The sequence below is a fragment of the Vitis vinifera genome, chromosome 1 (assembly GCF_030704535.1).
Source record: "Vitis vinifera cultivar Pinot Noir 40024 chromosome 1, ASM3070453v1".
NCBI classification, from domain to species: Eukaryota; Viridiplantae; Streptophyta; class Magnoliopsida; order Vitales; family Vitaceae; genus Vitis; species Vitis vinifera.
The window spans coordinates 23949526-24021297 of record NC_081805.1 but is presented as its reverse complement, the minus strand read 5'-3'; the positions used below and the strand labels follow the sequence as shown (position 1 = coordinate 24021297).

The following is a 71772-nucleotide window of genomic DNA, read 5'->3' as shown; positions in this document are numbered from 1 at the left end:
TAACAAAATTCGGTTTTTATACCTCCATAGCCAAGATCGAAAAAATTCTATTTTAACACCTATTTCGGCCTCATTTTAAATGTATTTTTACCTTAACAATATAAGAAATCTTTCTACAACAATTAATTATACAAAAAAACTTTTCAATATTGCTCAATTTTTAAAAAAGATAAAATGAATTTTCTAAGGTTCATAGCCCTATTTTCGAATTTTCAATTTTCACCAAATTGAGCCAAAAAACCGAAATTGATGCTACATATCAACTATAATATATGTAAACAACAAAATCTAAGAGATTAATTTGAGTAAAACACAATAATTTGAACAAATAAAATTTTTCTTGAATCTTTAAACAAGAAAATTTCGAAAATTTAAAAACTTAATTATTCCCAATTTAAACAACAAAATTGCACATATAATATATCAATTTGAAGCTTGTGACAAGATGAACAAAAAGCCTAAAGTTTCACAATCAAAATAAATCAAAAAACCATACACAGTCATAGATCATAGATTCAGCTCCGAAAATAAAATAAAATAAGAAACTAAAAATTTTATTTTCGATTTCCAATTGTAGATCCTAAATCATGTAAATCTGACTCTGATACCACATGTAGAATATTTACATAATCACATAAATTAATCATACATGATTAAAGGATACTAATGATTACTACTCAAAAAGTGTTATTTTGTAGCTTGTAATTAACTCTTTTAAACACTCTTGAGTAGTAATTATTACCTTTTAACTCAATTGACATGTTAAGGACCCTTGCAATTGTTTCTAATCAAATTGTGTTAAGTTTTGGTGTTTTGATAGCTTTTTGATCACCAAAGCAATCCAAGAATGAGGGAGAGCTATATATAGTTCATGGCAAGGCTTTTGGAAGCTCAAATTCATGAAGAACCAAGCTTGGGAGCTCCATAGCCCTTTGCCAAAGTCGTTCAAAGTATGCAAGGAAAGAACAACGGAGAGAGGAAAAACAGAGTGAAGAAAACAGAGGACAGCAGTTACAGTCTTTTTTTGCACTTTTGGAGCACTTTTCGAAGTCCATTTTCTACATGCTATATACCATTTCAAAGCTCAGGAAGTCAAGAATCTAATGCTTCAAACGGTGTGCGATTCAGAGTTGAAACGAATGAGTTACAGCCATTGCAATCAGATCACTCCAAGTTGAAGGAAGATTTTTGCACGGCTGCGAAATCAGCCTTTTGTTGTGAGAATTTCGCAGCCATTTTGTACAGTGCACGGGTGTTCTCCTAAAGCTTCCCGATAGTTGCGACCGACACTTTTGGATATTTTTCTTCAGATATTTTTGTATAAATTTTCATTCTTCTCCTTGTAACCCACCAATTGTAGGATTCCTTAGTTATTAAGTTTGGAAAATGGGTGAATAACCTCAGATATTTTGTTTTGTAATTTTCTTTATATATAGCTCTCGGGAGCTTGTTCTCAAGATCATGTAATCCAATGGATATATAGATATATAGATATATAAATATATAGAATATACAGAGCCTTGCTTTGTTTTTTTCCTTCTCTTTCATTTTCATTTTCTTTCTAGCCAAACAAACTCTGAGGATTTTTCCTCAAAGGATGAGAGACTAGGCTTTTTGTCTCTTGGAGTGAGGAAAGCCGGGTAAGTTTCCGCATGCATAATTTGGAAGTTTTGTTGTTTTAGTTTTTAATGAAGAGAAAGTGTGACCCGTTAATGGTTTTTATCTTTTTAGTTAACTTAAAATGCCTTTAAATCACCTGGGCCAACACTTGGTAAGGAAAGTGATCTCCGTCCATGGAGATTCACTAGTTTATCTCTTGAAAGCCTTTGGGGGGTGGTTTGAAGGTAGGATTTTCTAGAATAGCCAACACTTGGTAAGTTTTTGGACTCCAAGGAGACATCCATTAGTTATCTCTTGCGAGCTTTTGATGGGTAATCCAAGGTTAAAGATCATCTTGAATGGCAAGTGCTAGGTGAGAGGTATGAGCCATTGCAAGGTGCATCAGTGAGAGGGATTTAGTGTTTGAACCCATTAATGGGAAGCATCTGTACAACACCGGTTAGAGAATTAACTATATGTTAATTCTCTAATGCGAGGAAAAGAAACAAGTGACCGGAACTCTCCTTTTTGTATGAGGAATCTGAGCCTAGTGATCTGAAACTCCAAGAAACATTTTTCTTTGTAAGTAAAATCAGTTACTATTTTTGGTTAGTTTAAAACCAAACTTTTTTCATTCAAACATCTTTATGTTTTCTTTTAAAACTAACCTTGAAATGAAAAGGCACCAATTCAACTTTGAATTAATATCATTTGTGAAGTGAAAACTCATCCCAGTGAACGATCCTAGAGCCACTATGCTATAGTAGCTTTGTCTTTGCTACCCTAGTATATGGTGTAATAGGTTATAAATTTTGTTGATTACTCCCTCAATCAAGGAGCACCAGCTGGACACGAAGCAGCTGAGACACCAATTGGGCACGAATCAAATGGCGCCGTTGTCGGGGATGGTGCCACTTTACAGTGATAACACCTTTTCAAAGTACTTGTGATCTTCATCACAAGTTTGGTGACTTTTCTTTTCCTTTTACTAACTCTTTTTATTTCTTTATTGTTCATATTTTAGTATACCTTTTATTTAGTTTTTAGTTTACCTTAATTTTCTTTCTTTGAATTGTTTTTCTTTTGTTTTCTTTTGTGTTCTCTGTTTTTAATCCACAATTTGCTAGTTGTGCATGCCATATTGAATACGAGATAGCAGAGGAAGCCATGAACTTCATGAGTTATGTGGCTGAAGTTTCAAGAGGATGGGATGAACCAAATGCTCGAGATATGGGAAGAATGACGTCTCAACCTAATGCTAAGGGTGAGATGTATATTTTGAATGACAGCATAGACATGAAGGCAAAGATAGCAGCTATAGCAAGGAGATTGGAAGAGCTAGAAATGAAGAAGATGCAAGAAGTGCAAGCCATCTCTCAAACACCATTGCTACCTATGCCTTGTTCCATTTGTTGATCATATGAGCACTTGGTGGATGAGTGTCCTACCATTCCAGCCGAGAGGGAAATGTTTGGTGATTGCAACACCTACAATTCCAATTGGAGGGACCATCCAAATTTCTCTTGGAAACCACAGCCGCCTCAATACAAGCAACATGTTCAAGCACTTCCGCAAGCCTCAAGCCTTGAACAAGCTATGGTGAATCTTAGCAAGTTCGTGGGAGACTTTGTTGGAGCTCAGAAATCCATCAATGCTCAGCTCAGTCAAAGAATTGACAGTGTAGAGAGTTCATTGATTAAAATGATGGATGAAGTGCAAAATGATCTATCTCAGAAGATAGATAATCTCCAAGATTCAATCTCAAGGTTTGCCAACCTCAACACAATGCAAGAGAAAGAAAACTCTCTTTCTTAACCTTATCAAAATTCCAAGGGCATCCATGTAGTGGAGGCTCAAGAGGAAGAATCTTCAATGGTGAAGGAAGTTAAAACGGTTATCACTTTGAGTGGTAAAGAGGTTGATCTGCCCACATGCAAGCTAGAGCATAAGGTAGAGAGTGAAACAGAGAAAGAAAAGAGGGAGGAAATCAAAGGAAAGAAAAAAGGGAAAAGCATAGAGAATGATGGCTATGATGTTAATGTACAAAGAGAACCATAGAGGATAGTCATCAAGGAAGAATTGATGAAAAAACACATGCCTCCACCTTTTCTCCAAGCTTTGTATGGCAAAATCATACAGAGAAAGCCCCAAGTGAGAGATGCAAACTTCATATGGGATCTGGGCAAGCTAAATTAGGATCAAATTTTTTTATGGACTTAGTCTTTTTAAAGACTAGCTAGTCCATATCTTTTTGTTTTGTTTTTTTACTTGTTTTAATTTTGATTTCAATGCTTAAATTTTGATTTAAATGCTTTAATTTTGATTTCAATGCTTTAATTCTAATTTGTTTTGATGTAATATAGGTTTTTGGATGATCAAAATCAGGAGGAATTGCAAAGAAATTGAAAGGAAGTCTTTCGGAGCAAAAACGGGTCAAAAACATGGCAAAAACGATGGAAAAACAGGGGTTTGCGAGATTTCGCAACCTCTGCGAAATCGGCACTTTGCTGCAAAACCAGTTCGCAGCCTCAGGCCCCGCTCTGTGAAAATTTTCGCAGCTGCGAAACCAATTTTGGCACACGAGTGCCACTTCGCAGCATAGGAGCCCCTATTTTGCAGCTGCGAAACGGCTGCGAAGCTCCAAAACGTGAAAAATCCCAATTTCGCAACCAAAGCTCCATTTGGCAGGGTATTTCGCAACTGCGAAACCAACTTTTGGCACACGAGTGCCATTTCGCAGCATAGTGAATCTCATTTCGCAGCTGCGAAATGGTTGCGAAATCCAAAAAAAAAAAACAGAGCCTTTGCTTTGAGAAAAAAAAATATATATATATTTCGCAACCAAAGCCCCATTTCGCAGGGTGTTTTGCAGCTGCGAAACCAACTTTTGGCACACGAGTGCCATTTCGCAGCATAGTGACCCTCATTTCGCAACCAAAGCCCCATTCCACAGGGAGTTTCTCAACTGCGAAACCACTTTTTGGCACACGCGTACCATTTCAAAACCCCGTACACTCATTTTGCAGCTGCGAAATGGGCTGCGAAATCACCTTTAGGCTGCGAAATGGTCTGCGAGCTTCGAAATGGTTGCGAAATCACCTCCAAGCTTAGAAATGGCCTTCAAATTGCGAAATTGACTTGCGAAATGGAGCAAGGTTTGCAAAAACACCTTGCAAAGCCAAGAGAAGTTGCTAAAATGCCAACAAAGCTTCGCGACCATGCATCTGAAGAGGAGAGCCCCGCGCACCCTGGGATCACACACACCAAGCCTCTCACTCCATTTCTAAACCTCCTAAAACCATCAAATCTCATAGCTCCAGCTGAGAGCTCCAGTTGAGGAGACTATGCCACCTAAGGAGATTACCAGAACAGAGGCCAAAGTCCTGATCCAACCCATTCAAGAGGCCACCACAGACGCATCAACTCCACAGGACCTTACCATTACTTGATCATCTCTTTACTTTTGTCTTTACATATTATATTAGTATAGATAATTTCATGTTTTGATGTCTTATATTCTGGGATTGGATGTATTACTGATGATGTATCATATATAGACATCATTTTTGTTTAAACTTAGCATTTTTCTATTTCCTCTACTCACTAACTCTTATGTTTTCTTTGAAACATGTGGTTTCTCCTATACGACTCAGACTCCATGTCACTCAGGAGGTACCACTTCCTCCCTATTTTTCAATCGCTTTTGTCACATTGAGGACAATGTTTAGCTTGGTTGGGGGGAGAGTTGAGGAAGTAAGTATTGTTAATAATGCTAAGTTATTTTGGTAATTTAGTTGTTTTTTGCTTAATTTAAAATTTTTTTTATTTAGTTTTTATTCTACTCTCCATGCTTATTAAGGAAAAATTTTCAAAATGAAAAGGGAGAAATTGAATTTTTGTCTTTTTACTTGACTTAGATATTGTATTATGCTTACTAAAGTTAATGAATTGTTGAAACTTCTATTGAATTCAACCTTAGTTCTTCCACTTTAAGCTATTCACACACTGTGCACAATAGGTTCCGATTATAAGATGAAAAACTATTTCCCTCTTGACTTAAGAGAATTTTAGACTTGGTACCTTTGACCTCATTTAATAGTGTTGGGACACCTTGTAAAAGGCCAATGAGCCTTTGAAAAAAGAAAAAGAAAAAGAAAAAAAGAAAAAATGTTTGCTTGCCTTGAAACCCGAGCAAGGTCTGAGGGGTATATGGTGAAAATCTTTAAAATCTGGTGCCCTAAGCCTTAATTGGTTGGGAGTCACTGACCTCAATGCTCGTTACAAGGGTGGATAGGTGGAGTTTAACATACTGTAGGTGCTTGGGTATTAAAATTCATTCTCAAAAGTCCGGGGTAAAATCCGAGGAGTTAGTGGTTGAAAGATCCTTAAAGCTTGATGCCCTAAACCTTAATTGGTTGGGAGTCATCGATGGACCCCCGTTACATGGACAATTTAGAAAAGAATACCTTTAAGCCTTGTACTCCTACAATGAAAAAAAAATTGTGAGAAAAGAGGTGCGTTCTTAGCCTATTGGAGGTTGACTAGTTTGCTAAGCTTTGAAAAAAAAAAACTAGATTGAGGGGAGAGATTAGTTTAACATACTATATTCGGAAACTAATAAATAACACATAGATTTTTGTGGAAGAGTAAGGATTGGACCTTTGGGAGTGGAAATTATTTTGAAGCTTAAATTTGCATAATGCCTACTCTTTATGAATTGTGACTAGGCAAATTATTTGATAGCTCCTATTGAAGTTTGAGTTTTATTTCTTTCATGTTCCATGTGAGAGTTTGATCAATCATGCCACTTAAACATTTTTTGGAGTGATCAGCATGATTTTGTAAATTTATTACTTTTATTTTTATTTTTTTTCTCTCCTTTATTGCTAAGGGACTAGAAATATGTCGGTTGGGGGGAGAGGTTCCATTGCCGGGACCTGTTTGAGCCATCACAAAAAAACAAGTGATTGATTGTTGCAACCAAGTCTTCCTCTCTATGATCTTGATAACAGCTATGGTGGCTCTATGGGAAAACAGAAAGACCATTTATCTAGATTAGAGAGGAGACTTAGCATAACTCAATATTGGGTTCTCATTAGGCCCTCCCATAATGGGCTTCAATGAGACTCTAAGGAAATACATTTGTGGACCCGCATTTTTTACGTGCGCCTCCACTCGATCAACGAGACTCGCTCTTTTTTGGAGAAAATTTTGTTTTGGAAAAAATCAGAGTCGCCACTTAGTTTATTTTATTTTAAAAGGGCAAATAAAACAAGAAAGAAAACCCTAAAGAGGTGACTCCATAGTTTTTGGAAAAGCATGTCTTTGAAAAACCCGAGTTCAAGTCTGGGGATCAAGTTACCTATTGGGAAGGTACATCTAAAAGGTAGAACCTCTCTAAGCCCTACAAAGGTCTCTACTGACTAAGTTGAGGGAAATGTGGCAATTAATTGATTAATTAAAGGTACCTAGGTAGACTAAGGTGATTTCAAAAAATAGCATGCCAAATAATATCAAATCACAATAAAGGAGAGTTAGGATGAGTACTTGAATTGCTTCTTATGCGCTATCACAAGACACCAAAGTTAGTTCAAATAATATATCATCAAGCATGCACTTTATCAGAAATAATTGAACAATGAAACAATGAAACAAATATCAAGACACCCAAGCACTATCGATCATAGGCATAGTTCACAATGGCAAGCACTATTGATGACAGTCATGTAAGCCACTTTTGGAGCACTTTCTGGAGTCCAATTTATGCATGCTATATGTCGTTTCGAAGCTCAGGAAGTCAACAATCCAATGCTTCAAACGGTGCGCGATTCAAAGTTGAAATGAAAGAGTTACAGCCATTGCAAGCAGATCACTCCAAGTTGAAGGAAATTTTTGCACGGCTGCGAAATCAGCCTTTGGCTGTGAAAATGTTGTCCTTTTGCTGCAAAAATTTCGCAGCCATTTTTTACAGTGCCGCGGTGTTCTCCTGAAGCTTCTCGATATGTGCGACCAACATTTTGAGATTTTTTTGCTTTAGATATTTGATGTCTAAATCCCCAAACTCTCCTTGTAACCCACCTATCATAGGATTCCTTAGTCTTTAAGTAAGAACAAAGGGGTGAATAACCTCTTATATATAGTTTTGTAATTTTCATCAAAAACATCATATAATCAATCTCTCGGGAGCTTGTTCTCAGAGACAACCTTTTGTATAAGTAAGAAATATATTTTACAGAGCACTTGCTCTGCTTTTCATATATATTTTTTTTTTCTCGTTATTTTTCTTTCTATCCAATCAAACTCTGAGGATGTTTTCTCAGAGGATGAGAGGCTAGGCTCTTCGTCTCTTGGAGTGAAGAAAGTCGGGTAAGTTTCCTCATGCATAAATTGGAAGTTTTGTTGTTTTAGTTTTTAATGAAGAGAAAGTGTGACCCGTTAATGGTTTTTATCTTTTTAGTTAACTTAAAACGCCTTTAAATCACTTAGGCCAACACTTGGTAAGGCAAGTGATCTCCATCCATTGAGATGCACTTGTTTATCTCTTGCGAGCCTTTGGGAGGTGGTTTAGAGGTAGGATTTTCTAGAATAGCCAATACTTGGTAAGCTTTTGGACTCCAAGGAGACATCCATTAGTTATCTCTTGCAAGCTTTTGACGGGTAATCCAAGGTTAAAGATCACCTTGAATGGCAAATGCTAGGTGAAAGGCATGAGTCATCGCAAGGTGCATCAGTGAGAGGGATTTGGTGTTTGAACCCATTAAAGGGAAGCATCTGTACCACACCAGTTAGAGAATTAACTATATGTTAATTCTCTAATGCGAGGAAAAGAAACAAGTGACCGGAATTTCCTTTTTGTACGAGGAACCTTAGCCTAGTGATCTAAACTCCAAGAAACACTTTTCTTTGTAATTAAAATCAGTCACTATTTCTGGTTAGTTTAAAACCAAACCTTTTTCCACCAAAGATTATGTTTTCTTTTAAAGCTAACCTTGAAATGAAAAAGACACCAATTCAGCTTTGAATTGATATCAATTGTGAAGTGAAAACTCATCCCAGTGAATGACCCTAGAGCCACTATGCTATGCTAGCTAAGGCTATCCTAGTACATGGTGTAATAGGTTATAAATTTTGTTGATTACTCCCTTCTGAGGACCACAATCAAGGGACACCAGCTGGACACGTATCAAATGGCACCACTGTCAGGGACCATTGAGAGGACATGAATCAGCTGAGACACCAATTGGGAACGAATCACATCGGCTTGGCCTTAAGGGCATTTAGGAGCTGCAACGATCCCACTTTAGCATCGCCTTCCTGCTCATTTTCCTCGATCATAGCATTTAGAGCTTTCCTCTTGGGATAGTCCCGTGCCCAATGTGGACCATCACATAAGAAGCAATTGGTCTTGGGCGCGAACTCCTTCCTCTTATCCTTGCCTTTGCCATCCTTGCCACTAGGGCCTTTGTTTGATCCTTCCTTAGAAGTGTAGTCGCGTGATCCCTTGTCTCCCCCACCTTTGGCTTAGTTACCCTTGGATGGTAGCTTGGGCTTGGAGGAGTCTCCTTTTCTATAATCGACCAAGGACTCTACTACCACCATGGTCGTGGCTAGGTCTTGGACACCACGTCTCCTCAACTCTTGCTCGGCCAAGCTTTGCAAGTTGTCCATGAAGTTAAATAGTAGCTCTTTTTCGGCCATGTTGGGTATCTCAAGCATAAGCGTAGAGAACTCCTTGACATACTCATGGATCGAGCCCATGTGCTTGAGACACTTCATACTCTTCCTTGCTAGGTAAGCCACATCTTCGGGATAGAATTGCCTTTTGATTTCTCTCTTAAAGGCATCCCATGTGTCTATGGTGCACGTCCCTTTCTCTATGTCGGCAAACCGTCGACGCCACCATAGAGTAGCATTATCGGTGAGGTAAAGAGTCGCGGTGCGTACATTAGTGGCTTCATCCGTCAATGCAATGGCCTCAAAGTAACGCTCCATGTGCCACAAGAAGTTATCCAGCTCCTTAGCATCCCTCTTGCCACTGAACGTGTGTGGCTTGGGCACTTCCACCCTTGGTGCCTCATGAGTGGCCATGACTCGTGCTGATACCGTAGTCTTGTAGATGGCCAGCTCTTGACGAATCTCTTGGTCTCAGGTATCCATTCGTGCAGCCAAGGCCTCCATCCTTGACTCCACACTAGCGAACATGCTCATGACCTTGTCTTGGAAGGACATGAACTCCTCGTGTGACACCGGTTGAACTTACGAGCCTAGCACCCCCTCGCGAAGGTCTTGGATCTGCTCCCTTAGATCCTCTAAGCCCTTCTCCATGCCTTGCTCAATCGAGTCCACCCTTTCCCGGGTGTCTGCCATGGCTACCTCCACCTTTGGCTAGCCTTGCCTCCATGTTGGCTAAGGTGTCACGAGACTTATCCTTCCTTTCCCTGCCCCATCCAGTAGGCTCCATCTCCCTTCAACGGGTTTGCTTGCTAGTCTCCTCCACGTTAGAGCCCAACATGCTTCCTTTGTTATGCCCACTTCGTAACCACGCTCTGATACCACTTGTCACGGACTTAGTCGTTCACTAAGCTCGTGCGACACTTAGGCAAGTCAAGACGCTTGATCTTGCTAAGTCAGCCTTGCTCCCTAATGCTTAGCTTGCTAGGCTAAGACACTCGTGACTCAAAAGCTTAAGAAGCTTAGTAGGCAACTCTTTAAAGAATGGAAGCTCTTATTAACTCAAGAAAGCCTTTACAAGTGCTTGGAAGCTCACTTGCTTGGTGCCTTGGCCAAATGAGGCCCTCACCTATTAATAGGCACCAATGGAACTCTCTGGAACCTTGGAGGGTTCCTTACAACTCAAGTATATTCTAGAATGTCCTATATCATTCTAGGTACAAGCTTATGTACAAGGGTATACAAGAGACCTCTGGAATTCTCTAGAAGGCTATGGACTTCTCTCATGTCTTCCACCATAGTGTAGAGTTGTGTGGATTTCTCTAGGCATCTCTAGAACCTTCCATACTCTTCCCACTCTAGGAGTCTCCAGAAGCTTCCTGGCTCTATATAAGCCTATGGGGAGGCTCATTTGAATCAACTTGTGACACTAAGGTGCCTAAATGGGCCTAGGATGCCTAAATGGACCTAAGATGTCTATGTGAGCCTATGGTGCTTAAATAGGCCTAGGGTGCCTAAATGGGCCTAGGTGCCTAAGTGATCCTAAGTCTAAATAGGGCTGCTAAGATTCATAATGGAGTTAGATAAATCCTTTAACCAAAGTCCCCAATGTGGCTTAGAAAAGATAGGTTACGCAAGTAGTAATGGGCCACCAAGAAATTGCTATAAATTATGGGACAAATACCTTATAGGACATGTGCTAAGATGACAAAATGGAGGGTCTACAACGTTGCGTCAATCTCATGAGATACCATGGTACCTCTATTAAGAATACCTATTGTCATAAACTTCCATCAACAATAACCTAATTCATAGGGATATATGACAATTTTAGGATCTTACCCATAGGTTAAAGCCTCTTGTTGACTTTAACACATACCTATTATCCTCTAAAGGTTGAGAGTTCATGCAATATAATAGCTTGGTGAATCATAACAATAGATAATCTTATATCATTATTCACTGTTAGTTCTATCCAATGTGTAACCATACACATTGGTGTACTCACCATGGGAACCTCATCCCAATAATCAAGACTAGTTATTCCTTTAATTAGGAGGTAATGCATTACAATCTCTATTGGATTGCCTAAATCTATAAATTGACTATGAACAATTTATCATCTTGTAAGGAATCCATGAATTGTATCCTCTATACAACTTTTAATGCACTTAAGTCATTATGTACAATGCAAGTGACATAGGTGTGAATGCTTAGATAACCAATTAATGCATGTGGGATAATAAAAGGAACCAAAAACATATATTTATTAATGAATTTCAAATTTGTTACATCATGTCATGCTTTCCAAGGCTTTATCCCAACAATGTGATGAAAATTTTTCTAAAAGGGAAAAAGTATGTGGGGCTACATTATTGACACTTTGCATAAATCTAAGAGTAAAAATGATGAAAATATATAGAAAAATTAAACATTTGGAAGTAAACAATTCAAAAATTATCATTTTGATCAACAACTCTGTTAAGAATTCGATAAGTACACGGTTAGCAAAGTCTACTAAAGAGATTTAGGAACATTTGGAAAGATTATAACTTAATTTAATTTGCAAAACAACTTTAGTTGGATATTAATATCCGAGTTCTTGGTTTGAAGAACATGGGTATTCATGATTTTTATTCCACTATGACTGATCTCTAAGACCAGTTAGCTCTAACGAAATCAATAAAGTTTTAGGCTTTTGCATCTTATATTGCCCTCAGAAATGGACAACATCTGGTTCAATTTTTTATGGTCCTTTGTAATGATTTTGAGGCATTGTGTGAGACAATTTTACATCATAATCCACATCCTTTATTGATTTAGTGGTCAATGAACTATTGGCTGAGAAGATGTGTCTTAACTTTCATACAAGAAAAATAATTTTCTCTATACCTAATACATCTATTTTGGCAATACATTCTAGGCCACCTTCCAACCATCAAAACAAGTTATAGAGAATGGTTGTCATGGATGAGTGTAACTACTATAAGTAGAAGGGTCATTGAAAGGCTCAATGTCCTAAGATATGGAATAGATTGAATAGTGCAACAATAGTCTTCTCAACAGTCCAAATATCGTTAGTTAAACACTAGACAATAACATTCTTGAGAAAACAAAGGCTATGCTTAGTTAAGAAAAACACCCAAAATTGGGGAAGGGGGGAGGGGTGAATTGGGTTTTTAAAATCTTTTCAATCACAACAAATTCAAACACAACATAAGCAAAATAAAAAGATAGAGTTTAGAGAATTCAAACTCGGGTTTATAGTGGTCCGGCATTTCCTTGCCTACGTCCACTCTCCTCAATCTCCTAACCGAGTGAGGGTTCCACTAACTTGAAGCTTCAACCAAGCTTCCAATCTTCTTACACTTTGGATTCCGGCTCCAATGGGCTCTTACACAATCTCTTCAAGATTCAAACCTCTTAAAGGCTTTGACACTCATATTTTTATAAGAAATAATCCCTCAACCTAGCTTAAGGATAGCTCAAATACAAGACAAAGCTAGGATGACACACAAGAGTGCACTAAAGGATATGCAAGTGAAGAAATGAGAGCTTTTTGATCAAGAACAGGTAGGTAGACTATTGAATGCAAGTGTTCTCTTATCAATAAATGAAGTGGAGCTCTCAATTTATAGGTTTCTAAGCTTGGGAGTCAAAAACAGAAAAATGTAATCTCGTTCGGTCGAGCTAGGGGTCAATCGATTCACTAGCCGTTGGAGCATTTAATGCTTGACAGGTTACCGTTGCCTCGACCGGACCTCGACTGGGAAGAGAATCACCTCAACCAGGAAGAGAAGGCCACTGGGAGAGAGAGAAAGTTTTTGACATCCCTCGACCGGTCCTCGATCAAACGAGCACAACCGATCGACCGGTTCCTCAACCGGTTAAACTGGTTAGCCATAACCTCGACCGGTTGAGCCTTTTTGGCCCCGAAAACCTATTTTTTTAATTCCTTTCTTTTCTAACACTTAGGCAAGGTTTTTAGGTGAACTATTAAGTCAATTATAAAACATTTTGCCTAAGGTACATTATTTAAAAACTCGGGTTTTAATGAAATCGAAGTTTTAAAGAATAAACCGAGTTTTCTAAGTTGCATGAAACATGTGAAAATCCTAAGTGCACTCATGCATTCATCTTACATTAGTTTCCCATGATCACAAGTCTTCCAAGCGTCTCGATCTTGTATCAATTTGGTCATTTGATGAATTTTCGAGTTTATACCTGAGATTCTTAATCATTAAACCAATTAGTCACTTAACCATGATTGTTATCATCAAAACCCGATTAGGAGAACCCTTGGGCTAACAATTCTTATAAGCCTCCATAATCTAATATTGTAACAGATGTTCCTCCATCCGATTTGTTTGGATTTAAGCCTACACTATCCTCTAATTCCACGATTGTTTTTCTTAGTAAACAATCCCATGCTATGTTTTCCTCTTCAATTGTTTGCTAGCCCCTAGTTCTTTAAGTATGTCTTTCTTTACATGGGTCTTAAACTTTGAAGCTTCTTACCATATGTCACCTGATTCTTTATATTTGCTTCTTTATTATCTTTTATGTCTTTTGTGTTTATCATGAATGTTGATGGCACTCCTATGCCCTTAGTTGGTGTTAGTTCCGTTATTACACCTCATTTGTCTCTCTCTAATGTTTATCATATTCCTAATCTTAAATCAAATATTGTCTTTGGTTGTCAATTATGTGACTAGTTATTCAGTCTCCTTCTCTCTTACTTGTTTTATACAAGATCCACAATCCCAGAAGTAGATTAAGCTTGGCTATAAACATGGAGGATTATATATTCTAGACAAGATAAAAGTACCACCAATTGCAGCTTCCAGTATTGATTTGTCTTCTTTTTTTGTTAAGCCCTTCTTCGTCTAGTTTCTATTTATGGCACTTTCAGTTGGGACATGCTTCAACTTCTCATTTCAAGTATTTAATTTCTAAACGAGTATTAGGAAATTTGCAATAACAGTTGTAAGTTGGCAAAATTTTTTGTTTTACCTTTTAATATAAATGTTTCCTTTTCTTTTGCACCGTTTGATTTAGTTCATTCTAATGTGTAAGGACCTTCTCCAATTTCTATAAAAAGAGGGTCTCGATATTATGTTTCTTTCATTGGTGACTATATTCGTTATTATTGGGCTTATCTTATGAAACATCATATTTATTTTTTACATATTTATAATGTCTTTCAAACCTAGATTTGGCTAAGGAGCATACTTCCAATGCATTCTATGAATTACTTGCTTCACGTGGAACTATTTAACATACTTTTTGTGTTGGCACTTCAAAGTAGAATGGTGTAGTTAGGAGGAAACATAGAGACATTGTTAAAAGTGCTCGCTTTTTTTATTGTTTGCATGTTCCTAGTGAATTTTAAGGGGAAGCAATTCTTGCTATAGTTCACTTAATTAATAAAATCTCATCACCATGCACTTTTGATCTATCACTGTTTTAAAAGTTATATGGTTATGCTCATAATTACTCTTCCTTAAGAGTCTTTGGTTGTACTTGTTTTGTCATTCATTCTTGTTTAGAGCGTAGTAAGTTATACTTTCATTCTACTATTTATATTTTTCTATGGTACGACAAAGATCAAAAGAGATATCATTGCTTTGACTTGGTTAGCAATAAATTATATGTATCTCTTCATGTTTTATTCCTTAAGCATATACCTTTCTTTTCTATTCCTATTTAGTTTCATAATGTCTTTAAGTTTGAATTTGTTCACATTGATCCTTTCTTGGATGATACAAATAGTTTTCTTACAGATATTGATACTTTGATTCTTGATCGCCATGCTCCATCCTCTCCTTCTATGGCCACTTCAACACCTTTTGAGATTGTGGATCCTTCTCCCACACATACTTCTCAACTCCCTTGTAAGTCTACTTAATTACCAGATTTTGTTTATTCCTCTTATTTGAATTCTTTTACATTCATTTTAACTTTTATTCTTTATAAGAGTCTATCTTATAGAAAAGTTGTTCTTAATCATCTTTGATAGCAGGCTATGATTGAGGAACTTTCTACTTTACATAAGACTGAAACTTAAGATCTGGTGCATTTATCACCATGTAAGAGTACAATTGGTTCTCATTGGGTATATAAAATCAAAACTAAGTCTGATGGTTTGATTGAGTAATAGAAAACTTGATTGATTGCTAAGGAGTGCTCTCAACAATATGGTATGAATTAAAAGGAGACTTTTGCTTCTGTTACAAAAACGACTCATGGTCATACCCTTATTGCAATTGCCTTTATTTGTCGGTGGCATATATCTACTATGGAGTTCTCTCAATAATATTATACAGGTTAAAAAGTGACTTTTGCTCATATTATAGAAATGATTATTGTTCATACTCTTAGTGTAGTTCTCTCTATTCATCAGTGACATGTATCTTGGATGAATATGAGAGTAGAGATGAAACCCACATTGAATCAACCCATTTTGAGAAGAAATTTTGTAACTCAAAAGATGATTTACAACTCAACAACCATAAAAAATTCTTCAAACCAAACACTTTGAAAATAGGTAAATAACTTGAAGCTTAAAAAAGGTCACCTTGCTCTTACAACCATGTTTCCCTCCCCTAGAAAAAGGCTTAATTACTAGGGTTTTAAAACCCATCAAACAGCTAAGATTTAAACAAAAAAAAAATATCGCAAATATGATTGAATCCTAATCAATCAAATGAGATTATGAAATTCTTGGTATAATAGAAACTGTTGCACTTTAATTTAATTAATCAATAATTGATCCAAATGTTTTAAATTTAAAACTAAAAACCTTTAAGCTTCAACTCTAATTTTCAATAGAGACTAAAAGTTCAAAACCTGGTTGATTTATATTTGATATCATCCATTGCCTCAAAATCACTTATCATCTTCTTTAGCAATCTTCAATTACGAAAACTTTGGAAATGATAAGAGTCCGAGGAAAGATTTAAAGAAATTGAGGTAGAAGAACATAATGAGAATTTTGACTCAAAATTGTCAATACACAAATAAGCTTATAGATAACATCATTTAGGCAACTCTCATTGATCACGAATGGAGCATGGATGGCATTTATGATTGCCTACAATAAAAGGAATTGAGCATGCACATAAGCAAACTCTTGCTAATATCAAAATCCCATTCAATAATCAGCATAATCATCTTAGAGTGTGTTTCGTAGTGATTTTAGAAAGTGTTTCTAACTTTTCTAATACTTACAAAATAAAAATTTTCAAGTCTTAAAAATTCTAGAAACACTTCCTAAAATCACTACTAAACACACTCTTAGTCATCCAACATAATCATCTTAGTCATCTATCCACCAAAATAATTCAATATCTAGTCAACATCTCAAACACTCTGCCTCATACTCCATGTTGTCATTTTGCCTAGCAAAAATACATCCATGTAAACTCCAACAGAAGATTATCAAATCTATAGAATTTAAATTAGATGGAGAACATTCGGATAAAAAGTTAAAAACTATCCTTCAAAGTAAATTAACCCAAAGAGAGCTATCTTCCTCTGGTTCATCCCTAAAACAATCATGAATCATGCCCATGCCACTGCAAGTTGCATATGCCCAGCTGGGCCAGCCATATATGTTTTAAGGCCCAAATGGGAACAAGTATATTTGCCAAAAAGGAGCACAGGGAAGCAACTTTGAGCATAAACGCCCATTTTCCTCTTCTTCTTTTTTCCTGATTTTACAGGGAAAGGGCCATGGTAAAAGACCAATTTCAGAAATCCCAGACAAAGCATTAAATCTTGCCATGGTATAGACCAGCTATTTAAATGTGGTTCATAGACTTCTGTTTGCTCATCTATACGAATTATTCAAAATTAATTTGAAGGTATTTCTGATAAACATTGTCTAAGCAAATCTTTCAAAAATAAGAGATTTTGGGACCATTCTTTCAATTTAAAATTATAAAGGTAGATATATTTTATGTATCATAAGCACTTATTCCACATTGATATCCAAAATCTTGGGGTTGTCACTGGCCTTTGGAATGGTTATATACAAGACTCCATCTTTGACCTCTGCTTTAATCTTCTCAAATTGGACATTCTCAGGCAATGCAACCCTGCTATTGTATCTGCCGTAGCTCTTTGCAGACCATGCTCCCTCATCTTCCTCCCCATTTCCTTCAGTCCCACTCATCTTCTCAGCCTTGATGACCAGCATTTTCTCCTCAACCCACAACTTCACATCATCCTTGGTCATACCTGGCATGTCAAACCTTATCTTGTATTCTCCCTCATCTTCTTTAATCTCCCATGGAGTCCTTCCCCTACTGTAACCACCACTCTCACTGGGCCACCCACCACTGTAGGCAAGAGGGTCCTCCATCATCCTCTCCATCGTCTCCATCATCTGCTGCACAGTTCTTGCTGTTGGAAACCTATCCCACAACCCTGCAACATCCATACACAATCAGTACAATATGAGTACCCATTACCATATATGATCAATTAGAAAATACAAGTTATGAGACGAATTGCTTATAAATAAATAAATAAAACTAGAAAGCTTACCAATGGGTGCAACTTGGGGGGCTCTCTTCTTTTGGGGATTATGTTTGCCTGCCCTCCGCAAGTGGTCAAGATTGTCTCTTCCCTCAGTTGCCATGGCCTTGATGCCACTGCACTTGTAGCAAACCCTATTTGCTTGGGGAAACCTTGAAAAAGTAACAGCGGCTGTGGTTCTCTCACATGGGAAAGGGAGAGAGATGTTGCAGAGGTTCGAAAGAGACTGAGACATGTTTTTGGTGCAAAAATCGAAGTGGGATTTCTAGGGTTTTGATTGAAAAGAAGGCTTTCGATTGATGGAATGGAGGGTTTGTGAGGAATTTAAAGGAGAGAGTAGACATTTCTGGAGACAATGTGTAGAAGTCACCAGGCAGGGTTTCTGGAGAACTCTGGAAGACCATTCCATGGATAAGGTTTCTAATGGGCATTTGAGAACTTTGAAACGGCGTCGTTTTCCCGACTCTAAGCGAAATTTCCACAATACGGCGTCGTTTTTTTGTTTTAATTCCAGGATGCCCATGACTGAATCGGGGATTCCCCATTATTTTCCATTTTTAAAAAAATCATTTTTGTCTTCTTTTGTCCTTTGGATAATATTATTACTTAAAATCATACCATTGACCTAAAAATGTTTTCCAAGAGATCAAATATTTTATGATTTTATAAAATTAATAAAAAAAATTGATATTGGAGTTTTTTAAGACTACATATTTTTTATAATTTTATTAAATTAATAATATCTTGTATGGAATTTTTTTTTTAGAAAATAGAAATCCAAATCCAAAGCCAAAAAAAAAAATTATTGGACCTGTTTAAGAGCTATTTTTTAGAATAGTTTTCTATTTTTCAAAAAAAAAAAGAAAACACTCTTGACAAAACGGAAACTATTTTCTATTTTCCATTTTTAAAAATAAAAAACAAGATGTTTTAAAAAAATATATATTTTATTTGTTTTCACTTGTTTTCTAAGGGTTCTTTTAGAAAATAATTATACAAACATGTAAAACAATTAAAAATAAAATACCAGTGTGGACCGCATTTTTTTATGTGTGTCCCCAAGAATTTGTTAAAAATATTGATTTTTGAAAAAGACTTACCTCCACTAATTTTAGTTTTTAGAAAAATTTTATATGACTCCTTATTTGAAAAATATATATTTGGAAAATCGAGTTTGGATTCAAAAATTAGGTTACCTATTGTGGTGGCCCGGGATGAAAATGTGTATATATAAACATTAAAGATTATTTTAATAAATAAATTAATTTTAATTATTTTATTTTTGTATTTGAATTAATTTAATACCAAAAACATAAATTTTCCTTTTTTTATATAATCTATATATTTAATCAAATATAAAAAATATAAATTTAAAAAAAATATACATATTTTATTATTTATTTGATATAATTGAATACATTTAAATTAAAATATAACCTAATTTTAATATTAAATATACTTTAAAATTAAACATATTATCATATTATTGATGTAAAATAATATCATGTAACTTAATAATAAATATATGCTTATAAAATTTATATTTTTTTAAAAAATATTTTTAAAATATCTATTTGTACTTCTTATATAATTTTTTATTTAGTCTAGTAAAAATAAACAAAAGTCTATATCGTTGAATACATTTAAATCAAAATGGATCCTAATTTTAATATTAAATATATTTTAAAATTAAACATGTTATCATATTATTGTTATAAAATAATATTATACAACTTAATAATAAAAAATATACTTAAAAAATTTATATTTTTCATTGACACATACAATTTTATTATCAAATATGATAAATTATATCATACATATATCAAATTCTTAAACAAAACAAATTTAAAAAGGTTTTTCTTATATTTTCATGAATTTTGATTAATTTTAGGTTTATGTCGATATATCCGTAAAATTGAAGTAGATATTTTCATCATTGACTGTAACATCCCTTTACGTATATATACATATGGTCACTACTAAACGAATAGAGAGAATTGTAACAATTAATTAATTAATCATTGGTACTAAAAAAATCATACAAAGATATATGTACAAGTCACAAATAAACATCAAATTAAAAAAAATAGGCAAATTAAATAAAGAGAGAAAGTCATGAATCGATTTATTAGGTTAATTAGAAAAAGACAAAAAAAAAAAAAAAAAAGGTCTTGTTATTTCAAACGTCACAACTTAATTTTAGGTGCATTAAGAACAATTTTGAGTTAATAATTTTAATTTATATATTTTAAAAAAAAAGTTTCAATTTATTTTCAACAAATTATGTTTAATTTTTCTTTTAAAGAAAATTAATTATACTCATGATTATTAAAAGAATTTATTAAAAAAAATTAATTTGACAATAAAAATGATTTTTACTTGGTTTTACTAGAAAAAAAAAATGAATTTTTATGATTTTATTTAACAAAATATTTCAATTTGATATCTATTTACAAAGGAGCTAATTTCTTTACAAATTTTATTGAAAAAATATTTTCAATCTAATTTTATGAAAAATTAATTTTAACAACTTCAATTTGCAAAAATAACTCTCATCTTATTCTCATTAAAAGGTTATTTAAGACCTTCATTTACAAAAATTACTTTTAATCTCATTCTAATTAAGGAAATAGGATTTATTTAAAAAAATATTTTTTGTACAATTTTATTAAAAAAATTAACATTTTGGGAATTTTATTTAAAAGCCAATTTTTTGAACGATTTTTATTAAATAGATAAATTTTCGACAATTATTATTAAAAACAATTTTTTGAATTTTGTTAAAAACAATTTTTTGAATTTTGTTAAAAACAATTTTTTTTTCTAAAAGCATTTTTTTGAATTTTTATTAATTAAAAAAAATTTTGAAGAATATTTTAGAACTATTACTTTATTAAAACATATTTAATGAATTGTTCTTCTTATTTAAACAAAATTTCTAGTTTCTTCGATATTTAATTTGATACACAATGAGTAAATATATACAAACAAATATTTATAAATAAATAAATAAAAAAACCAAGTAGAAGTGGGAAATAAATGTATACACAAACAAACTTACAACAAATTCAATGCCTCATTTATAGCCTTTCTGAGTTTCATTTCCTTCCATGAAATTCGATTTTCTAATGTCATTGATCCATACTCAGTGGAATGAGCTCATGCAAAGCAAAAATAAACCCAACAAAAATATCCCATCGGCTATAAGCCTTAGTCCAAAATTCCAAATTAATGGTTAATATATAAATATAATCAACTAAGTCCCAAATATGACAAATCAAAATAAATTTTATTAAACCTAAATTTAATATCTCATAATTCAAGCCTAATTTAATATATAAAATTAAATCCACAATCAAAATTAAGTCAAATTTAAAAACACAACTCATACCAATTATCAATCAATCCAACAAATTTCACTCATAATAGATTTATCAAAAATTCATATCAATTAATAAGCTCATATTAATAATATACAAGGCAAAAAAAATAATATCTCAAGTCTAATCCGACAGGCTCAACCAATAAAAAATAAGTCCAAATCCAAATAGAATAAATAGTATATAATTGGCATAATCCAAAGATCTCAAATTAACAAACAAATGCAATATATCCATAAACTTAAATTCTATGTCCATAAATAATGCTCCCTATAGATGAAGGATTAATAATAAATAAGGAAATAAAACTTACCCAATTGCAAAAAGAGAAGAAAGGTGATAGTGGAGGTGCTTGCAGAAAAATGGGTGAGGTGAGAGAGAAAGTGAGGGAAATGGAAAAATGAGAAACAGGAGGATGGTTCGTCGAAAATGGCGTCGACGTCACGTCGCTGGCAATGGCAACGGTGACAGCCGTTGGGAGGTTGATGGGCTTTTCAGAAACAAAAAATAAAATAAATAAATAAATAAATAAGGAAGAAAATGGGAGAAGAGGAGGGTCTCTGGAAGTGAAAGTGTGAAAAAAAATGGGCCAGGAAGAGGAAAGAGAAAAAAAAGAAAGAAAAGCAAAAGAAAGAAAGGAAAAGGAGTTGTGGGGCGGGGGGTGTGTTGTGGTAGCGAGGTACGGGGGTATGGGCGAGAGAGAGTGGCTGGAGAAGGTGGAAAAAAAAAAAGTAAAATTAAATAAAATAATAAAAATTAAATAATACAAGAAGTCAAATCCAATCGGATTTGAAATATAAGAATAAAATTATCCTAAAAAAGGGAAAAAAATTTGAGACGATATAAAAATTATTTTTAAAAATATTAAAATATTTTAGATTTTTAAATATATTTTTATTTTATAAAATATTAAAGAATAATTTTTAAATTTTTTTTTTAAAAAAAACAGTTTTTTAGAATTATTTTTTAAAATAATTACCGTAGTGACTAATTTGGTGGAAAAGTAAGCTTATTTTCTGCCCAAAAATTAGTGAAAGAGAATGTTAGGATGGTGAAATGGTATAGGTTATGGTGGATGAATGCAATCTAAGCTAACCCCTTGGTGAAAGATTGGTTTTAAATGGTATTTTTAAGCGTGGAAAAAAAATAGTATAAGTAATACAACAAAAGATAAAGAAAATTTTAATCTTTTTATGGAAGAAAGAAGAAATTTCTTAAAAGAAATGTATGAGCTGGTTGAGACTGTTTTCGAAAATAATATTTAAAAAACCCTTTATGAAAATAATTTTATAAAAAAGGATTTTGAAAATAGTTTTGAAAATTATTTTTATGATGTTACTCAAAAAAAAAAATTGTTTGAGAAATTGAAAATATTTCAACTTATTTTTCATATCTTCAAATATTTCTTAAAAATAAATTTTATCTATATTTTTACTTTTAATAATTTTTTTATATTTATATAATATTTTGAAAAAACAATCGATAGAAAACAAGCAAAAACATTTTAAATATTTTCTCATAAAAAAAAAACCTTATTTTCAAAACTAAGGGCTCATTTTACCATTTTTTTTTTTTAAACTGTTTTTGCAGTCTCATGAAAAAACATTAACTGTATTTTAAAAACTCGTTTTACCATGGCAAGAATAGAATTGTGGAATGAAAATCTCATTCAATCTCTTTCAATTTCATTAAATGTTAATGAAATTTACATTTCCATATTAACTTTATGATTTCATTCCTCATATCCTTAATTATTCCCATTCCAAAAGAGTAAGTGTGAGCTTGCATTTTTCATGCGTGTCTAGATGGCGAGACTTGCTTTTTATTTATTTGTGAAATTTTTTATTTTTAGAAAAAGACTTGGAGTGCCACTTAATTATTTTTATTTTATTTTTAAAGCAAAAACAAAATAATAAAGAAAAACTCTAAATGTGACTCTTGAAGGAAAAATAGGTCTATGAAAAACCGATTCTAGGTCTGGGAGTCAGGTTACCTATTGGGAAGGTATAGTGGTGAGTCGTAGCACACTTTTAATACATACGGTCTCTACTAAATGAATTAAGAGAATTGTAGCAATTAATTAATTAATCATGGATATCAAGAAAAAGAAAAACAAATCATACAAATGAATATGTACAAGTCATGATGAAAATCAATATACATAAAAATAATGGTCAAATCTAATTATAAGAATACACAAAGAAATAATAAGAGGATTATGCAAAATGATTTATTGAAATAATAAAAATATTTTTTTTAAAGAAATTTCAAAGGATTTTATTCAAAACAATTTTGAATTAATGATTTCAATTTATTTATTTAAAAAATATTTTCTTCAAGTGATTGATCCAACTTCATTTGTATTTGACTTTTAAAAAAAGTTATTTACCCTTATTATTGTTAAAAGAATTTATTAAAAAAATCTCAATTTGACCCATAAAAAAATTCTTACTTACTTTTACTAGAAAAAGAATTAATTTTTAAACTTTATTTACAAAAATATTCAATTCAATTTTATTCCAAGGGAATTGATTTCTTTACAAAGAAAATATTTTCAATCCAATTTTATCAAGAAAAATGATTTCTAAAACTTCAATTTACAAAAATGACTTTTATTCTATTCTTAAAAAAAAAATATTTAAATCCTCTATTTCTAAAATTTACCTTTAATCCTATTTTAATTAAGGAAAAAGAATTTATTTAAAAATCATTTTTTTGGACAATTTTATTAAAAAATAATTTTTTTGAATTTTATTAAAAACAATTTTTTAGATTTTCCTAAAACATTTTTCTAATTTTTTATTAAAAAAAACACTTTCTTTTATTAAGAAGAATAATTTCTAAACTATTATTTTATTAAAACATGTTTACTGAATTGTTCCTCTTTTTTAAACAATTTTGTTTGTTCAACATCCAATTCTGTACACAATAAGTAAATATATACAAACAAATATTTACAAAAACTAATAAAAATAAAATCAAATAGTAGTGAAAAATAAAACGTGTACTCAAACAAGCTTACAACAAGCTCAATGTCTTCTTATAACTTTTCAATTCTCACTTTCTTCCATGAAATTTCATACACCACGTGTTATAAATTCATACTAAATCAACAAAATTGCATAATGGATCCGTGCAAAAACAAAAATAACCTAAAATGTAAATATTCAAAGATGTATAAAATCTCAAACAAATATTCAAACTCAAATTCAAATTTCAAATTAGTTCAAAAAATTTCATCAATTAAAATGAGCTCAAATTACTATAGGTCTTAGCCCAAAATATCCAAATTAATAACCAAAATACAAACACAAACAACCTAACCTAAAATTGGATAAATTAAAATAAATTCTACTAGGCCCAAATTTAATATTTCATAATCCAAGCTTAATTTAATATAGGTCATAATTGTCCCATGACCAAATTAAATAGTTCAAATTGGCCAAGCTTATATCAAATATTCAAGTCATCCAACAAATTTCACCTATATTGTGGGTCCAAAATTCATATCAATTAACGAGTTCACATTAATAATACACATGACCAAAGGAAATAATATTTCAAGTCCAATCCAATAAGTCCAAATAAATAACCAATAAACAATAGGCTCAAGTTCAAATAAGATAAACTATATGCAATTGACATAATCCAAATATCCCAAATTAATCATCAAATGCAATATATCCACAAACCCAAATTCTATATCAAAATACAATACATCGTAGAGATGAAGAATTTATTATAGGGGAAATCATGTAACCATACACCAATTAAAAAAAATTTGAGATTTTAGAACTTTATTTTTTTCTTTTCAATTTTAATGTAAAATGGAAAAAAAATATTGTCTATTCATGCACTCCAATAATGCTTTCAAATTTGTTTCACAATTACCCTCATAAGTAAGGACAAAGTACATACCAATTTGATACCACCTGACAAGTACATGTGTTATTTATTTTTATTATTTTTCTCATATCAATATATCTCACTTATCACTTGTCACGTTCCTACTTTTTTCAATTTTTTTTCCTTTCTTGCCACCATAATCCATTGTCACCTATTATAGTTTTTATTATTATTTTTATCATTTTCCATTATATTCTTTTTAATATGCTCATGTATTTTCTCATAAAACTTCTTTAATTTTAATTTTCTTTACTCTTTGATTTCTCCATATTTATTGATTTTAATTATTTTTTGACATATTAAACTTAAAATGATTATATATAATAAATAGTTAATATAACAAATTAAATAAAAACAAAAATGTATAATGGACAAAAATGAAAATATTATCCCACAAATAATATACCTAATAATTTTAAATATTAATTATAATAATACATTTGATAAATTAAGGTTTAAATTTAATAATTCTATTTTATTATTTAGAAGTTTATGATATAAGATTTTTTATATTAATACTAAACAAAAGATTTATTTATTTTGTAAATTCTATCACATGTAAAAGTAAAAAATATCTTTGTAATACTATTTTGTTATTTACATTATTTTTCTTTTAATTTTCATTTTAAATTTATCATATCAAAATCACAATAAGTGATAGTGTTCTTATCATTTTTCTTATGATTTTAATTTGATTGTGGATCTAACTTTTTGTTAGGTTAAAATCTTTAATTTTTAATTAAAATAAAATATAAAAGAAAATAATATTTTCATAAAAAAAAATAATTGTATTTAACCTTGAATATTAGTTTCATAAAAAAATAGGTACATTCTTAAAAAAGTTAGGTAAATTCATGCTTAGGAAACCGAAATCACTATCATACTTATCATGGTGTATATATTCATTTAGGACCCTCGATAAGTAATTGGAAGTCCTCGCCCACCCAAAACGAGCTTTCCAATCCTAGATATATCCATTCTTAGAGGAACCAAGACCCCTATCTCCATTCTCATGGTTCATATATTCCTTTAAGGACCCTCGAGAAGGAATTGGAGGTTGTTCCCCACCTTGGAACGGACATTGGAACCCAAGGTACATCCTAAAGATAATTTGGTACAATCTTTACAAAATTTGGTACATCTTTCACAAAATTTGGTACATCCTTAAAACAATTTGATACATTCAATCCATGAGCTACCAAGACCTCTAAATTTTTACCCATGGTTCATTTATTTCTTTAGGGATCTTTAAGAAATAATTAAAGATCGTTCCATACTCCGAAACCCTAAGTACATCCTTAAGGAAATTTAGTACATCATTAAGAAATTTTGGTACATCCAATTCTCGGGCTATCGAGACCTATATCTATCTTCCCATGGTCCATATTATCCTTTGAGGACCCTCAGGTAGTGATTGGAGGTCATTTCCCCTCCTCAGAACAAACATTGGCACTTTTGGTACATCATTCACAAAATTTGATACATCATTTACAAAATTTGGTACATCCTTCACAAAATGGTACATCCTTATAAATATTTGGTATATCTAATCCTTGATCTATCGAAACCTCTATCTTATTACCCATGGTCCGTTTATTCCTATAGGGATCTTTGGGAAGTGATTGGAGGTCGTTCTCTACTTCGAAAAGAACTTTGGAACCCTAGGTACATCATTGAGAAAATTTGGTATGTTAAAGCCTTGAGCTAACGAGACACCTATCTCCCTTCCTATGGTCCATTTATTCCTTTGGAGAACCTCAGGAAGTGATTGGAGGTTGTTCCCTACCTCGGAACAAACTTTGGCAACCTTGGAACATCCTTACAAAATTTGGTATATCCTTTACAAAATTTGATACATTCTTAAAAAAAATTGATACATCTAATCCTTGAACTACGGGAACCCCTATCTTATTGCTCATGATCCATTCATTCTTTTAGGGATCTTTGAAAAGTGATTGGAGGTCATTCCCTACTCCGAAACAGACTTTGGAACCCTAGGTACATCATAAAGAAAATTTGATACATCCAATCCTTGAGCTAATGAGACACCTATCTTTTTTCCCATGATCCATTTATTCCTTTGAATAGCCTTAGAAAGTCATTGGAGGTCATTCCCCATTTTGGAACGAACTTTGGCCTCCTTGGTAGATCCTTTAAAATATTTGGTACATCATTTACAAAATTTAGTACATCATTCACAAAATTTGGTACATTCTTAAAAAAATTTGGTACATCTAATCCTTGAGCTACTAGGACCCCTATCTTATTACCCATGGTCTATTTATTCCTTTAGGGATCCTTGGGAAGTGATTGGAGGTCGTTCCCTACTTCGAAACGGACTTTGAAACCCTAGGTACATCCTTGAGAAAATTGATACATCCAATCCTTGAACTAATGGGACACCTATTTCCCTTCATATGGTCCATTTCTTCATTTGGAGACCTTCGAGAAGTGATTGGAGTTCGTTCCCCACCTTGGAACTGACTTTGGAAACCATAGTACATCATTTACAAAATTTGGTACATCCTTAAAAAAATTTAGTACATTCTTAAAAAAAATTAGTACATCCAATCCTTGAGCTACTGAGACCCCTATCTTATTACCCATGACTCGTTTGTTCCTTTAAGGATCTTTGAGAAGTGATTGGAGGTCATTCCCTACTCCAAAACGGAGTTTGGAACCCTAGGTACATCCTTGAGAAAATTTGATACATCAAATCCTTAAGCTAATGGGACACCTATTTTCCTTCCCATGGTCCATTTATTCATTTGAATACCCTCAAGAAGTGATTGGAGGTTGGTCTCCACTTCAGAACAGACTTTGGCCCCTTTGATACATCATTTACAAAATTTGGTACATCCTTTACAAAATTTGGGTACATCCAATCCTTGAGCAATCGAAACCCCTATCTTATTACCTATGGTCCATTTATTCTTGTATGGATTTGTGGGAGTAATTCGATGTACCAAATTTTCTTAAGAATGTACCTGGGGTTCCAAATCTTGTTTTAGAATAGGAAACGACCTTTAATTACTTCCCAAATATAACTAAAGAAATAAATGAACCATGGGTAATAAGATAGGGGTCTCAATAGCTCAAAAATTGGATGTACCAAATTTTTTTTTTAAGTATGTACCAAATTTTGTGAAGGATGCACCAAATTTTGTAAATGATGTACCAAGGGGCCCAAAGTCTATTCCAAAGTGGGGACTGACCTCCAATCACTTCTTGAGGATGTTCAAAGGAATAAATGGACTATCGGAAGGAAAATATGTGTCCCGTTACCTCAAAGATTGAATGTATCAAATTCTCTCAATGATGTACCTAGGTTCTAAAATCCGTTTTGGAGTATGGAACGACCTCCAATCACTTCCAAAGATCCCTAAAGGAATAAATGGACGTGGGTAATAAGATAGGGATCCTAGTAGCTTAAGGATTGGATGTACCAAATTTTGTGAAGGATGTACCAAATTTTGTAAAGGATGTACCAAGGTTACCAAAATCTGTTCCGAGGTGGGGAACAACCTCCAATCACTTCCCAGGGGTCACCAAATGAAGAAATGGACCATGGGAAGAGAGATAGGTGTCCCATTAGCTCAAGGATTGGATGTATCAAATTTTATGAATGATGTACCTAGGGTTCTAAAGTTCATTTCGAAGTAAGGAACGACCTCCAATCACTTTCCAAAGATCCCTAAAAGAATGAATGGACCATGGGTAATAAGATAGGGGTCTCGGTAGTTTAAGAATTGGATGTACCATAATTTTTTAAGGATGTACCAAATTTTATCAAGGATATATCAAATTTTGTAAAGGATATACCAAGGTTGTCAAAATCCATTCCGAGGTGGGGAACAACCTTCAATCACTTCCTGAGGGTCTCCAAAGGAAGAAATTGATTATCGGAAGGAAGATAGGTGTCCCATTAGCTCAAAGAAGATAGGTATCAAATTTTCTCAATGACGTACCTAGGGTTCCAAAGTCCGTTTTGAAGTAGGGAACGACCTCCAATCACTTCCCAAAGATCTCTAAAGGAATAAACGGACCATGGGTAATAAGATAGAGGTTTCAATAGCTCAAGGATTGGATATACTGAATATTTTTAAGGATGTGCGAAATTTTGTGAAGATTATACCAAATTTTGTAAATGATGTACCAAAAGTGTCAAAATTCGTTCCAAGGTAGGGAATGACCTTCAATCACTACTTGAGGGTCCTTAAAGGATAATATGGACAATGGGAAAATAGATAAGGGTCTCAATAGCCCGAGGATTGGATGTACCAAAATTTCTTAACGATGTACCAAATTTTCTTAAGGATGTACCTAGGGTTCCAATGTTTGTTTCAAAGTAAAGAACGACCTTTAATTACTTTCTAAAGATTCCTAAAGAAATAAACGAACCATGGGTAATAATATAAAGGTTTCGATAGCTCATGGATTGGATGTACCAAATTGTTTTAAGTATGTGCCGAATTTTGTGAAAGATGTACCAAATTGTCTTTAGGATGTACCTTGGGTTCCAATATTCGTTCCAGGGTGGGGAACAACCTCCAATTCATTTTTTAGGGTCCCCAAAGGAATATATAAACCATGAGAATGGAGATAAGGGTCTTGGTTCCTCTAAAAATGGATATACCTAGGATTCCAAAGTTCGTTTTGGGGTAGGTAATGACCTCAAATTACTTATCAAGGGTCCCAAAGGAATATATACACCATGATAAGTATGATAGTGGTTTTGGTTCCTCTAAGCATGAATTTACCTTCTTTTTTTTTTTTTTTTTTAAGGATGTACCTATTTTTTATTAAATTAATATAAAAGGTTAAATCCATTTTTTTTTATAAAAAATATATTTTCTTTTACACTTTATTTTAATTAAAAATTAAAAATTTTAACCAAACAAAAAGTTAGATCCACGATTAAATTAAAATCATAAGAAAAATTATAAAAAGCACCTTCACTTATTATGATTTTGATATGATAAATTTAAAATAAAAATTAAAAGAAAAATAATGTAAATAATAAAATAGTATTACAAAGATATTTTTACTTTTACATATGATAGAATTTAAAAAATAAATAAATCAGTTGTTTAGTATTAATATAAAAAATCTTATATCATAAATCTCTAAATAATAAAATAAAATTATTACAACCCTATCATTTTTTATCCAAGTAGGAAATTTCGAGAGACAAAAAAAATAAATAAAGATAAAGGAAAACATGTTACAAAAAATGGTATGGATAATTAAAAAAAAAAATTATATTTCATATTATTCTAATAGGAATTCCCCCTCCCTTTAGGTGTGGGATCATAATCTTTTTCAATGCCGTTTCCCATTTAAATGAAACTAAACTCTAATACAAATTTTACCTCCCAATTTTTATTGATGTGTTGTTTATAGCGATGGAGAATGAAAAAGTGATAGAAAGAATGGAAGAGGGGATGGAATGGGACCCTCAAAATGGGAATAGTGAAGGATTATTTGGACGTTACAATCAAATCTAAGTCGTTGCCATGTCACATTGATGGAGTAGGAAGGGGGATGTCACGAGTCACGACAATGTAGTAGAGCAGAGTGACTATCTTTCACACATATAAGCCACTCTCAGCTTGTTTTCATCTAGACTTCCGAACGAGAAGCCAATTTCAATGGACGACTATACCCCTCAAGCCCTCTGTCTCCTAGCAGTTTTATTCATCACATTGCTCCTCCTACCACCGTCTCCGCCGCCGCTTCCAATCATTGGCCACCTCCACCTCCTCACAGACATGCCCCACCACAGTTTGTCCGACCTCGCCCTCAAACTTGGCCCCATTATCCATCCCCGCCTGGGCCAAGTCGCCACCGTGGTGGTCTCCTCCGCCCGACTCGCCGCCCTCGTCCTCAAAACCCACGATCACGTCTTCGCCAGTCGGCCGCCACTCACCGCCGCCCAGTACCTCTCCTTCGGCTGCTCTGACGTCACCTTCTCCCCCCACGGCACCTATTGGCGCCAAGCCCGAAAAATCTGCGTCACAGAGCTTCTCAGCCCGAAACGAGTCACCTATTTTCAATTCATCCGAAACGAGGAGACCCACCCACCACCTCATCACCTCCCTTCCTCCCTTTCCGCACTCTCCGGCTCGGAAACCGACATGAGCCAGCTCTTCTTCACTCTAGCCAACAACCTCTGTCGCGTGGCTTTCGGCAAGAGATTCATGGACGATTCCGAAGGAGAAAAGAAACACATGGTGGATGTTCTGACCGAAACACAAGCTTTATTCGCCGGCTTCTGTATCGGAGATTTTTTCCCAGACTGGAAATGGCTAAACAGCATCACAGGATTGAACCGAAGACTCAGAAAAAACCTAGAAGAACTGATAGCAGTTTGCAACGAGATTATAGAAGAACATGTAAACGAGAAGAAGGAAAGAGAAGACTTCGTAGGCGTTCTGCTTCGAGTGCAGAAACGGAAGGACTTGGAAGTGGCGATAACAGATGATAATCTGAAAGCTCTGGTTCTGGTGAGTAAACTAAAATCTCTGAGTAACTCAGTGAGTTAGCTCACTCAATTATCCGAGGTTAGGCGTGGAAAGTGACATGGGAGAGCTTGCATGTGCGTCTCGTCCTTGGATAACTACTTTTGACTTTTCTTTTTCTTTCAACTTAATCCGACGGAACTTCATGCAGTTTTGGACTTATTTCATCCAAAGGAAATAAAAAAATTTGAAGAAAATAAATAAACGCAAATTTTATTTTTTTTATTAATTAAAATATTATTTAGGTTTTGATTTAAATTGAAATGTTGAACTTGCTGATTTTTGGGGTCAAAGCTACACACCGAAGCAAATCCTACATGCCACAAGAGACTGACTTAGCAACTTGAAATGTTGAGTTGTCCAAGTGTCTAGCATTAGAGTTGCCACCCGTCAACCCCTAGAGAAAGAAGATGAAGGGAAAGAGAAAGAAAAGTTGTTATTTCACTTCCTTCTAGTTATAGTAAACTGAGATTTGTAAGGCTAACAGGACATGTTCGTAGCTGGAACTGATACAAGGCTGAACTAGCCAGGCACCCACATGTGATGAAGAAAGCTCAACAAGAGGTTCGGAATATCGCCTCCGGAGAAGGGAAGGTGGAGGAGACCCATCTCCACCAACTGCATTACAAGAAAGCTGTGATCAAGTAAACAATGAGGCTGCACCCACCTGTCCCTCTCCTGGTTCCTCGACAATCCATGGAGAATTGCATCCTGGACGGCTATGAAATACCTGCAAAAATTCAACTTCTTATTAACACCTATGCTATTGGGTGTGTCCCGCAATCCTGGGAGAATCATAGTTTAAAGTTGCGGTATCGGTCATTGATTTGAGAGGTCCTGAGGCACATCGGTCTCAGTATATCGGATCGATATCGGGTGATACACAAAAAATTATAATTTAAGAGCTCAAAATAATTTTAAAAATTTATGAAAATTATTAAAAAGTTAAATACAAATAAGTAGAGTAAAAAATTAATAAAATAAACTTTTATTATGTTAAAATTATTCAAATTATAATAAAAGCATACTTTTAGGATGATTTATAATAATATTAAAAATCTCTAAAAATATTTTAATTTAATCATTTGATAATAAATGTTTTTTTATTGAAGATGAAAATAATAAAAATTAAATTTTTTTATAAAAAAATTATTTAAATTAAATATTTTGATTTTAAAAAAATATATATATTTTTAATTATTAAAAAAATAAAACCATGATTCATCTTTAAAAAAATAAATATAATTTTTTTTATAAAATATATTCATTAATTTTAATTTTTATATAAATATTAATTTCTTATTTATTTAATATAAGTCTAATATTCATTATTCATTTTTTATCATTATAATTTTCATCAAATTATTTAAAATCCAAATCCCCACCAAATAGTACTTAAAAAAAAACAAATACATACTATTTAAAATTCAAATCTTCATCTATACCCATAACCCTCGATTGGCAGTCAAACACCCATCTCTTTCTCCTCTAAACCCACAAGTCTCAGGCAGCTCCTCCGCAGGCCAACTTTCTCTCTTCTCCCACTTCCATCAGCCACCTTACCGTCGTTCTTCGTCGACAACAGCGGTGCCGGAGTCCGACGACTCTACCTCCTCCTTATGTCGCTCAATTCCATCTTCGATGGGAACTTGGGGGATCTGAACAAGCAGGCGTGCTTCTTCGACCTCACCAGCGACTCCAAGATGGAGGGTTCTAACTCTCTATAATCTGTATTTTTCATTTTCATGGGTTTTGATCCTCTCATCTTCTCCACCACTTCTACTCCACTAAGTTTGTTTACAAGCTAACAAAATATCCAACTCGGGTATCGGTCCGGTACTGACCATGGTCGAGGCGGATATGACTCCGCTGAGTCGTACCAGTATCGACCGAGATTTTGAACCCTAGGGAGAATCCTCTGGACTACAATCCTAAGAGGTTTGTTGATGGGGATGTTGATTTTAAGGGTCAAGACAGCGGCTTTCTACCATTTGGGGGAGGAAGGAGAGGCTGCCCAAGTTATTCTTTTGGATTGGCGACAGTTGAGATTGCACTTGCTAGACTTTTGTATCATTTCGACTGGGAGTTGCCTCATGGTGTTGAGGCTGATGACATGGACCTAAATGAGATTTTCGGCCTGGCCACAAGAAAAAATTCTGGTCTGATACTTGTCCCCAGATACAACAGAGACTATGAAATGAAGAAGAATGATACTTAGCAGCAGGTTCTTCCGCGAAATGCCATGAGGACTTGAGATCAAGGAGAATGATGCAAAGTAGTATTACTATTCTATACAAGCTGCCTATGAGCGATTTACCCAGATGCATGTTGATTTAGGGAGTTCCCTTGATTCCAACAATTTCACAAAATTGCAGTACTTCAATTATGAGAGTATGAGACACGGGAACAGGCTTAATTTTGCTCAGATGTAAACAACAAAGGAAATAGCATTCTGTTTAATCAACAGAGATCTAAGAACAAAACCGTGCAGTAGTTTGTTGTGTAAACTTCCTTGCTTTGCATGCTCCTACAGTACATGATGCTTTCTGATTTCAGAGTAAAACTTGCTAAACAAATGTGATGTGCAAATGGCTTCTTCTTCCTCTTCAGCCTTGAACCCTGAAAATAAAAGATTTCATCCTTGTAACCCTTTTAAGGAATCAATATTTAAGACAAGCTGTCGTAGTGTAGAAATGTGAGAACTTCTATACGACTATGATGGAAAAAATGAAGCATATGAAGATTCTCAGTAGAGTATATAAGAGCTACTAACTGTAAACTCACTTGGATTTCTCATTGGACATTTGCTCCGACTCCTCGGTTGTTGAATTCAGGGCAGTCAGCTTCCCAAAAGATTCTTTGGCATCTCCAAAGAAGTCCCTCACTTTATCAAGCACTGTCTTAAGCTCGCCTTGTGTTGGAAGCTGAGAATAGTGTTAGAATTGAAAGATGTTACAAACATAATGAAGACTTCCTTCCAACAATCTGATATGAACTGAGTAGCATATGAAAATGACAATGTTCATTGCCAGCTTTAATAGCTTGAGATTCAGAATCATTACTAGGATAATGGATGGTTCAGCAATTTTATTTTATTTTTGTGACAGGTAGATGTTTCGGTATTTGCAAAATGTGTAAGCAGTGGTTAAAAGATATCTGACACAGCACCAGTGCAAGACATCTAGCAGAGAGGTCTTACAGGCCCCCGGTTCCCTAAGCTCAAATGCTTATGCCACAAAACATGAGGGCCATGCCAACTATGCCTCACCCCTCAAGTGGGAATTTCTTTCTTATTTCACTTAATGGGAAATTGAGTCTTTTATAGCGTGTTCCAAAATAGTCACTTCCATGTTAATTGTTCAAGGATGATGTGAAAGTCTTTGAAGACGACACGTGTCACAAGGACACAATGGCCCCTCCCCTTTTCATTCTAACTGAAACAGGCTTGAGAGGTGCAAATCTCCCCCGGACGAGCCTCTAGTTGAAACCACCAAATCAAGATCCTTGAACTAATCTCAAATGCTCAGTGGTAGAAATGCCAACTTTACCACCAAGATGCACCAAGTTCATTTTGGAACCCCCAAACTCTGCTGCCAGTTCAGACAAGCAAATTAGCATCAAGGCACTATGTCAAGCGTAACACCTTCGAGGAGAGTGGTAGATCATCTAGCCATATTCATTTGATACATTCCTTCCTGTAGTATGAGTGAAAGTGAAACATTTCTTACAATCTTCAAGCCTAGGAAAGCTTAAGATGGTACAAAATAATACCCCTACTAAATACAAAGATCCACGTAACCCAACCATCTCATTCATCATCAGATAAAATAAAATTGATAGGCTCTGCAGGATTCAGAACCAAGTGTAAATCCCTCTCAGGTGCACATAATGGCACATTCACTAAAAGATAGAATAGGAGAGAACCCTGTGACATCCACGACTGACACACATTCATATTCTATGGACATCTAGATAACCCAGGGATGGATTTGAAGATTGGTGTTTATGTCTAAATGACCCAACATTCTAGCATAGATGTACAGGAAGAACACTGCACTATCCATGCATTAGTGCCGCAATGTATGGTGCGCTAGGTGACCTATTAATGAAGAATTGTCTTGAATATGTGACACTAAGCTCTTATAGGTCATGTCACAATGTAGCTCACATGTCACACACTAGACCATTCAATAATTGGACCACATGGACTTCGAAGAATAGGGCATCAAAAATATGAAATTAATGTCATCTTTCTCTTCCCCACCCCCCCTTCTTTTTGTATACAAAATTAAAAAAAATCTTGTAATGGAGATTTGTAATTGCTCAAAGTTGCAAAGTTTGCTACATGTACCAAATAGATATCAGTTGGGCCCCCAAAAACAGGTGCAAGATTAGGTTGAAAAAGGGTGCGATTTCACTTTTTTGCTCCATCTTTTCACACATTTCAAAAGCTTTCATTAGCTTCACCTACTGCTTGCAAGATCAATGGCACAATTAAATCAAGGACCATGAGCTGGAGCACACATCTAAAGTGGAGTAGTTTAGAACAAGAAAAGTAAAACGAAACCAGTCCACTCTTAATCAAATATTGACCACCTACATGGTGGATCTAAAGTCCAAATATACCAGCCTATTGATCATATGATTCAGCTAACAAATTAGTTTCTAAAGGATTAACAGACCCATCTGCCAAATACCCGGTCTACAGAAAAAGGAACAGAAGTAGAAGTGAATAACTTTAGAAATTTGTAATATATATATATATATATATATATATATATATATATATATATATCAAACTATAGCCACTCCTTTAAAGAATGGTGTAGGCAGAAAATGGCAGAAAGCAAAAAATTAAACTTCCCTTGTTAACTCTTTTTTCAGGTTTCAGATTCCTAGGTTGAGAGCACTAAGGATGGGAATCATTCTAGCTACTTTGTGGTTTAGTTGGCTTGAGAGAAATGCCAGCACATTTGAGGATAGGATGAGATCCAAAATTGACTCATGCGAGAATGTGTCATACCATATCTTTTATTGAGTCGTCATGAAGGACTACTATGGGGTCTCCTTCAGTATTGTTTTACTGGATTGGAGATTGAAACAGCTTCTCCAAAGAAGGGTAGTGCATGCATCATGCATGTTCAAATAACTAGCCAGTTGAATTTAATTTGGCCAAGTTGCATCAGGAATGGTCCTCATCATAGCAAGAGTTCCATGCTACAGCCCTATTATACTGCTACAGTACCCCCTACAGTACCCCCTACAATACTGCTCTAGAGCCACCACACTATCCATGCCTAAAAGCTACCGGTCAAAGTGTCAAATCACTCCTCCTCGTGCCTATGTGATGTAAGGATTATTCTTATATCAGTACCACCCAAGTAAAATTATTGGAAAGCAATGAGCAGAATCCTAAGATATCTGAAACATACCATAGGGATGAGAGTGCCCTATAAAGGAGGGAAGATATGGTTCTATCCTTGATTTTTTGAGCTTTTTAGATTTAGATCAGATACAATCCTCATTAATAGGAGTTCCCTGGTGGGTATTGTACCTTTATCAGCAGTAACCTAGATACTTGGAAGAGTAAAAAGGAGAATGTAGTAGCAAGATCTAGTACTAAAGTATAATACAAGGTTAGGGCTCATACAAGATAATACGTTTTCAAAACTTTTCACAGGAGCTTAGATTTTCTCATGACATTGTATTTGATAATCAGGTTTCTGCTCATAATGCTAGTCACCTTATGTTCAATGTGAAGAATAACTATCATTTTACCAAAGAAATTGTGATGAGCAAGAAAGTGTCAAATCTGTACATCAAATCTAAAGATCAGTCTAAGATGTTTTTACTGAGGCTATAGAATTTTTTCCCCCTTTCTATTGTGTTACAAGTTGGATCTTTAAGCACATCGAAATTGACTATCGTTCTATCATAAGAGTTATGATGAGTGACGAAGTGATAACTCCCTAAATCAAATCTCAGGATCAATTGGGAGATGTGCTTACAAAAGCTGTAAAAGGCCTTTTTTTTTTTTTCTATTTTGTGTTCCAAGTTAGGTCTTGACAATAAATACACCCTAACTTCAGGTGGAGTGTTCCAAGTTATTAGTAATGAATTTAGTTGGTAAGAGTTAGTTTACTTTTTTATGCTATTTTATATATATATATATATATATCCTCTCAAGTGACAAATAATATTATCATAGACCAATTCAAATGTCTGCCTTTATGATTATTTAAATAATATTTAATGTGGTACATGTTTTTTTATTAATTTCTTAAATCTATTTAGTTGTACTCACTTCCTTAAAAATTTGGATTAATTTTGGAATTTCTTGTTTGAGCTTTTTCATTAACATATTATGTGCATCACCCAATATAATCTATATGTTGTGACCATTCTGTCCTGAAACCTCCCAACTCAGTGATTGATACTCTGTCTTTGAACCCTAGTAGATGTCAAGCCTAGACGGCAGTGGCAGATCCAGCATAGGAAAAGGAGTATTGATGAGAGCTGGGTTCAAGCCCACTCCCTCTTGTGAAGAAGAAAAATGAACCAACCACTATGCTAGTTTCGTGTTTCTGGATCACTTTTGCTCCCTTGGAATAAATGAACCATACGGATGTGTATTCCCTCTGTTGACTTTACTGGGGACCTTATGCCCCCTAGAGTTTTTCCTGAACTGGTATTGCCTTTACAATGAATTCAGAATCTAGGCTGGCAGATTCTCTGTTTTCTCTACTTTTTCTACCTGATCCTTGTTCTTGTACATCTACTTGTCTGAAGGATCTTCTATCCTTCTGTTAAACTGATATTTTATATATAATACTACTAATATTGTCATTTCTTAATTTTTCAAAAAAAAAAAAACGTCTTTGTAATTGAGATTAGTAATCCCTCAAAACTCCAGATTTAGCTGGAGTTACCAAATAGATATTACTTCAGCCCAAAAAAGGAGAAAAATTAGGTGAGAAAGGGTGCAATTCAAGTTCTTAGCTTTGATCTATTCACACATTTCAAAAGCTTGCACTATTAGTTCCTGTTGATACTTCACAGATCAAGGGCACAACTCCTCTATATGTTAAGTTTATCACATCAATATTCTTATTTTCTACACAATCTGAATATCTTTTCCTCTAAAATCTATTGCAAACTTCTAAAATCTTAGATAATGAATGCCCAAAATTCAATTCTCACCTCAATGACATCTGTGGTAGAAAGTGCAGATCTCACATTGTTATTTTCCTGCACATTCAGCCCATGAAAATTCAGCTAATAAAGTGGCCGAGAAACTCTCCACCATACTTGTGTAGATAAGATTCTAGCTAGGTTTTGGTAAACTACAAAACCAAACATCATATAAAATAAAGATTATAGGAGCATTACAACAAGTTTGTAGCCATATCTGAACTCTTTAGCTGACCGCAATACACGATACTGCCTAAACGCTGTCTTCTGTATCTCCTTCTCATCCTGTTTAAATTATATTACAGCCTGTCAGTAATGCATGAGAATTAGATTAACAATGACGCAGGTAATATAAATGACAACACAAGATTCATAGTTGGTTTGACCGAAGACAGAACACATTGTTTGATTCACACTTAAAACATCACAAGGAAATTCCCTCTAAATCAAGGATAGCCAACATGCCTAACATGGCCAGAAATCCATACACATGAAATATGAAGATAAAACATTAAACTAAGGGTTTGTTTGTGGAAAAATCAATCATTTCACAGACAAAACAATACAATAAAAGTGGCCTCAAGCAGAGACAACTATAGCAACAAGTGTACCTCTCTTCAAACTGGTCAGAAATGCTTCCACCCATTTGCCAACACATCCATCTCAACATCCTCGTTCAACATGAGCGAGTGTTTTCTTGAATGTTGAATATTTAGTAATTACCACCATGGGGCATGAATGGCCTTATTGATCTTATAAAGTTTCATGTTCAACTTTGATAGGCATGAATCTCAAGTGGCACTCTAAAAGCTCTTCTCAACAGCACTTATTTGAGCATAATTTTAGGAGGCATCATGTTCAATTTTCTTATGACAAGCAAACTCACATAATGAAAATGGTGGCTTTTAGGTATTTGTTGGTCATCAATTAATGGCTTCCTCTATACCATTCCTAGCTTCACCAAAATTAAATTCCTTCTATTGATTCGTTTCAGTTGAACCATAGACCATAACTTATGTATTCTAAATCAAATGAGGCTCAATTACTGGAAACTAGTAGAGAAAAGGATCTCATACCCATCAACACACACACTCACTATTCCACCCCAACCCCACCTCCACTACCACCCTCAACCCATCCAATAGAGCAAAACAAAAACAAAAGCCAACCCTAGTGAAGGCAGGATGCAATCACAGGTTTCATTTAGAACCATTAGAGATTCTACCAGCAGGCTAGCTGACACCTCTGATCAACAAGGATAGCTGTGCAAATATTTACTCATAGTTTTAAAAGACGCAAGGCGCACCTAAGGCGCAAAAGTCTCTTATAGTTTAAGTGCAAGGCACATCACAAGGCACATGCCTAAATGAAGTGAAATGTAACTTAGGATGCACATCAATTTTGTAAAATATGATTCAAAATCTAATCCAATTAATAAAAAATTTAAGATTCAAAACATTTAAAAGAACCGTTCAATAAAAAAAGTAATGAAATTATATAAATTTCAACATATAATTAGAAATTTCAAGAATAAAAATGTTTAAAAAGGAAGAGTAAAGCTGAAAAGGCACGCCTTTTCAATAAGGTGAATGTCTTGGCAAGCAAAGCACTATAACCAAGGAGTGGTTGTGCCTTGAGCCGAGGCGCACTTAGTGGTTGTGCCTTGAGCCTAGCCGCACTTAAAGCACGCCTTTTAAAACTACGTATTTACTCAGATCACATGGTAAGGACAGAGCATTTTTCTCTTGATTTTTCAAGTCTCAACATCGGAAGCATGCATAAAATCCAAATAAACAAGCAGGGTGAAAATAAAAACACCCTAGAATTAACTTGCATAACCATTCACCCTTTATTGACATAATCGATGTATTTTTCTCCTTCTCATTACCATTCTAATTCCTTAAAAATCCAAAACGAGAAAAAGGAAGCATAAGAGGAAAGAAGCAACATAAACCCCCATCCTTTAGAATCACATAACAAAACAATTGATACAGGAACCAACCAAAACAAAGATGACTCATTAACACATTCGTAACACATAAATTTCTTTGATACAACAGCTGGTTATAAATCTAACATACTATATCTCAGTCAAAACAAAACTTTTCTGTATATAACTTTTCTTTTTATAAGTAAACAAGCAAATATATTAAAAGCACATGGAAGAGGCGAACTTACTTTGTAGATAACTGCAGCAAGATTTCTTGCAATTGTGTCTCTGTAGATATATTTTCCCAGAAAATTATCTTTTGCTGCAACCATGATTTTTGCAGTAGTTCCCCCAGTTATCAGACTCAGTGGGTACCAAAGATAAACCTGCCCAAGCACCACAAGACAGAGAAGCAAGTATTATGATAATCTATTGCATTTCATTTTCAAGAACCTACTAATTAAATGCACTCCAAGAACATAATTATGCAAACTATCAAAAAGAGCAAGCGATGCACTGTTTGGTTGCTGAGAAATTGTGGGGAAAAGGATAATTTATTGTAAAAAAGTTTCAGTAACTCATCAATCAAAATTACTCCAGTAACAGAATTACGCGTATCCATCAACTAAAACAATAAATGGTTGGTTGGTAGCTGAAAAATCGTGGGAAAAAAAAGCAGCAAACAAATCGACATTTGAATCACAATTAGTTCCATTTTGGCTTGCTATTCAAGCACCCATCAGCTCAAACAAGCAATTCGCCGCTAGGCCGCTCACGAACTATGGAAAAAGCAAAGAAATCAGTTCCCATTTTGGCTTGGCTGAGTAGGAAACAAAACACACACACACACACACACACACACACACAGAGTAAATCCTTTTCAGAGTAAACCCAGAAAAGGGGTTGTACAAACATTGGCCATGCGGATGAAGATGACGAATTTGGGGTTGCCATCGTCCTCAATCTTGGGCAACGGTGGAGGCTGACGCTGGAATTGACGCCCTTGCATGCCCCTTTTCCCCTTGGCCTCCACCACTAACGCCCTCTTCTTCTGGGACTTTGGTACGGTTCGAGTAGAGAAAATCGAGTGCTTAATGAACCCATCTTCACTTGCTCTAGAATTCGACAAGGGTGTTCGAACCAGCGCTGCGTTCAGAGACAAACCCACCACCTCCATTACCTTCCTCTGGGTTCAGTGCGCGTCGTGTACTTTGAAGTGGAAGGTGGGTGAGGAGCCATCTCAGCAAAAGCGTATGTATTTTTTCTTATCCATACGCCCACAATTCTTCTTTCTACCTTTTGGGGATTATCCACCATACACTTGGCACCAGTATGTTGGCACTGCAATGAAGTTTTGTATGGTGAACAATGATTTTAAGGAAAATAGTTGTTTGATAATTTGTTTCTTTAGGTAAAACTATTGGGTCATTTTACAATATTACAATATTCCAAAATTCTAAGACTTCGATTTGATGCTATAGCTTGCAATCTCAACTTTTTGTAAGTGTATATAAATAAAGGAATATTTGGTTAAAAATGATGAAATAATCTCAAAATCGAAAATTTAATTCATCTTATCTTTTTTTTAGAAAAATAATTCATTTCTAACATAAATGTCATTTTCTATTTCAAGTATTTGTATGTAGGTTTTAAAAAAAATGGTTATTTTTACAAAGATATAATGAGGACATTTTTGTCCAAATGATGCAAAAAAAAAATGGTGAAATGTTAAATTTCAAAAATTGGGTTTTAGGAGACCTTTTAATCAAATAATCCATAAATAAATGCGCATATATATAAATGTTGAAGCAATAACAAATCTAGACCATTAGATTAAGGTCCATATATGCGTTACGAGTTGCCTCCCTTGAATGAAATTGCGGGCTCCGCCACTGTTTGGGGGTGCTTATTTTGGTAGCATCATGTAACAACCAATTGATTGTTGTTGAGAATATGGATATATATTTTTTATGAAATTCAACATCATACTTGTATCAATCAAGATATTCATATTCTCCTCAAGACAACATTTATCTGAGACTACACTCATCCCTGGTTCTTTGTCTTTTCAAGGACCTACATGCCTAACAAATCTATCATCAGCAGCACCAAACAAGCAATTGGATGAGATTGAAGCTTGTAACTATTATTTAGCTCAAAAGCTTAGATTTATATGTTGGCAATTTTTACAATAGCACTGATTGCTTCACTACATGTTCTTGAGAATTATTGAAACAAGGATCCTTGAGCTCAACATGCCCACCATACTCTTTTCTCTTTATTTCAGAAGTCTGACCTTATAGACACTTCGGTTTTCTTATTCTCCATGGATCACACTAGTTTTTGTGACAGTGAAGCTGCAATGGTCTAATGATCAGCTTTATTTGGGCAAGCTCGTGATCTGATTTAGGAGCATTTCCAGCAAGAAGCTGCAATGATGGGCTTAGACTTCCATCCAAGAACCAAGCACCCCTTCTCGTCCACAATGGTGTAACCGTCACAAAGCTTAACCTTCTCTAGCCACTGCTTGGCCTCTGTTATCATCTTCATAGGCGATGATTGAAACCCGGCACGGCTCATCCTTCTGCGCCACTGGTCAAGCCTTTGGTGCCTTTCCACTCTAGCTGACCCCTCACAGCTTATTATGTTCTTAATCTCCTCTGCAAAATAGAACTGCTCCATCTTGGCTCTCCTCGTGTCATACTTAGGCAGCATTGCATCTAGTGAATCAAAGATAGCTGAATAATAATGCAACGCCTCCATGAACCTCCCCAGAAAGAAGGGCCCATTGTGGCTTGCGTCCTGCTCAACTAGAACCACAGCCTTTGGTGATAGCTCGCGTATTTTCTGTAGAACCGAATTTAAGGCCCCTCGGCTTTCTTTCACTACACAATGCAACTGAAGGATGCTATTGACAACAACAGCCTCCCCTTCAAGGAGATTGATATCTTCAGGTTGAAGGTTCTCTAAGTTGCTTTCCACCATTGAGAATTGGAAGTTCATTCCCAAGCTTTCTGCATAGACCTCTAGCTCATCAATGATGTCTTTGAGGCATTCAGCAGCGGTTCCAACACCAGTTATTTGGAGGCTGCTAGGTGGCTTGCCTGCCCGGTTGGCTAGGCTGTGCATTAGGCTGCGCCATTGCTGGCCCTGGGGTGAACCTAGGTTCATGCCCAAATCCACAACATGGACTGAACTCTCTCCCTCAAAGGCTTCCAATATTGATGCATTGGCTGCCAAGTGACCGAATTGAATTTGCGGACAAATCTCAAAGAAAAGGCGGAAGGCCTCTTCCTTTTCTGGGGTAATATCCATTGTTTTTACTGTGCAGCCCCCAACTCCAACTGCCCCAAGTGACTGAATCAGAGAGAGACGGTCTGAGAGTCCTTGGACAAAGCAGGAAGCAACTCGCTGAAATGATGTTCCAAAGACAAGGGCATTAGCCCGAAGCTCAGATAGTAATGCAGAGGCATGTGATTTGTCTCGGAAGGCCACAACCTTGGCACAGGTGATGAGCTGATGGACTAGTTTCATCCCATCATCGCTCCCTTCTTTCAGGACTGCATCCACCCCACCCCCCAACATGGCTGCAGCATCTACTGCTATTGCCTCAACTGCAAGGTACCTCTGAGCATTGCCCCATATATGATCCTGATACTGGAGTCCCAGCAGGCTATTCAAGCTATTTGTTCTCCCATTGCAACCATCATCATAAAGACTGCTATAGCTATTACTCCTGATGGATTGATCAGTGCCTAGTCCCCGCTTTAGCCTCTTATGGTTTCTAGTTGCATCTGAGAAGGGAATGAACCAGGTGGAAGAAATGTCCATCAATGTGGCAAGGCAAGGGAAGGGACAGCCAGCCATGGCCGATAAACTGAGACTAAGAGCACTCGCCTCATTTCTCCTCTCACCATTGTGGAACTCAGTTGGCAGATAGAGGTCATGAGCCATCTGATTTTCAGTTGTATCAAAGTACATGCAATGAAGGACACCCATTGACTCTGCAAGGAGATTTATCTTGTTCAGGTGAAGATTCCAAGACCGAAATATTAATTTAAAATATATATATATATATATATATATATATCTTAGCAAAGGAGGCAAAAAGAAATGGGTTGAAAGTTCTCTTGCTACAAGAGCAATGTTGGGCATAGAGCAATCACAGATATGCCTTGCCATCTTCGTGGAATCCCTAAGATTTCAGAATTTAATAACATTTCTCATGTTCCCTTCAGCTTAGGACACTACTTATTTCAGAATTTAATAACATTTCTCATGTTCCCTTCAGCTTAGGACACTACTTTTAACTATACATGACTGTCATTTTCTGAATTACAGTAAGCATCTCTTGTTTTGCTTTGTTTTTGTTTCCTTTCACCTGGGCACACCAGGACATGAAACGACATTGTTTCTTGTGTGACCTGTTGGGTTCTAAGGGAAGGCAATTTTGTCCTTACAATGTAGTAAGTGTGGTTTTCCATGGTATTCAGAAGCTGTTGATATAGGTGCACAGTGCATCAACATACAAATCCATGTACATAGTGCACAGAGCAGCCAATATAGGGTTACTGACATCTAGATAACATTATGTATGTTCTGCCATGGAGAATCAGGGTACAGAGGGATTACAAACTGTTCGTAGAAGTATACTCCTTCAACATGGACATAAAGAACATGAATAAAAGAATAAATGAACGTTCACACAGATCATAATAATTGCACCCTCATAAAAAGAAATTGCTTATCTTTACAGTAATGACAAGAGAAAACCAAAGAAAATTGAACAGCCTGATGCTATACACTACAAGCTTTTGATATAAACAAGTAAACTACTCTCTCATTTTAAAATTCAGCCCACTGAAAGGGATACTATGCAAAGCTCTACTTACATCAGCTAACCGCTCCTATAGGTGTTTAACCATATTCCTTTCCTTCTACGAATACTCTTATTCCCCTTTTTGTCAGCATAGTCAATAAGAAAACTCATGGCCTCTGAGTGAAATATACTTCTTGACCCATATGGCAATGTCCTCAGCACAGGCTTGGGCCTGTGGTGTCTTGAGGAGCACATCAAGGGTAGCAAACTCATGCACAGCATCCTTGTAATCAAGAAGGGGCGCATCCACATTAACTTTCCGGAGCTCCTCTGAATAAGCAATGGCTCGGTCTCGCATCCAGTCATGCTCTGCCACAACTGTCAGTGTTGGAGGCATGCACTTCAAGGGTGGTCCCCTCCCAGGAATCAGAGGGTTGGCAGCTGGGTGGTCTAGGTTCACTTCTTCCTCAGGTAGGAAGAGTTTCCATGCAAGCAAGCACATAGCTTTGTCATAGAAGTAAGAGTTAGCCAGTTTAATCTCTGATTTTGTGGGGATACTTCCAATGAAAAAAGGGTACATCAGAATTTGGGCCACCACCTTAACAGGGTCTAAAAGCTTGCCTGCCTCTACAGACCTCCGAGCCACATAGTCTGCAATATTTGCACCACAGCTCACCCCAAGGAGAACACACCTGTTTCAATAGCAGGCTGGGTTAGTGATCTTCAAGATGCATTGTTACACGTAAAACAAAATAACAAAGTACAATGAGTATAAAGATAGCTTACAGAACAAAGCATAATGAGTACAAAGATAGCTTATGGAATACAGAGAATGGTTGACCCCACTGACTTACAATCATTTGTTTGGCATGGCTATATTGACAAATACCAAAGAAATTATAACAATAGCTTATGGAGTACAGAGAATTGTTGACCCCACTGATTCACAATCATTTGTTTGGCATGACCAAATTGAAAAATACCAAAGAAATTTTACACATCAATCAAATTGCGATGGTTCTCTAGCACATAAAAAAAGGGGGAAGATACCTAAAGCATGCACATTGTTTTCTTATTTTTTTTTAAGAAAAATAAAAATAGAGAATGAAGTTGATGAACATAGTTGCCAAAAATGCCTGTTAGGAAATCTGGTATTCTGAGGAGTGTTCAGTTTCATTGTGACCAATCAGGAAAGAGTTCAGTTCTAGTAAATTTTTTGAAACTTTTCACCTATAGTGGTTTTTGTGATGGTGTAGTCAAGGCAGTGGTGCTGATAGATCGAAGTAACAGTGGTCATGGAATTAAGCCCTGAATTTACATTCCTTCCCACTTCCATTCTTTTCATGGAATCCAATTATTTGCTGGACAGAATTATGGGAATCAAATTGTAGCAGTTTTATACTCAAGCACGAAAACTTGAAATCCCTAACCCAAGTTTGGGGCCCAATTTAAGAAAGACCAGAGCTGAGGTATGACAGATGTATGAGTGCATGGAAAGAGAAAAATTTACAGGTAATGCATTTCCCATATTGCAGTATGTGAATCCCTGAGAGAAGGAACTGAGTTGACAGTTCAAGACATGGATAGTGCAAGAAAATTCCAAAATAGTCAGTTACATGTCTAATAGAGTTTCAAAAGGTTCTAGTAACAATACCACCTTAATGTACCATATTCAAGTTATTAGCTGACATGTGATATTATAGACCATGGGCATATGTCCAAGAAAGCTAAGGCTATGATTGGTTCCCGGAAAATTTGAGAGAAAAATCGAAAGAAAGAAAATAGAGAGGAAAAGTATGAAGAAAGGAAAACAAAGGAAAATAAAAAATAGATTTAAAGTCAATAATTTATTTATATATGTTACTTCAAACACATTTCGCTTATTTTAATTCTTCTCCGTAAAGATTCAATGGCTTGAAAATAGATCATTTTAATTTGATTTTCTATCATATTTTCTATACTAAAATCATAGATAAGAAAAATATTTTCCTGAAATGGGAATAGATTAGCAGATTCTATTGACCATTTTGGCCATGATATTTTTCAATATTTAGATTGATAATTTAGCCAGAATTATTTTCCACACAATCTGTGAAGATGCTAGCGTACCTCAATATTATCATGACTAGTGAGTTCAAGAAAATAAAGTATGAAGCGCTTCTATGAAGAGATGCAAATTTCGGTTAAAATTGTGTGTAATGTCACTGAATATATCAAGAAGCAAATTGAAAAATCTATTCAAAGTTCAATCATGTTCGTAAAATGAATGAGTGAATCAAATGCAATACCTGGAAGGATCGCCATGAGCCGCCAACCAAGGCTCAACCATGGAAGCTCCAAAGTTATCATTCATAGTATCCCTACCCACCTTCCACTGCGATCTGCTCCAATCCGCCAAATTCGCCTGCTTCCCCACCCAATGCAACGCCCTCACCCCATCCTCAAACGCAGCCGGGTACCGATTCTCCGGCGCCAGCCGATACCCCACTGCCACCACCACCACATCGCACAGCTTCGCAATCCTCCTACAGAACACATCATTCGCCACCGAATTGTTACTCCCACTCACAAATCCTCCTCCATGAAACTGCAACAACACCGGCAACCTTCGCCCACTCCTACCAGCCGACGGCGAATACCCGCCGTAGCTGTCATCCCTATTTACCCTAACCCTAGATTTAGAATCGGAGCCGGATAGCGCCGTCTCGGGGAGGAAAAGGCGGAGAGAGAGGGAGGCGCGAGGATCGTCCACGTGGATGTCCTTGGTGGCGACGCCATCGGAGAAGGTGGGGTTGGCGGGGGCGACACCATCCTCCGGGCGAGAAGTGACGCCGGAGGGATCAGCCTCATCGGGAGAAGCCCCGATTCGGCTCTGGAGTCGATGCTTGACGGTGAATTTGAAAAGGAAGCTGTACAGCTTCACTGCTACAGTAGGCATTTCTCAATGTATTGAGTTCATAGAGATTAGAATCAGGATTAGGGTTAGGGTTTTCAAGATTCAATGAAGAAGAAGAGGAGAGAAACTGGTTGAATTGAAATTCGCGGTGGCGTGATGGACTTGGGAACACAGAAGAGGGTTCTGTTTTCCTGAATCAATACAATAATTATATCACCATCGGGCGGCTACTGTAGGATGACTGGATGATCCGACGGTGAGAATGCCTAATGGGATTAGTATTTTTGGCGCGTGTCAGCGATGACGGCCGGAACTATTTCAGCAAACGCGGAGTCCAGGCGTCCACTCCAGCCCATCTTTGGAATGTAATTCTAATTTATTTAAATACGAGGCTTATAAATGAAGACGATAAATATAAGTAAATAAATAAATATATTTATGTTAAGAGTAGTATGACGAGGACGCCAGCCGAGCAAACCAGATGTTTCCTGATTTATATAAGAAGACGATAGATGTAAATGAATATTAGGCAAGTGTGACGAGGACGCCAAGGAGCAAACAAGATGTTAATATTTTGCCACCTATCTCATAGGTGTTGGCTTAAAAATCTCTCTCCACGTGTCATCATCAATTACATAATCTTTTTCTTTTTTCTTTTTTAAGAAAATTATATAATCATACATTACCTAAAAACCCTTTTTTTCTTTCTTTTCGAAAAATTATATAATCATATTTATAATCTTGACATGTGATGAAGCATCCATGTCACATGATTTTTAAAACTGCATGTGCCAAACCAATCATACCATGTGATTTTTCATGTTGCCTTCAAGTCACACCGCCTTTTATTCTATTTTTTAATATGCTGATTACATATTATTACTTTACTCTTCATTTTTTTTATATTTATTTATTTTAATTTTTTATATATACTTTAAACATAAATAATAAATAATTAATAAAAACAAATGTAATATAAACATAAATACATAATGAACAAATTTAAAGGTTTATATAAGATTTTATATATTCATAGTTGGTAAAAAAATAAATAAAATTAGGAGTACTTGCAACTGTCAAAGTACTCTAATTTAGTGTAGGCTCTTAGAAAATTAGAGGGGAACAATTTTCAACATTTTGAAAGTTTTGCCTTCTTGAGTTGATACATAACTCATTTAGAGGTTCTTCTAGAAGTAGTTCTCCTCTTGAGATTGATTTCTCATTATGCGATACCATAGGAATTAGGTCAAAGGCAAAGTAAGCTCTAAAGTTAGGTTCATCAAGCCAATAAATTGGTGAAGTAGGCTCATAAAGATAACCGTCCTCATTATGATTCTCCCTAACCAGAGTTTTTGGTCTCGATGAAGTATGATTATGTGACACCCATGCTAACAAAGATTTCTTTATAAATTGGTCCATAGCATTTATAAACTTTTTAGGTAGGTGAATAACTAATAAAGACATAGTCTAGTGCATGGAGATCATGCTTACACCTATTTTATTTATGAATCTACGCAATCGAAGAATTTAAGAGGAAGATATGTGGAAATTTTTGTGTGAAGATAAAGTTTTGAGAGACTATTAAGAAGACTTTTGAACTTAAAGACCTTTGTTGGCGTTTAGATAATCAAATAAGAGGATGTAAGAACAGCCTCTCCCCATAGATTTAGATAATCAAACAAGACATGATTAAGGAATTTTCACATTCTTAATTCTCGTAAAAATGATCCTAGTGATTCCAAAAAATTATTTTCATTTAGTTTTTTAATTGTAATATGAAGGGCAAAATTATCAAAGTTGGTGGCAAAAATATGGTTTAAACAAGTTTCAAAAGGGGTATTTTCTAATATTTTAAACATGATGGGATAAATCTAAAGGGAAAAAACAAGTATCAATAGAAGGCTAAGAAAAAATGGCAAGAACATGTGAATAAATTTTAGAAGAATATCAAGAAAGAGGTTATGATACCATGAGCTTAGGTATTAGAAATTTGCTTAATTCTCATTAACTTGATTGATAGACCAATTAGAGCTAATGAATAAAGAACAGAAGAGGAAAAAAACTAATTCAATTCATAAAAACTTTTACCATTATTTGACTCTTATAAGTGAGAAAAACAACTGTATAAACCAATTCTAGCCAAAGAATAAAAAGCAAAAGTGGAAAAAAAACTAATTGAATTCATAAAAACTTTTACCATTATTTGGCTCTTATTAGTGAGAAAAACAACTGTATAAACCAATTCTAGACAAAGAATAACAAATAGAAGAGGAAAAAACTAATTGAATTTGTAAGAACTTTTACCATTATTTGATCTATCATCCACAATTTGGTGCACCAATCTAATTAATTTAAATTAGAGGTCTTAATTTGATTTCTCCACTACTTAGATAACAAAAGTTATTAAGAACCATGCCTAAGAAGAAACAAACAACCAATCTCTTTTCTTACCCCCTTCTAAACATAAATAAAATTAGTAAAGAAACAATGAAAAAAAGAATTCAATTAAAAAAAAAAGGAATAATAGGAAAACAAAGAAAAATAAATTAGAAACTAGAGAGATTTTTAGGGTTAGTAGTAATCATCTAACTAAATTGAATAGAAAATACAAAAACTTTCTTAAGTCTCTACTATCGTGTTATTATAGTTTGTGGTATGGTTTTGAGGCAAAATGAATAGGAGAAGCAAATATGGAAAAGGACCTATGTGTAGAAAAGAGCTATTGAGATCTAAGGTTTGGGTGAATGTTTAGAGAAACAAGATTTATATGAGGGAGTTTTTACAAATTTTCTAATATATAAAGGATAATTTGGTAATTATATATTTAGAGGAAAAGGTGGGTAAGTAGGTAGGTACAAAGCCCAAACTTGATCTGAACTCAATTCAAGTTTCCCAAACTCATCTCATCCCCCGTTATCATATTTCCATACTTGTCTTCATAGGGGTCAAGTTGGGCTAGGTGAACCAAATAACCCATGAAAATGTCATCACTAGTAGTGACTATGACCATGATGATAAGGTAACATTTAGTGGTTAAGTGATTGAGCATACCATTTTTAACAATCCATCATGTTTATTAACTTGTATATGACCTAGAGTAGACAACTAGTACACTTTCTACTCTAACCATGACTACAAGTGTATAAATACTCACATGATCATGATTATAAGTGGACAAATGGTCATGGTTGCTTATTCTAACAGTGTAAATGGTTAATCAACTATGCTTTTACAGAGAAGTGACTAAGTTTAATGTGAAACAATAAAATATTCCTCTTATGATATAGTTTTTATGACAATGACAAAAAATGGAATCATATGGTCACAATCACTTAGGATACTATGGCAAAATACCTATGTATGTGCTTAATTTTGTATACCTCGACTTTATGATTTCATAAGATTGCGAGAATTTGTTGTGGTCACATATTTTTATGGAGTAGTGACCAAGTCTAGTGTGAAGTAACAAAATATTCCTATTTTGGTTATATTTTTTTTATGATAATGACAAAAAAAAAAAAAAAAAACCTATAGTCACAATCACTTAGGAAATTGTAGCAAAATACCGCATAAGTTTAATTTGTAGCCATCAGTCTCATGATTTCATAAGATCATGACAATTTGTTTCATTTTTTTTTTTATCATGACTTAAAGTCCTATTTTTTTGTAATTCTCATTTCCTAACCAATTACAACATCTAAAATAACATTAAGGGTAAATAAAGTTGTGTATCACTCACCATCAAATTTTGAATTTCCCTCCATAATAAGCTTGACATCTTTAGATTTTATAAAGCCTATATGACATAATTGACGTGTTATATTTCTTCTCGTAAACGTGTTAAGGGTAGAGGTAGGATTTCCATTAAATTGAAGGATAGATCCAAAAGTTTTATCTCCAATATGTTATATGGTCCAAGTTTTCATTAAAATCTATTAAGTATAGGACAACTTTTAGAAGAAGGTTGTGATATGCAAATCTATAAGGGTGTCTGTACTATCAATGATGATAAAAAATGACTAATAGTAAAGGTAAATATGACACAAAATCGTTTATTTCTATTAAATATTAATTTTGAAATTTTACCATACTTTAACTTTATAATTGATGATAAAAATTGGTGATAGCACTCACATTTTGGACATTTTAATTTTAGAAGTCTAAAATTTCTTTCTGCTAAGAAGATGAGTTTTTGGGTTGCCTTTAATTAATTCTTCAAATGAGGTTTGTTAAACATGTGTTTTAAGGGGAAAAAACATAGAGCTCATTTTCTACACGAAAATCATGGAGAGCTAGGAAGCCTCTCAAGTTGATTCATTCATATATATGTTCCCCTAAATAGAGATCATAGATATTTTATCACTTTTATTAATTTTAGTTGGAAAGCTTGAAGCAAAAGCAAGTGCGTACAAAAATTTCAATTTGTTTAAAGCTCATGAGTAAAAACAAAGTGCACTTAAACAATTGCCCAAAGTCTTTTGGCTCAAAGCAATTTCTTGTGTAGTTCCTTTATTAAATAGGTGTCCCACTAAAAGTGTTTATGAAAAGACCTCATAGAAGTTTAGAGTCATAGGAAGTCTAACATTGGTTATCTAAGGGTGTTTTATTGCATAACATATGCTCATGTGTTTGATGCATCGCAAAAAAACTTGATAATCATAAATAAGAAAAGTGTATTTTTATTAGTTATAGTCAAGTGTCAAAAGGCTATAACTTGTACAATCCACAAACCAAAAATGTTATTTTCAGTCGTGATGTGATTTTTTATGAGCTAAAATACCAAGTGCAAGACAAGTGGCGAAGTCGATCACTACAAGTCAATATTGATTATTTTCAAGAATTTACATTTATTATTAAATTTAACATTGTTTATATTATTATCACTCTTGTTGCATAAAACAAATGGAATTTTTTTCAAATTGATGTAAAATCAACTTTCTTGAATGGTGAACTAAAAGAAGAGGTTTATGTTGAACAACCTTAAGGATATGTTATAAATGGGGAAGAAGAAAAGGCTCATAAGCAAGAAAGACCTTATATTGATTGAAGCATATAGTAAGAGCATAATACACACATATTGATACATATGTCATTAAGAATAAATTTCAAAGATGTCTTTATGAACACCCTTTATATATCAAATCTAATTTCCAAGGTGGCATTCTTATTGTGTGTTTATATACAGATGATTTAATTATCATTAGTAATAATCTGAAGATAATTGTAAAATTTAAATAAAAAAAAAACAAAAACAAAAGTAATGATTGGTTAATTTGAGATGAAATATATGAGATTAATTGATGCCTTATTTTTTTTGGATAGAAGTCATTCAAGTAGATAAATGTATCTTTATTTTTTAGAAGTATACAAGTAATATACTTAAAAATTCAAGATAGAATCATGTAATTCTATTCTAACTCTAATTGAAAAATATTGAAATTAGGAAAAGATAACTCAAGTGAGTTGATTGATCCTACAAATTTTAGAAGAATGATTGGGAGTTTGTGGTATTTGACTTTTACAAAACTAGATATTGTATTTGGAGTTGAAATTGTAAGCAAATTCATGGAGTCTCTACACCAATCTCACTTATAAAGAAGCAAAAGCGTATTCTATAATACATTAAAAATATGTCAAGTGATGGTATTTTTTATGCATAAAATAACAAGGTATTTGATTGGGCAAGTGATGTGGAGAATTTAAAAAAACACTTTGGACTATGCATTTAATCTTTGCTTTGAGAGTTTTTCATAGTCATTAAAGAATTAATATGTAGTTGTTCTATCAGTAGTAGAAGCTAAGTGTATGATAGGTATTGGTAGTGCTACTCAAGAAATATGGTTGCGTCAAATGCTTTTTAACTTAAAACACATTCAAGAAGTTCCCACAAAGATTTGTTGTGCTAATAAATCACCAATCATATTAACCAAGAATCCCGTTTTTTCGTTAAAAAAAAAAAAAAAAAAACACATTAACATCAAATTTGTCTATATTCAAGAGTTAGTGAAAAATAAGAAAATTATGCTTAACTTTTATTTTTCTGAAAATCATGTTGCAAAATTTTACAAGTCAATCAAGATGAAAACATTGCTGAAGTTGAAGAAGATGATAGGTATGATAAAATTTGAAAAGTTTTGTTTAATGGAGGCAATATAGGAATCCTGATTAAAGCAAGATTGCGTTTCTTTAATATATTAGAATTATTAATATTTTAGTTTAGCCCAACTTAGGATTTGAAATCTTAATTCTATTGTGAGTTTAGTTTTTATTAGAATTAGGCTTTTATATTTTTTTTTTCTAAATTATATAAAATAAAAAATGCAAACTAACTTCAAAATTTTATCTAAATTTTAAGAAAAGTGAGTAGAAGAAAAGAGAGAGAATAGGATCAAAAATAAATAAATTAATGTTATGTTTGGTTTTGGAAAATACTAAAAAAAAAATGTTAAGGAAAATAATTTTCTTATGTTTGATTGTCTTATGAAAAATAATATCTATATACTTTTCCTCCCTTCTCTATTTTTTTTTTTTCCATTTTTCCTCTTTATTTTTTTCCATTACATTTTCACTCAAATTTTTCATAAACCAAACATAACCTAGAAGGAAAATAAAAAATTTTATCCAAATATTTATAAATACAATGAGGCTAAAAACCGATATAACTTGTTTATACATAAAATTTTTAGATATTACACCAAGTCTTTCTGAATATGTTTGGAATTGTATTTTAAATAGTTTTTCATTCTTTAAAATAACTTAAAAAGTAAATTTAACAAATTTTGAACTGAAAACAATTTTGTTTAGAATTTGTTATAAAAATAGATTGTTTTTTAAAATAATTTTAAAGCGTTTTAAATTATTTTTTTATAGAAAATATTAATAAATAATTGAAAATGTATTAACTATTTTTGAAATATTGCATTAATCAATACCCTAAAAATTTAAATTTCCAAACAAGGCAACAAAATAAATGAAAAATAGCCGTTGAAAGCACCTCAGGTTCCCCGCTTATAAAATAATGATAATTAAGAAAAGAAAATTTGGAAAATTAGTTTTTTTTTAAAACTAGGAATATTCGCATTAGACCGTTGGGGGACAAGAGAAGCCGTTGTGTGTCCAGAGATAAAAGAAACCTCAAAGGCTCCCTCAAAAGTTGAACTTTTTCTTCACACAGCTTTTGATTCAAATTTGAAGGTGAATAGTGTTCTCTTTCAAGGTTTTCAAGGGAGAGACTCAGAGATCAGAGCGGGGTTTTTGAGGGATTTTCTCAGTGGTGGAAAGTGCACAGAAAATGGGTGAATCTGCTTGTCTCAGAAGATCATTTTCTGACAGTTCCAGTGATCCTAGAATGGTATGTCTGAAGAAGCTAGATTTCAAAATTTTCCCATTGCCAATCTTTCATTTCCGTTTTTATTGATGTGTTTTTGCCCTCTGATTGATCTGTTTTGGGTTCTTGACTTGCCCTCAGTTCGGGTTCTTGATCAACCCTCCGTTGGGTATGCTTGGAAAAGCAAAATTTGGAAATTTTCCTTTTGTGATCTTTCAATTCTGATTTTCTCTTGATGAGTTTAGATTTTAGTTAATTGTTTTGCCCTCTTACGATTCTTTTATTATTAGCATTATTAGTGTTTTGGGTTCTTGAGTAACCCTTAGTTTATTTTGGAGAGTAGGAAATGGTAAGAAAATGCTTCAGAGAGGAAACCTTCTGTGTTCAAGCATTTTCTTTCCTTTTCTGTTTCACTCTTCCCAAGAACCAAACAGAAATTTCCGGGTGTTTGGATTCCAGATCATGTCCATTCTTTTGGGCATTCATTCTTTCTTTTTTTTTTCCTAGCTCTCCTTTCATCATCTTGAATGAATCTTTTCATTTTTCTTTACTATGATATATGCCTTGTAATGAGTATCTGTCAAAATTTTCTCTTCTGAACCAAACAATTATTGGGACTTTCTTTACAACTCTGTGTTTAGCCTGAAACTGATCATAATAATACTGAATTTAATTATAGGGAGATGCCATCCGTGCCCTAGGAGATTCGATCTCATTTGGGAGATTCATGTCTGAATCATTGGCATGGGAGAAATGGTCATCTTTCTCTCAGAACCGCTACTTAGAAGAAGCTGAAAAATTTTCCAAGCCTGGTTCTGTTGCCCAGAAAAAAGCATATTTTGAAGCCCATTACAAGAGAATAGCTGCCAAGAAAGCAGCCGAAGCAGAAGCAGCCGCTAATGATTTTCCGGAACCAGAAGCTTTAGATGAGATTCACAATACCTCCTCAGATGATTTGGACACTGTGAAAGAGAACAGTCACATGATAATTGATGAATCAGAGGGACAAGAAGCCCTTAATACTAATACAGTTGTGGATGAGATCCACAATAGCTCCTCAGATGAATTGGACACTTTGAAAGAGAATAGCCCCATGATTATTGATGAACCAGAGGGACAAGAGGAGGCCCCCAATACTCAGCTAGTTGTTGATTGTGTGGAAAAGATTGAATTGGAAGAGGTAAAAGTAGAGGAAGTAGAGGAAGCAGAACCAGTGACAGTACAAACTGTTATAGAGGAGAGTCCTCGTGCTCAAACTGAATTTTCAGACCAGATTGAAAATGTTGAAGAAGAGAGGATGCCCCTTAAGGTAAATGTGTTGAAATATTCCATGTTTTCTTGCTTGCAATGTGTTATCTCTGTTTCATTTGGCTGCTGCCTGTTACTAATACTGCAGGAGGTTGCTGATGAGGAGAAGAATCTGGCTTTGAGGAGTAACAAGAAGCTAGCCAAATCTTCCTCTAAGTCATCGACTCAAGGCCGAGCATCCAAGCTTGGAGCTTCTCCTGCAAAAGTAACATCCTTGGCTCATGTCAGAAAAGAAAACAATGCCAGTCCAAGCACCAAGAAGCCTGCACCAGATGCTCTGAACAAGAAGAGGTTTACTCCAAAATCACTTCACATGTCGATTAACTTTGCCTCTCTTGCTGGTGAAACCAGCAAAAAGGCGTCTCCTGTTCTTCAAAAGAATAGAAATTCAAGAATTAATGCAATTGCTGCCAAAATAACCGAAGAGAGCTCAACTCCCAGACGAACAACAATTAGGGTAATTGCTCCCCATTCCACTTATACTCTTGCATACATATACTAGTATTTTATTAGGAAATGTATGTACTGCACTGCAAACCTAACATGAGCTTCATATGCAAACTGCAGGCATCCATGAGTGGGATATCAAAGCATACTTCAGCAACAACCCCTCAGTCAGAAAATAGAAGGTGTTTGGCTTTATAGAAGCCCACAAAAATTGGCTCACAATTATTGATTTTTTTATGGTTAGAATTTCTAATATTTTGCTCCTTTCACTTAAAATAGTCAGCTGTATTATTTACAGGACCAGAACTCTACTTGATCAGTCAGTTTCTGGGAACAGAACAGCTGAAGGGAAATGGCAGTCACTCTTGGCAGAGTAAGAAACTTCAAACTACTTCAGTTCCAACAGATTGTTCATGTTTCACTAAATTATAGAGTACAAAGATAACATTCTCTTCACTATTTTCGTCCTCAAATTACTTGTGGGGATGCTGAGGGGGGTGTCCTATCTGATTCTTTAGGTTTGCCCCATTGGGTAAATTTTTTCTCCATCAGACTTCCAATGGTTATGCTAAGTTGCTAACGGTTATAAATGTGTGCTCTGTTCCCTTAGTATAGGGTTTTTTCATAGTCATTGGTGCATATAGGTGCAACTTGGCTAGGTTGGTCATACCTAACGTTAATCCAATATTATGTTTGAGAGAGTTTGAACAAATATTTTTAATTGTTGGATTAGATTGAGTTTTCTCAATCTAAACTCAATTCAGATGGGTCTTAGGCTCTTGGTTTGGGAAACCTGAGCCTGGTCTGGCCTTGGGTTTGCTTCCCAATGGTCACCAGTTTGAGTCCCCTCAGGGCCACTGGAGGTTTACTCGATCGTTAACTTCAGGGCCCCGTGGGATTAGTCGAAGTGCGCGTAAGCTGACCCGAACATCCACGGTTATCAAAAAAAAAAAAAATACCAATATATTATTTATATCATTTCAAATATTTTAAAAAAATATCAAAAATTAAATTATATTATGTATTATTTTATTTTTCTGAAAAGATATTTAGGTTTTATTTATTATTGTCTCAAAATGATGTGTTTTACTATTTAAATGTTAATCAATATAATGCTTTCAACCCAAGTCCTAACACAATCAAACCCGAACTTAATTCCCTATGTTAAAAGATGGGAATGGGTTGGGCTTGAGTGAGTTGAGCATCTTAGGTTAGGAATCGGGTTGGGTTAGAGTTGAATGTCTATTAATTTGGGTTAGACTTGAGCAAGAGGCAAACCTAATGCAACTTGGTCAGGTGCATTAGTATTTTAAACACTCCATAAAAATTAGAAGGATATGTTTGGTACTAGGAAAATATTCCAGGAAATGGTCCTATAAAATTCTCCCACTACTCCATTTGCAGCACAAGAAGATTGATATCCAACACCTTCAAAATAGAGCAACTTCCCCTAATTGTTTCGGAGTTCTTCTTTTCCTGGAAAATGATGAAAACTGTGCACACTTCCATAATTTCTTGTTGACAACTGTGTCTAGCAGGCGACCACAACCTTCAGTTGCATGCGGAAGCAAATCAAGGTCTCCTATTATATCTTCTCCGTTTAGATTCAGGAGTGAAGAAAGAGTAGCAAAACGCAAAGAGGCAAGACCCAGATTCAACCATTCCTATTTATCAGTATTTATGCCTATGAGGATGTCACTTTGCTGATATTTTGATCACTTGCCATGCCAGTTCTTTCAGAAACTAGAAGAGAAGAATGCCAAGGAGGCAGAGAAAATGCAGCTGCAGACAAAATCTAAGGTCAGTCTCCCATGACTCATATTATGTACTCTGCTGTTAAGACTTACCAAATCATACAATCCAATGCAAATAGATCCTATAATGGTTTTCCCCATTAAAAGTTTATAACTACTCATGTTTTGCAGGAAAAACCCGAGACTGATCTGAAAAAACTGCGCCGCAGTATTACCTTCAAAGCCATACCAACTACAGATTCTTGCCGTGAAACAGAATCACCCGGTAATCACATGATGAAGGTAACTAAACCTATCAGTAATCTGGGGGTTTGTTGTCTCTGTTACAGTTTGTACTGTACTCCATGGAAAGATGAAATTCATATTTTCATGATAATGCAGGAGAAAGGTGAGAGCAATCTTAAAAAACTGAGACACAGCATTACCTTCAAACCAGGTTCTTGTCGTGAAACAGACTCACCTGGTAATCACATGAAGAAGGTAACTAAACCTATTTGTAATCCAGTGGTTTGTTGTCTTCATTCATTGCAGTTTATACACTCCATGGAAAAGGGTGACCACATTCATATTTTTCATGATATGCAGGAGAAAGGTGAGAGCGAGCTTAAAAAACTGAGACACAGCATTTCCTTCAAACCAGGTTCTTGTCGTGAAACAGACTCACTTGGTAATCACATGAAGAAGGTAACTAAACCTATTAGTAATCCAGTGGTTTGTTGTCTTCATTGCAATTTATACACTCCATGGAAAGGGTGAACCTTCATATTTTTCATGATATGCAGGAGAAAGGTGAGAGCGAGCTTAAAAAACTGAGACACAGCATTACCTTCAAACCAGGTTCTAGTCATGAAACAGACTTGCCTGGTAATCACATAAAGAAGGTATTATCAGCATCTGTCTTGTTAACTTAGTCATCTGTAATTCTTTCTGCTCCATTCTGGTGTCATCTTGCTTATATGCCTGCCATTGTTGTTATTCTGTAATTTCCTGCAGACTCCACCAACACGGCCTCGCTCCCCAAAACTTGGGAGGAAGCCAACTCCCAATGCAGTCCAGGACACAAACTCCAGGCCTCCTAGAGTGCCTTCATCCAGAACTGATAGCTCCAACAAGCCTGCTACAGAAAAGAATAAACTACTCCTACCAAAGAATAATTCACAAGAGAATGCCTCCCCAAATATCCAGCTTTGAGGGTGCTTTCAAGCATATGTATAGAGAACATATTGATTTTCCCTGCTGGTGAAAGTACAAGCACCATCCTAGAAATTCCATATCTTGGAGACAGAAAATAACTTTGTGATTGCAATTTGTGTTGATTGCTGCATTCAACATTTGCTAGCAGTAAAATTTTGTATTGGTATGTAAGAGTTATAGCAAATTATGTAAAAAGGAAAATAGACGGTTCAACATCGCCATGCATCTGGGTTTGTTAAATGTATAATCAGTATGAGTTTGTGCTGTTTTTGATGCTTAACTTCTACCAGATCTTGAATCATCATTTTCCTAAAGGCAGTTAAAACTCTTGATGAACTCTCAAACTTTCAGGGCTAAATACTTCCTTCACAAAATTTATCAAGGTCAAGGCACATGAGAATCCTCATGTATGGAACCTATGTCCATTTTCATACATACAAATAACACAAATTATACATGTCTCATCTTTAAGAACGGTAAGAAGCAAGCTTATTACGCTTAAATGTATGTCATCATGCCTATTGTACATGTTTCATCATCCATGTCCAAATAAGTTGGGAAGACAACGTTCCATCCATAAAGCTGACTTACTCCACTTCTAAATCATCTACCTGGAAGGAGATAGAAGGAGAGGATCCTTGTTTCATTGATGGATGCCTAGAATGCAAAAGCTGCCAATCGAGAAGGGTCATGCTATGAATAGACCTTGATCCATTATAGGATATTCTGTCAAGTCAGAGAGATACTCATAGTCTAACTTAAGTGGATCATACAAGTGGAAGGGAACTTCAGTAATAAGCTTCTGGTCATGGTAATCTGAAAATTCAATGTTTCGGAGTCCAAGATTCATTGGATTACAGTCACCTTGGAGCCAATGAACTTGCAAGTCCTCTAATGATTCAAGAGCTGACCCACTCCCTGAAATCAGGTTCCTTTGAAAGGATTCCAAATCATTCACACCACTCTGGTTGTGGCCCTGGTTTCTCATATTCAGTGTAATGTTTGAAATAGGCTCAAAAGCTTGAGGGTTTACCATTTGGCACTTTGATTGAACAGAAAACAGGTCAATTTCACTTCCTGCTGAACTTACATTGCTGACATGATGGCTATCGTAACTGGCATACAAGGGCTTGATTTTGGCAGGACTTGCTTTATCTCTTTCTTTTCTGGAAGATCCAGGACTGATGGGTGGCAAAGTAGGCTGCAGGCAATCAACTTGAATATGATGCTGCGGACCAGGCACAGGCAACTGGTTAAAGCTAGTCTCCAACTGAACACTTGGTCTATGTTCTTCCTGAAACTGAGCTTCAGGAACTTTTTCTCCACTCCAAGAGTATTGTGCTGAGATACTTGAATCAAATGCTGCATAGTTTACATCTTGCTCTATTGACCCGAAAGAATCATTGAAACCCATCTGTGAACTTCTGGCCTTCTGAGGATCAGAAGCTTCACCAGTCAACATTTTTTTCTGCTCTGTCCTTGGCAATGAGATTATCCCCTTCAGGTCACCTTCCTGTACTTTTGGATCAATATCAATACTCTGCACAAGTTTCTTATTTCCAGAAAATCCATAACCGCTATTAGCAGCATCATTTTGGTGCATGTTGGTCAAGTTCGAAAGGCCAAAGCTTCCAGTAGAATCTTTTGGTGATAGATCAGAATGCTTTATTCCACCACAAGATGTTTTTAGATCATCTTCCTTTTGAAGTCTGCTCAAGTAGAGGCGGTATTTCTGCACAAGGAAAGATTTCACAATGTGATTCCTCACAACATTTCAACATATTGATCACTGCATTCCTTTTATAAGATCTCTAGAATCATGCCAATGGTCATGGTGTTGGGAAAAGGTCAGTGAAAATTACTCCAAATTATAGAACATACTAATGGAAGTTTAAAACATATCAGGATTATATAGTTAGTTTTATAAAAATAAAATAAAATAAAAATAAAAATAAAAATAAAATTGTGACAAGCAGAGTTCTGCTCGAGAAGCTTGGTACCAGACTGGAAAGGATGCACCTTTTACCAAGCCTACTGGTCAATTACTCTAGCTGATAACATGAGCAAGAGTATCAGAGAGATATTTACCTGCAAGTGGCTAGCCACATTTTCTCGAGTAAGCCATGGCACATTCATCAAGTCCAATATTTTCTTTGGACCAACCTCTGCCAAGCATACAGTACATATTAATGCCTCTGAACAAACATGATATAGTAGATGACCTCTATGTAATTGAAAACCAAATACCCTTTCTAAAATTAAATATAGAACAATTTTTAATTTATGATGATTACTAACTACTGAAAGTTGGAGTATATACTCACTATCAAACCCAATCTGATTCACCGCTCTGACAAACTTTTGATGAAGATCAACTGACCAAACAACTCTAGCTTTCTTCACAGAACTAGGGTCACAATGGTCTCTGTCGTCATGCTTGTTCTCAGTATCTTTTCTTTTCTTCACTGAAGTAGGATCACCACTTACCAAGTACCCATCATCAGACTGTTCTGGTCCATTTCTCATAATTTGAAAATCATCAATGCTTTCATGACTTTCAATGTCTCTCACCTCATTGATCTTCTTTCTGAAAACATGTTGCCATATGTTTCGGAGTTCCTTCATTCTTATAGGCTTAAGAAGATAATCGCATGCACCATGCTGAACACCTTTCATTACCCTGCTTGTTTCGCCGTCAACAGACATCACTATATGTTTTCATTAGATACAACTCATCAGGAAAATAAAGGTTTTGATAGGCTCTAGTAAAAAACAAGACAAACTGACATTCAAGATAAAGATTCCAAAAAATCTCATGATAGAAAACTTACTAATTACTGGAAGATCCATCTCAAGCCCAACAAGCTCAAGAAGTTTAAAACCATCCATGTCAGGCATGTTAACATCACTGATTACAATGTCATATCCATCTTTTCTTTCCCGAAGCAAGTTCAAAGCATCCCTTGCCAAACCACAAATGGTCACTGAAACACAAAAAAAATAATAATAATAAAAAAAAAAGACAGAAAACATTAGAATGTCAGAAAAGTGCAGAAATTAGGTACTACCATCATGGTAAGTTGGATGGTAAAGCTAAATATGCAAGTTTTTATTAAACAATAAAAATTTCAGACATGATGCAGAGTTAACTTCAGGAATTTGAGGAGATAACAAGAAAATGCACCCTTTCAGAGAAATGATGCAATTGGCCTTTTTCAGGATCAAGCTTCATTCCTTCATGCAAAGCAAGCATTGGTGAAAGAAACATTCCCATAAACTGTAGGAGATGACTGTATGTATGTGCCGAGTGACTCAAGCCAACAGCCACCTTGATTGGAGATTTCACAAAATAGCAAAGAAGATAGCGCAATGTCCTTGATGTTTTCCAAAAGTAGCAAGACTAGGGCAGGAGTCAATTTTAAAAGCTGAGGTGCACCATTAGGAAATAAGACAAATAATATAGAAGGTTTATCATGCACTTTGGCAATGAGCAAGTAAGGGTCCTTGACAGCATCTGTGAAAAATATGATACAAGGGATTTAAGGTATTTTTCGATGATATACGATACAGCCCTAAATAGAGTATCAATCAGAGCCAGGTTTATGGAGCCAGTAAACAAGAGGAATGGAGGTGAATCACAATACCATGTAGAAGAGAGGAATCAAAATCCTAGTGGGAATGGGATCTGATTTCCATGCTAATGAATTTTTTATTATCATTCTCATTCTAAAAAACCATCCAAATATATTAATGAATGGAAATGGAAGTGATTTCCCAATCCCAGAGTCTATTCCAATGTTCCAAACATGACCTAAGTGGGTAGGTTCAAGCCCATCCTTGTTGAACTTGGTCAAACTCAAGTTTTATATTACCTCAACTAGGGCCGTCCAACCTTGTCTTTTGTTGGTTTGGCTGAGCTTGCCTAAGTGCACTAGTTCATTAGCCTAATCTTTAACATATTTTGCTTCAATATTCCAGCCTTTACCAACACAAATTAGTGAAGGACACTCCAAATGCTTAGTCAATTCTTCACCATTTCTTGCATTTTGCAATGTTTGTTAACCCTTTGCTAAAATCTTCTTTAATATAAGTTTCTGGGTATATTACAGCATCTCACTACATCTAAGTTTGTAATCAAGGCTAGCTACTCAAGTTGGGCTTGTCAAGCAACCAAGTCTGAATTTTTAAGATTGAGCTTGGTGTCCTCAGGTCAGGGAGATTATCATTAAAGCATTGAGCTTGAGCATTGTATGAGTAGCTGTTTGAAAAGGTTAAAAATTAAGGAACCATTCCTTATTCCATCATGCACATATACCAACAGCTCAAGAGACTAAACTTTTACTGCTATTAAATTATGTTCATTCCATTGTGACTCGTGCAGTTGTGCAAGGCAGGATGAATGGAAGTGCTTGGGCATATCAACCAATGGAAGTCCTTTGTACACAAACAAGGATTTGCTAACTTCGCAATCTTTCACTATGAAATATTTAATATGACAGGATATGAGCAAAAGCATTACTCATCCATATGTGAAAATATTTGTGGAAAAGTGATGCAAAAGAAGTTACAAATTACACCAATAAAATACAGTAAATACTAATCATATTATCATCCCTAATAACTTAAATCATTGGCAAACTACTAATATATGTTATATGCAGAAGCATAATCCTAAAATGCCTGTAAAAGAGCAACAAAAAAGCATCTAGCTGGACTTATGGTGAAGGTACATCCCTGGGTCAGCTGATCACAAAATGATCGTCATAACCTACCTTTTACAAAAGGCACGTGGTGCTAGAGGTGCAAACTGCTTATTAGTTGGCTCTGATTGATCATATAGGGAACTTCATGATCCAAAAAAATTGATACTTATCCCATATCAATTATATGTAAAATTGACTGGTCCAGATCTTAACTGACATCACTAGAATGCAATGACTAGGTAATACACTAACTGAAAGACTGGATATGGTGGTTTACTGCTTGAGAACCCAGCAACTTGACTTGTAAGTTTGAAGCTTATTACATCAAATAGTCCTCCTGTTGCTCACTTAACTGGAAATTTAAAGTTGAGAGCCCCTTGATCTTTTATCAATCTGATTCAACCTTTGAAAGTTAAGAAGCTGATTCCCATGAAATGGTTGAAGTCTAGAACATGTACCCATGAACCGCTGATGATTAAAAGGTGTCAATAAGCCATATAGACTAGAAGATTATAGACCAAAACTTAGATAGTTACCCTACATGGAGATTAACAAGAGAAAAAAAAAATCCACAGCAAGAGCTTGATGTTTTCCTCTTTCAATTAGATAAAAATCACAGCAAAGAATCAGAAGAATGAACCAACAAGATGGAAGTATACCATACAGCACCCACAACAAGTCATGAAAAGGCAAGAGAGGGGAAAAGACTTGACAGGATAGAAAACATATAAGAAAGAAAATAAGACGATGCCCAACCCCTCAAGCAGCCCATACTACTAATGAAATCTATGAAAGAAAATCTCTTAACTAAGAAAACTTCCTCTGTCCAAGTAAAAAAAAAAGATATCAGCACAAATCCTTTAAGCCTGCTTTCAGAAGTTGCAATCCCTCAAATTCTACAATTCAGCTCCTTGAAGCCACCAGACATAAAGGGGATATCCTCCATTCATTTATCTGTTTCACCTAATGAACTTGGCATGCCAGCTTGCAAGCGCTCTCTGACAGGATGGGCTAGACATTAATATAACTAAAGAATTCTCATGAGGGAGAGGTAACACAACAAAAAGGAATCAACCAATCGCATCTTCTCATATTTATATAGCATTCTCGATGATAAATGATTCCACATCAGCATGCAATGATCAAGAGAACTCACTAATATCTTGCATTCATGAACCCCCAGCACCTAAAGAAGCCTTCCCAAGTAGATGCTTCAGTAACAGGAGAAATGCAAGAAAAACAAAACAAAAATTATTAGGACCCAACTAAACATGATTTCCTCCACTTTATCCTACTTCCGCAGTAATAGCATCCACTGATTGCATATTTACCTTAAAGTGGATGGTATAAACATGAACAAGGCTCCATAATCCTTTATCTCATGAAACTGGAGCCTTCTTTAAAATACTAATCATAAAATAATAATGCTCCATTTGGTTCCGAGAAAAACGAGAAAAAGAAAAGAGAAGAAATTTTCAATCTTACATTTTTGCTGCTTTGTTTTCCCAAAAAAAAATGATAAACTCACATCAATTCCCAAAAATAGCTGTATCAGATGCTAGAATTGATTGAAAGTTGTCTTCTCAGTCCCAAATAACAAAAAAATACGAGATTCAGAATTCTGATTTTTTCTCTCTCCCAAAACAATTCATTGGGAACCAAACATACTTATCAAATTTCAACATCAAATCATGGTCAAAAGACCAAAACCAATACCAATCATTACATCAATGCTCCAGTTTGTTGCTTCAAAAAAGGAGAAGAAATGCAACTAATGTTTTTGAATCCCACATTTCCCATTATTTTTTAATGAAATCATGAAATAACAACCACCAATTAACTTACCCCTAACACTACTATTTGGCTTTAAGTTTTAAAAAATCAAAGAGGGAAAAATCAGAGAGTTCAAAAGTTTTCTTTCATTTTCTCCTCCTCAGATTTTCTTACCCGCCAAATACACTCTAAAACATGGCAGCATCAAATCATGGCCACATAAACTTGATACCCAAAAAAAAGGCAGACATATTTGCATCAATAGTTGAATTAGATGAAGGAGTTGATTCAAAGCTTTTGTTTCTGAGTCCCAGAATAACAGGAAAACAAAAAGGGAAATACCAAATTCAGAATCTTAACTCTTCCTTTCCCAACAATTTATCTGCAATAGGACAAACCTTAAAATGAAAGATGAAGCATACTTCATCAAATTCCAGAAACCTCAAACCACACCATAATCCTCTGTTTGGATGCTTAGAAAATGGACAACAAGACAAGAAACTAAGAGCCCATTTGGAAACATTTTCAAAAAACATTTTTTGATAACAGTTTGTAAAAATAGTTTTTGATTATTTTCAGGAACAAAATTATGTTTGCGAATTCAAATATGACAAATAGTTCTTTTTTTTTTTTTTGCTCATTCTCCAACAAAATACTATGCACTTATGTACAATACAAAAGTTTCTAAAATATTCTCCATATTTTCAATTGTTCCTCAAAACATTATGCAAAAAACAACTAAAAACACCTAAACTTTGTTCTAAAAAACAGTTTGTTTTGAGAACAAATTCTCAAAAAACTGTTTTTGTGAGAAATTTGCTGAATATGTTTTCCAACATAAAAAAACTGTTTACCATGCTAAAGAACAAAAAAACTGCTTTCAAGTAGTTTCCAAACAGGACCTAAACATTTTCAATCCCACAGTTCCACTATTTTGAATGAACTGAGAAGACAAAAGCATCCATTTAACTTGCACTAATATTATTATTATTATACTTTGATCTTCATAACCCAAAAAAATAAAGAATGAAGAAATAGATTTGAAAATATTTCTTTCATTTTCTATACCTCAGATTTTTCTCTCATTCAAAAACTTTTGTTGGTTTAATAAAGTCAAAACAAAACCATTGCCACATAAAACACAGAAAACCAACCAAATGCAAAATAATCACCCTAATACCATAAAATTTTCACAAACCAAAAATGATAGATTAAAGACTGCAAATTATGTCACAAACCAAACACACCCTAACATAAACAGATGATAATTGCCACATAGAATCAAAATCAAAGCATAAAAAATAGACAAAATATCAACATGACAAAATAGTTGTAATCGATGCAGAAGTTGATTGAAGGCTTTGTTTTCCCTATCCAGGATACAAAAAATAACAATTCAGAATTCCAACTTTTTTCCTTCTCCAACAATTTAACGGCACCAAACAAGCCTTAAAAGTAAACAACAAAACATACTCTTCAAAATCTGAAAACCTCAAACCAATACCAATTTTAATGCACTGTTTGGTTGCTTAAAAAAACGGAGGAAAAGAAAAGAAACTATAATCATTCAATCCCAACTCCCACATTTCCCTTCACTTTGAATGGCCTGAGAAAATACTAAACTCCGTTTAACTTAGCCTAGCACTAGTATTTGGCTTCAATTTTCAAAATTCCTTAAACAACAACAAAAGACCATACATAGATTCAAAAATTTTCTTTCATGGTCTCTCCTAAGATTTTTCCTTCATGCAACGACTTCTGTTCCAGTTATGAATGTGAAAACACAAATAATAACCCGATACCACAAAAATTTCACAAACCAAAAGCAAAAGATAAAAATTTTTCCTTCATTTTCCATTCTTCAGACTACTCAAACACACCCTAACACACAGTAACATCAAAACAATAAATAAAAAAACCCAGAAAAAAAAATTAAGCAAAATTTAAACCTTCATACAAGCACTTCTTGAGCATCTTTTCAAGGATTTTCAACCAAGTGGGGTCGTCATCGACCACGAGAACTCGAAGACCAGCCGGAAAGACGTCGGTCCGAGGCGGGCAAAAGGCACTGTCCATGGTGGGATCAAGACCCTACTGCTGAGACTCTTTCTGATGAAGATTGATCAAGATTACGTGTTGGGTTTTAGGGCATAAATAGGGAAAAATTAGACCCAAAAAAAAAAAAAAGAGAGAGAGAAAGAGAAAGACAGTGCGGAGTTTAAAAATGAGTTAATGGGGTTTTATGGCCACCAGAGAAGCGAACAACGAATATTGGCGCCGGCTGGCTAACGGTCCCTATGGCGCACGTTAGCATTTTCCTGGGCTTTTTTTCCTTTTTTCTTTTTTTAATCTTTATTATTATTATTATTATTATTTAAGATTTTTTTTTCCTTGTTTTATATGCCTTATTAAATGAGAAATGGATTTTAGAAAACAAATGGAAGGTGGTGTTTATGGTACAATTTTATCTATTTATTATTATCATTATTTTTTGTTTACTAAAAAAAATTAAAAATATATATAAATATAATTACTAAAAAATAAATAAATAAATAAAAAATAAACAGGCACACAGGCACGAGGGAATTGAAGAGAGGTAGAATCCAGAGCAAAAGCAGAGGAACCTTGAGTGGGTGAAACTGTGGGAGAATGTTTGAATGGACGATTCCCCATTTGCTTTATCAAAGAGGTTTGTGGGTGGACTCTCCCCGTACTTCTAATATACTATGTAAAATTTACTAAGGTTGTTTTTATTTTTAAGTGGTGAACTTTTATAATTCACTTTTTAAAAAAAACATTTTCTTACCAAACTCTTTGTAATAAAATTATTTTTTAGGACATATTTGGAATATTAAAATAATAAATGGGAATGAAAAATCACTATCATTTTCATTTATTTTTACAACTAAATTACTTATTAGAAATGAGATAATGAGTCAAAGATTTAGGACCTATTTGAAAACTATTTTTTATAACGGGTTTCTGTTTTAAAATAGAAAACACAGAATTGACAATCAGAAATTGTTTTTTATTTTTTGTTCTTAAAAAATAAAAAATATTTTTTAGTTGTTTTTTATTATTTTCACTTATTTTTTAAGAGTTGTTTCAAGAAATAATTATACAAATATATAGAATAATTAAAAATAAAATACTATATATAAAAATTATTTAAAAAAAATTAAAACATGTTAAAAATATTTTAGGTTTTTTAACAAACTTTTTATTTTACAAAAATTAGATAACAATTCTCAAAAAATATTTTTCAGAATTATTTTCGAAAACAGTTATCAAACAAACTCTTATTATCGAGAAAATTAAAATATATTTTTATCAAATTTTGATTTTTGTCCTTGATGATACGATATCGTGATTTACTTTCATTTTTAATTCTTTCAAGTATAAAAGAGAAGAATACGGATAATCTAATCATTTTGGTAGAGGGGTTGATGAAAATAATTCCCAAATCATGCCATGGATGTAGTGAATGCAACTTGCTCCAATGGACCTAGGCTTGACTTGAACCCTAGTTTTGAATAATCATTTACCTAAAAAGTGTGCTTTGAAAAAAACCCTAAAATAGTGGAAGTGGGGGTATGGAAGAAAGAGGAGAAAAAAAAAATTCATCCCCTTTGTTAGATGCCCAATCATTCATATACTTGATTTCTTTATGTAATTTAAAGCATCTTTTGTACTTTGGAGACTAAGCTTGGGTTCAATATTTTAATGTAATGTTCCACACAATGTGACCCCCCATGCCTAGCCTTATGGCTCAAAGGCTCAACACAAAGCATTTTCCTTTTCAGCAGAGGGGCTGGACCCATGCACCTGCAAAAGGCTTCTCCCCAACCATCCAATCCTAGGCCAACAACACAACACATTCCCATCGATACCAAATTAGGGTACTGATAATGTGAGTTATCTCCATGCTATTTGAACGTATTTTTTACTCTTTAATCTTGTCGCTTGATTAACAATAAATTAGTTGGAAGGGAATTTCTAATAAAGCCTAGTTTCAAATATCTTGATTTCTACCTTAAATCATCAATCAAATCCCTAATATTAGTAGTATAGAAATTACATTAATTTTAATGTGCATTTTTAGTACTCTAATATAACTAATATGAGCATCTGAACATTGGATACGCACGTTAATAATGTAACCATACATGTAAAAAAGATAATAATATTAAGATTTTAGCAAAAATAAGTCATGATCACACAATCATATATTGAATTTCATTAGTGGATCTTATAAGATCTCAGACACATACCCTAACTTTATAGTGCATTCATCCAAACGCCCACGATATTCAAATGCAAGGGCAATTAATGGATGTAGTCAACCTTCAATCTGTCAATCTCCCTTCCAAGGACATCCTTAAGGTTTGAATCCATGACATCGGCTCTGATACTACTTGTAGAACCTCATATGCTACCAACTCTCCTAAAAGCATTTAAGAGTATTGATAATATTTGAGGTCTTATAGATTCAACCCATTTTCTTTTATCATTAGATTAACATAAGCGTATGATTTTTATTTTTTTATTTTTTTTATAGAAAAAAAATAGATATGTTTTAATATTAGGGTTATTGAATTAATTAAAGATATCCATGGTGGTTATTTTATGAGAGAGTGGGGTAGGGAAAGAAGTTTAAAAGAAAGTGAATGGCTGTAAAAGGAAATGCCCACTAATTTGTGCTTTGAAGGTGAAGAGAATTATTTTAGGTAAAGGAAGGAGAAGCATGATTTGTGACTAAACAAACTCCATGGGAACTTCTCTTAAGTGGAGTATTGCTTTTCATTAATT

The 71772-nt window shown here is 34.6% G+C and overlaps 6 protein-coding genes and 1 pseudogene across 9 annotated transcripts; 2 read left to right on the top strand and 5 right to left on the bottom strand.

The window, feature by feature from the left end:
* Positions 1-17166: 17166 nt before the first annotated feature.
* LOC100261354 (25.3 kDa heat shock protein, chloroplastic-like) lies at positions 17167-18210 on the bottom strand. Its single transcript, XM_002272029.4, has 2 exons — positions 17821-18210; positions 17167-17700 (listed from the first exon to the last, which is right to left on the bottom strand). Exons 1-2 carry the CDS (start codon positions 18044-18046, stop codon positions 17246-17248), a joined length of 681 nt encoding a protein of 226 aa, XP_002272065.1. The 5' UTR covers positions 18047-18210; the 3' UTR covers positions 17167-17245.
* A 12520-nt stretch (positions 18211-30730) lies between these two features.
* LOC100261435 (tryptamine 5-hydroxylase-like) lies at positions 30731-34129 on the top strand (annotated as a pseudogene).
* On the bottom strand, positions 33981-42099 carry LOC100256260 (protein HHL1, chloroplastic). The gene is made up of 6 exons (XM_002272179.5): positions 41656-42099; positions 40991-41128; positions 39011-39097; positions 38822-38869; positions 34406-34545; positions 33981-34240 (listed from the first exon to the last, which is right to left on the bottom strand). Exons 1-6 carry the CDS (start codon positions 41917-41919, stop codon positions 34228-34230), a joined length of 690 nt encoding a protein of 229 aa, XP_002272215.2. The 5' UTR covers positions 41920-42099; the 3' UTR covers positions 33981-34227.
* Positions 42100-42867: 768 nt separating this feature from the next.
* LOC100256348 (GRAS family protein RAD1) lies at positions 42868-44966 on the bottom strand. Its single transcript, XM_002267502.4, has one exon. It carries the CDS (start codon positions 44922-44924, stop codon positions 43149-43151), a length of 1776 nt encoding a protein of 591 aa, XP_002267538.2. The 5' UTR covers positions 44925-44966; the 3' UTR covers positions 42868-43148.
* Positions 44967-45450: 484 nt separating this feature from the next.
* Positions 45451-48922, bottom strand: LOC100251099 (probable carboxylesterase 11). The gene is made up of 2 exons (XM_002272295.4): positions 47850-48922; positions 45451-46253 (listed from the first exon to the last, which is right to left on the bottom strand). Exons 1-2 carry the CDS (start codon positions 48497-48499, stop codon positions 45716-45718), a joined length of 1188 nt encoding a protein of 395 aa, XP_002272331.1. The 5' UTR covers positions 48500-48922; the 3' UTR covers positions 45451-45715.
* Positions 48923-55547: 6625 nt separating this feature from the next.
* LOC100251196 (protein WVD2-like 7) lies at positions 55548-60760 on the top strand. Of its 2 annotated transcripts, none has more exons than XM_010656738.3 (12): positions 55548-55808; positions 56464-57093; positions 57181-57549; positions 57660-57721; positions 57838-57912; positions 59078-59180; positions 59271-59339; positions 59465-59575; positions 59675-59773; positions 59879-59977; positions 60076-60174; positions 60287-60760. In XM_010656738.3, the coding sequence occupies exons 1-12, from the start codon at positions 55749-55751 to the stop codon at positions 60482-60484; spliced, it is 1974 nt and encodes a 657-aa protein (XP_010655040.1). In that variant the 5' UTR covers positions 55548-55748; the 3' UTR covers positions 60485-60760. The 2 variants fall into 2 exon arrangements, with proteins under 2 accessions (XP_010655040.1, XP_010655033.1); XM_010656731.3 differs by having other exon boundaries at positions 59075-59180.
* A 59-nt stretch (positions 60761-60819) lies between these two features.
* Positions 60820-69237, bottom strand: LOC100246057 (two-component response regulator ORR26). Of its 3 annotated transcripts, none has more exons than XM_002267580.5 (5): positions 68913-69237; positions 63319-63471; positions 62812-63195; positions 62576-62652; positions 60820-62219 (listed from the first exon to the last, which is right to left on the bottom strand). In XM_002267580.5, the coding sequence occupies exons 1-5, from the start codon at positions 69037-69039 to the stop codon at positions 61176-61178; spliced, it is 1785 nt and encodes a 594-aa protein (XP_002267616.1). In that variant the 5' UTR covers positions 69040-69237; the 3' UTR covers positions 60820-61175. The 3 variants fall into 3 exon arrangements, with proteins under 3 accessions (XP_002267616.1, XP_019077291.1, XP_019077294.1); XM_019221746.2 differs by lacking the exon at positions 68913-69237 and adding an exon at positions 66347-66397; XM_019221749.2 differs by lacking the exon at positions 68913-69237 and adding an exon at positions 63672-66369.
* Between the last annotated feature and the right edge of the window lie 2535 nt (positions 69238-71772).

Coding starts and splice junctions, on each gene's coding strand:
- LOC100261354 (XM_002272029.4), bottom strand. CDS start 18,046: ATGTCTCAGTCTCTTTCGAACCTCTGCAACATCTCTCTCCCTTTCCCA. Junction 17,701..17,820: donor CCCCCAAGTTGCACCCATTG/GTAAGCTTTCTA, acceptor TGGATGTTGCAG/GGTTGTGGGATAGGTTTCCA.
- LOC100256260 (XM_002272179.5), bottom strand. CDS start 41,919: ATGGAGGTGGTGGGTTTGTCTCTGAACGCAGCGCTGGTTCGAACACCC. Junction 41,129..41,655: donor TCTTCATCCGCATGGCCAAT/GTTTGTACAACC, acceptor GTGCTTGGGCAG/GTTTATCTTTGGTACCCACT. Junction 34,546..38,821: donor CTACCACAGATGTCATTGAG/GTGAGAATTGAA, acceptor CACTATTCTCAG/CTTCCAACACAAGGCGAGCT.
- LOC100256348 (XM_002267502.4), bottom strand. CDS start 44,924: ATGGCAAGGCATATCTGTGATTGCTCTATGCCCAACATTGCTCTTGTA.
- LOC100251099 (XM_002272295.4), bottom strand. CDS start 48,499: ATGCCTACTGTAGCAGTGAAGCTGTACAGCTTCCTTTTCAAATTCACC. Junction 46,254..47,849: donor GCTCATGGCGATCCTTCCAG/GTATTGCATTTG, acceptor CTATTGAAACAG/GTGTGTTCTCCTTGGGGTGA.
- LOC100251196 (XM_010656731.3), top strand. CDS start 55,749: ATGGGTGAATCTGCTTGTCTCAGAAGATCATTTTCTGACAGTTCCAGT. Junction 55,809..56,463: donor GTTCCAGTGATCCTAGAATG/GTATGTCTGAAG, acceptor ATTTAATTATAG/GGAGATGCCATCCGTGCCCT. Junction 57,913..59,074: donor TGGCAGTCACTCTTGGCAGA/GTAAGAAACTTC, acceptor AACTGTGTCTAG/CAGGCGACCACAACCTTCAG.
- LOC100246057 (XM_002267580.5), bottom strand. CDS start 69,039: ATGGACAGTGCCTTTTGCCCGCCTCGGACCGACGTCTTTCCGGCTGGT. Junction 62,653..62,811: donor GAATCAGATTGGGTTTGATA/GTGAGTATATAC, acceptor TATGCTTGGCAG/AGGTTGGTCCAAAGAAAATA. Junction 62,220..62,575: donor ATGTGGCTAGCCACTTGCAG/GTAAATATCTCT, acceptor TTCCTTGTGCAG/AAATACCGCCTCTACTTGAG.